Genomic DNA, 70,259 nt, shown 5'->3' on the forward strand with positions numbered 1-70,259 from the left:
CCTCCCCTATCTCCGAAATTTGGTACTTGCCATCCCTTCTGCCTGCACTTTGAAGGAAAATCCCATTCATCTGCCAGGCCCTTCAGCTGGAATTCCTTCCTTCCTTCCTTCTCTACATCTCCAGAGTATTTTATTTTCCATCCTTTACCAAAGTCTGCTTTGCCTGAGTAGATGGGTGCCTGACCATCCTGTTGGGGCTGGGATCTCCCCTCTCTGTATCCCCTGAAGCAGGCAGAATAGGAGAAGGGGAAGAAATTTCTTCCCTGCTTAGTCAGATCCATTTTCCTCACCCCAGACTGACATCTACCAATGGGGGGGGGGGGGGTTTTGACCCTTTCCCGAATTTTAAAAAATTTTTTTTTTAAAACACTTTAAGTTTCAATTTGGAATCTAAGGCAAGGCCCAGGTGACCACGTGGAAGTGAATGTAGGAATTCCCACCGTGTAGGAGATAGATTGAATATGGCTGGGTAAATTTCAAGGGTGACAATACTCAGAGTGAGTAATGTGTCTCCCAGTAAAACCAAATGAGACTCCTTCCTGCCCCCACAATCCACCAGGATAAAAACTGGCTCACAGCTTGGGGACTGTATGGGAGCACTGCCCCTCACCTTCCCTTCCTGGCCTCCCCACACCCAACAGCTTCAGTCCTGTATTGCCCAGTTCAGATCTCTACGAAGCCCACAGGCAGCTCCATTACCCCATAACCCACACTGTAGTGGGAAAAGGTGTCGTCTGCACTCAGGTGACACGGACCCTGCAGTGAGCTGCCCAGCTGGAGGAGGGAAGCCACCTCACCTGGCAACCTGACTTGCCCATTGGCCACAGCAGAGTATTCTCTTACCTGGTGCACACTCCCAACCACCACCACCATCCCCCATCCCCTTCCAGAATTTTCCTTCATCCTCTCAGCTTACTCTCAGATTTCATCTTGTGGTTTTCCTCAAGCACAAGCACTCTATTTCAACCACTCTCTTCCTTAAGGCCTTCCTGCTTCTCACAACCATGATAATTTATACAATTGAAATGTATCTCCTCATTACATCCTCACAATATCAATAGGAGGGTTGCCTTACAGGTTGGCACTCAGAAGGGTTGAAGCTGGTCCTGTCACACAACCTGCATAGGGCAAGACATCTAAACTTTTGTTTCTTCCTGCCATCCACTCCTGATTACTCCTGTAAACAGATACGGCGATGCCTTTAGTGTATGAGAGTTGAATGAGATCATGTGTGTGACGCACTGAGTTCAAGGGATGGGCTCTTTATTTCTATCACAAGGGAGGAAAGGTGTTCTGTGCATTCACGGGTGTTTGCCCACTCGGGCAACCCGGTACCCAAACCATATCAGCGCGCGGCCAACCCTGGGCTTTCCAAGGCTGTGCAGAATCCTTTTCATCTTTGTGTCTCTGCCCCACCTTCTCAAGTGCTTTTTGGCCCATTCCAACCAGTCTAACCGAGGCTTGCCTTATCGGCTTTCTCAGCACTCACCCCCCAGCCCTAGCCTCCGGTTTCTCCGACCTCACCCGAGTTCTCCTCCTCACCTAGAGACTCCGCCCCTCCTTGCCCCACCCACCAGACTCCTCCCACAGTCTCGACCCTCTTTATCCGGGCTTTTCCAACCTTCCCCATCCATCCAGACTCCTTCCACCAGCTCCGCCCCCTCTCCCCAATTATCGCCTCCTCCCCCGCAGCCTCTGGCGTTGCCATCCCCATTGCACGGATGAGAATGGCGAGGCTCGGATAGGTAAGATGACCTCTCATAGTAGGACAGGTGCCAGGTGGGCCCGCGTCCCCTCACCGGCTGTCTCTGAGCCCCGCGTCCCCGGCCGCGCCGCACCCACCTCCTGCCCTCGCTCTGCAGCCTCCCCTCCACGGGCGGCCAGCGCAGCTTTGCAAGGGGGGAGGAGGGCCGGAGCCCAGCCCAGGGGCGGGGCGGCGCGGGCGCCGCGCGCAACTCTCCGGGACTTGTAGTTCTCTCTGGGTTCATTGCGGCACGGCACGCCGAGCGCAAACTCCATCTCCCAGGAGGCATTGCAGTGAGCCCTCCAGCTCCCCGCTCGCCCAGGCTGGAGCTCAGACCGGCTGGTCTTAAAGGGGACGCAGCCTGAGTGGCGGTTCGCGGGGTGGCCCCCGCTCCGGCTCCTCCCCGTTTCCCGCACCTCGCCCCTCCCCACGCACCGTCCCGCAGCCCCGCAGCCCAGCGGCAGCGCGGCTGACTCGGGATCCCTGGGTTCAAGCTTGTGCAGAGCTGGGTGGGGAGTTTGGACTTTGCAGTGAAAGCAGCATCCCTGCCGGCTGGGACCTGGCGGAGGGCGTCCCCACTCCAGGGGGAGCAGAGGACTCGCCCTGACCTAGCCTGGCCTAGCCTATTCCTGCCAGGCCTGAGCGCCCCGCCCAGAAGCCGGCTCTGAGGCCGGGGCCACCGGGGTCCCAGAGGTAAGGGGGCCGGGGGCGTGTATGCAGGTTATGGGGAGGGAGTGTCTGCACCCTGGCGGTTCGAGAGCGCTGGGCAGGCGCGAAGGGCTCTGAGAGTTTGGGGCTGGGAGAAGGGAGGTCTAGGTGCATCTTGGGCCTCGCTGTGTGACCTTGGGCGAGTAGATGCCCCTCTCTGGGCTTGCACCTCCGTCATCAGTTGTGTTTGGAGGTGATCCCTCCCTCTCCCCCAATACAATGAAGCTCACCGGCCTTTGGTGGGGTCCGCAGCTCCAGCCTGGACTGGGCGACAGGGCACCGTTATAACTGAAAGGAGGGGTGGGGCTAAGATAGGGCACAAACTGGGGGGCCAAGAGGTTGCAACCGCTTGGAATGGGCTTTTGCTCTTCTCAGCATCCTCGCCCGGGCGTACTCCCCCTACAAGACTTGAGACTCCTTGTGTTAGCCTGGTGCCCACCCTTCCAGAAAGCCTGGTGTGGGGGTGGGGACGTGGCTATCTTAAGTACGTGAAGGGTGGCCCCAGCAGGGATGGGTGATTGTGGTGGGTTCCTGAGAAGGGAATATATGCTCTCTCTCCTCCCATTCCCCTCCAGTTAAAGAGCGGTTGCTTTTTACCAGTAAAACCTTTTCTTTCTTTCTTCTTAGGAGACAGTTTGGTGGCCCAGACAAGGGCCTCCCAGTAGGAGGGCAAGGGGATCCTTCCCAGGGCTGCCTTGGGTAGAAGAAATTCAGTTATAAAAATTCAGATGCTGCTGTCCAGAGACATGGGTGGGGGGTTGCTGGGAGGGACACCTAGTGCTCCCCAGGCGGCTCTGGCACCCAGGGGAGTCAGAGGAGGTCGACTGGATGTGAGGGTCAGAGAGGAGAATAAATGGGCTCCTCGGCTCTTAGGTGCTAAGTTGGGGCTTGGAGGGTCCACTGTGCTCTAGGGTAGGGAGAGGTTGAGTGAGACCTTCCTGAAGCCCCCTCCCTGTCCTGTGAGATTCTGTGAGCTTTTGACCTGAAGGCTAAACAGGAACAGTTTTTGTTTTTCTTTTCTTCAGTTTTGGTTGTTTGAGTCATTTCTAAATGGCTAAATCCTCACTCAGTCCTGTCCAGTGACCTCAGTAGGGACTTTCTTGGCTAATGTTTGAGTCTCAGGGTTATGGATATGCAGGACCAGACCTGGCAGACGAGAGGGCAGTGACTGGGCCAGTCCCTGGAGGGTGCTTTTCTGGTGACAGCTTTAGTTTTATCTCATCTTGCTGTCACATATCTTCCATTGGCCACTTAGCACTCCTTTGCCTCTGTGCCTGGTCCTGTGCTAAGCACAGATAGGGGATTGGACCTCCTTTGAAAGGAGATCCCAGCCTGGTGAGGGAGATAGACATAGAATCCAGTGACACTGCTGAGGGATGAGAAAAGCAAAGAGGGCCTTGGAAAGCTCAGAGACTTGGACTGCAGGGGGGTTAGGAAAGGCTTCCCAGAGGAGGGGGCATGTGACCTGGGCCTTGGAGGATGAGTCAGAATTTGCCAGAAGAGGGAAAAGCCTTTCCCAGCAGAGAGGACATCACCAAAAGGTGGGCAGCAGGAAAAGCCCACTGCCCATATTCCTTCAGATTTGTCGCCAAACAGTGTTGGTCAAGTTCATGTCTACCCCTGCCTCCATCAGCCAAGTGTCACAGAAAGGGCTTGAATGTCAAGCTCAGGAGTTCAGATCTTATGCTGAAGGGGCTGAGGAGCCTTGAGAGTTCTGAGCAGGGCATGGCAAGATGGACCTTATCATCTAATGAGATTAATCAGACGATGTTTGCAGAGTGGGTCACAGAGACCTGGGAGGGATGTGAGGAAGCCTGAATTGGGCCCAGGGTGTGGGGGCAGGGCATTGGACACACACACACACACACACACACAGACACGGTGCTTTGGGAGTGGTGGAGATGAGTCAGGCTTCACTAAGCAGGAACAGATACCTGTCAATACACAGTGGAAATGTGGAGGGTCATCCAAAAGGGACAGATAAAGGGATCTGGGCTTTCCAGGGGAGGGATCGTGATGTTCCTATATGTTACTGTGTGCCCTGGAGCAGACTGGGTGTTGCTGGGACTCTCAGGCTGTCATGCCAGCAATGAGAGGTATAAACCAAGGGCTTGGGGGAAGAGCAGCAGGATTGGCTGGGAAAGGCTAAGGGGTGGTCAGGTGGTCATCTCCCATTTGGGGGCTCAGAGGCTCAGAACCATGGAAGAGCACCTACCTCAAGGCTTTGGGCACTATTGGGGCATAGTGCCTGGGCTAGATTCGAAGGCTGGACTCTATTCTGCAGAACACATACCTCTACTGGAGGATGGATTGAGGGAGGGAATGAGGAGATGGGGTTAGAAGGCTACTGCACTAGTCCAGGCAAGAAGTAAAGAGGAGCTGATCCTGGGTGCTGCTGGAGCTCAGGGCGAGATAGTGGAAACACTAAGTTGGCAGTGAGGGATGAAATTCCTGGTAGAATCCGCGAGATCAGGAGTGTGTGTCTGCTTGTCTTCTTGCTTGACAGTGTCTGTTTCCCCACTTGGTGCCAGATGGCCCAAGAAGAGACTCATGACTGCCCCAGCTATCATCTTTTTTATATCTTGTCCCCTTCCCTGTCAGGGCTGAAATGGTCCCCATTTTCCAGTTGAAACAGCTGAGGAGCCTGGCAGGGACTCACCCAAGGTCACCTGGTGTTTCAGAAGCAGAGAACCTGGGTCTCCTGCTTTTCATGTGGGCTTTTCTTTTCCTTTTTTTTCTTTTTTAAGATTTTATTTGTTTGACAGAGAGAGACACAGCGAGAGAGGGAACACAAGCAGGGGGAGTGGGAGAGGAAGAAGCAGGCTTCCCGCCGAGTAGGGAGCCTGATGCGGGGCTCGATCCCAGGACCCTGGGATCATGACCTGAGCCGAAGGCAGATGCTTAACGACTGAGCCACCCAGGCGCCCCTTCATGTGGGCTTTTCTAAGGAAGGATACGGCTGCTGTGTGCTGTGAGCCTGGTGCGGGGCAGCTGTCTCTTGGGTCAGAGCCAGTGTCGACAGGCCGTCTCCTTGTCCAGAGCCTAGAGGAATAATCCAACCTTCCCCTGAGGAATGCTGGTGGTCTGCTGCTTCCTCCCCCAGGGAGACCAAGTGCACATTCTTATCCCACCCTGTCAAGGCTGCATCCCTCTTCTATGTTGATCCTCCACGTTCCCATGTGTGCCGTAGGGAAATCAGGCCTTGTCCTGCCTCCCTTCTGTGGCCTGTGATGAGGTCAGGTGAGCTCCAAGCCTCTAAAACCCTTTTGCATGAACGCACCCAAGATATTGAGTGGGTTTGGTTGGTGAATATGGTGACAGCTGACCTCAGACTGCCTGTGTGGGAGTGGGGGCAGGTAGGCAGGGCTTGCCTGGAGTGGCCGGGCCATGGACTGCACGGAGGCTGCATGGCTGGCCTCGGAGATCACAGCCCTCACAGAAGGGCACCACTGCTGGGCCTCCAGCCGCCAGGTGCAAAGGTATCAGGTAGAATGATATGAAATTGCCAACATCTGCTCCTTTGCTTTCATGTGGTTCAACTGGATATCACTTATCCCCATTTTACAGAACAGAAAAGAGGCTCATGATGTGATTTGCTCAAGGTCACATAATGAGTTGCAAGACTAGAATAAAATTTGCCCAAGGTCACACTAGAACTTAGGACTCGCCATTCCTGGTCTGTTTTTCTTTCCATTTCCAGAACCTTCCCTAGTTTTAGAACCCCATTTCTGCCTGCCCCCAGGCCCTCTTCTTCCACACATGATGTCAATATCCCATCGATTAGGGTTTCTTCTTGGCTGCCTGAATAACAGAATTTCTTGGCATCCTGGGTTGAAAGCATATTAAGTCCACTAGCCTGGAGGGCAGGGGTAGGGATTTGCAAGGATGGTCTACAAGGGAGGTTGGTCACAAACACTGCCTAGGAAAGAGAAGACCAGAAATGAAGGGAGACCAGTTTTTTAAAGGCCTTTGAGATTATGCCTTGCGTTGGCACTCTTTACCAACATGTCTGTCTCCACCACCAGACTGGAAGTTCCTAAGGGCAAGGGCTTTGCTTCTAAAGCGAAGGGGACTGATTCATTGAGCACTTCCCTGCAGAGTGGAAATAGACTCAGAGAGCATAAGTAACAGGGATGGTAAGCAGACTTCATTTCCAGATGAATCTCATTCAGAGTAAAAAGAGTTTAACACACTATTCCAGGAGGCTTGGAGTGGGCCCTGGGCATATGAATTTGTGCTAAGTTACCAGGTGGTTCTGAGGCAGCCAAGCCAGTGTTTGGGAACCACTGATCTGTACTCTGGCTTCACCTCCAGTAATCTCAGATGCCAGCCATTGAGAAGTAAGTCCTAGTCCCTGCCCTAAGGAACTCACGGCCTGGTGAGGGAGACAAACAAATGGGCCTATTGCTTTTAACACATGCAATAATGGAAGCTTGGTCTCAGCCAAGAGCTAGGACAGAGAACGGAGCGTCTCCGTAGGGCCTAGCACAGAGTCTGGGTCCCACAATATCTGTGGTTTTGAATAAAAGTTTCTGGCCTCTCATTTAGTAAATGTATGGCTTGTCTTCACACCAACTCCAGGTCTCAAAATAATTTTTACCGAGCCAGTAAGTTTAAACACCTACTGTATGCTGAACCTTATATCAGGTCCTGCCTAGAGTGGGATTATACAAAGAAGAAATGGCCCTGTCTTCTTGGAGCTGAAAGTTGGATATTAAGACAACAAGCTTTACCTTTGTGAACCAGCATGAAAATCAGGAGTAAAAGTGGGTCAGCTTGGGAGAAAGGCTTCTAGGAAACTGCCCTAAGGGAGAGGAAAGGCAAAGGGAAGGCTACTATGCTCAGAGGAATAAGGTAGCAGTAACTCACACCGTATTTTGCATTTGCTTCTTCAACAAATGCCTTCTATGTGCCAGGCACTGGCCTAGGTGAATGAACAAAACTGACATGGTTCCAGCCCTCAGGAACCTATATATTATAGTGAAGGAGGCTGACTCCAACCAAGGAATCATGATAAGTACCATAAAGGAGGACAAGGGCTCTGAAATTGTTAACAGGCATGTTTGATCCAAACAGAGGTTAGGCAAGGCTTCCTTGAGGAAGTGAGTTTGCGCTGAAGTCTGCAGGGTGAGTCAAGCGAGGGGAGGGAAGAACATATCAAAGGGCGCAGTGGCAGGGAGAACACAGTGAGTCGAGAGTGAGGGGCTGGTGTGGACTCAGGCTGGGGAGGGGCAGGCAGGGCCTTGAGCGTGCAAGGCTGTGGAGCTAGGCATGGAGGCAGGGCAGGCCGCAGACATGATAAACTCTGCTTCATTGGAGGGAATTATGGGATCCCAGCTGTGATGGAGAAATAAGCCATAGGGGGCTGTAGGAATGGAGGGTGAGGGATGTTCTATTTGAAGACAGCGTGTTGGAGGTAAGCTTTGAAGGAGAACAGGAGTTTGGCTGTGTGGGTGGTGGTGGTGGTGGTGGTGGTGGTGGTGGTGGTGGTGGAGGTCTGGGGAGATAGGATGTTTCAGGCAAAAAGCACAACATACACAAAGAAGTGGAGCCTTAGAAAGGTGTAGATCACTTGGGAAACAGCAAGAAGTTGATCTGGGGCAAAATAAAGTGTGCAGGGATCTCCCCGTTGATCCTTCCTTGGGACCCTAAGCCTGCCTGCCCCCCTTCCTTGGAGGTGTGATTTTGTGTATGTCCCCTCTCATCTTCCCCGACAGGACAGGACTTGGCCAAGATTTTGGACAACAGCTTCTATAACCAGCTTCTACCAGCTCCACGAGTGGATGAGGTCACCAGGGAGGCCTGGGGAGAGAAGGGCAAAAGAGTGGGGGAAAGGGTGGAAGGTTGAGATATTGCTTTTGTGAGATTAAAGACGCTCATCAGCAATAACCACAACTCCCTGGGGGCTCATTACAGGCCAGGCATTGCACTTTACTTCATTCCGATACCTCCCCGTGAGGTATCCTCGCCCCATTTCACAGGTGATGAAACGGAGGCCCAGAAAGGTGGTTGCTCGCCCCAGGTCTTATGCAGGGGCCCCCTTGGGGCACTGGATCGGTTGGCCCAAGTGTGACCGTGCTCCCTGTCTCCTGCAGCGTGGCGCCATGGACAAGATCCTGGAGGCGGTGGTGACGTCCTCGTACCCCGCGAGCGTGAAGCAGGGGCTGGTGCGGCGCGTGCTGGAGGCAGCGCGGCAGCCGCTGGAGCGGGAGCAGTGCCTGGCGCTGCTGGCGCTGGGCGCGCGCCTCTACGTGAGCGGAGCTGACGAGCTGCCCCGCCGCGTGGGCTGCCAGCTGCTGCACGTGGCCGGCCGCCACCACCCCGACGTCTTCGCGGAGTTTTTCAGCGCGCGTCGCGTGCTTCGCCTGCTGCAGGGGGGCGCCGGCCCGCCGGGCGTCCGCGCGCTCGCCTGCGTGCAGCTCGGCCTGCAGCTGTTGCCCGAGGGGCCGGCAGCCGACGAGGTGTTCGCGCTGCTGCGGAGGGAGGTGCTGCGCACCGTGTGCGAGCGCCCGGGGCCCGCCGTCTGCGCTCAGGTGGCGCGGCTGCTGGCGCGACACCCGCGCTGCGTCCCCGACGGCCCGCACCGCCTGCTTTTCTGCCAGCAGCTGGTGCGCTGCCTCGGCCGCTTCCGCTGCCCGGCCGAGGGCGAGGAGGGCGCCGTGGAGTTCCTGGAGCAGGCCCAGCAGGTGAGCGGGCTCCTGGCGCAGTTGTGGCGCGCCCAGCCCGCCGCCATCTTGCCTTGCCTGAAGGAGCTGTTCGCTGTCATCTCTTGCACAGGTGCGTGTGGGCTGGGGCCCGGGCTGGGGCGGGAGCGCGTGCGCGCCGGGGGCCGGATGTGCGCAGGGCCCGTGACTGCACGTGCAGGGTCTTGTGCTTGGCGTGCCCGTGTCGAGGTATGGCAGGTGTGTGTGTGAGGGGCTAATGAACAGGTGCGGGAATGCGATGTTCCTTAATTAGCAGGGCTCTCCTGAGCTCGTGCAGTGAGAACTATCCTGTGGTGGGTGCTGGGCACATACGGAGGAGCGGACCCAGATCAAGCTGGCCAGAAGGGGGACTGGGGTCGTGAGACAACAGAAAGGGGTGGGGAGGTGTGGATGTCATCATGCCCTTTGGGTCAGGTGGGTTTTGTAGAAGTGGTGACTTTTGATTCAGGTTTTGAGAGCTGGGCAGCAGCAGGGGCAAGGTGCTCAGGGCAGGCAGAGGCCAAGTTCTGGACATGCGATGGAGCCTGTGCATCTCAACTCTGAAATGTAAACTCTCGGTCCTCCACTAACAACTGTGGTACTTGGACTACAGTTATAAATGAGCGAAAGACGATCGGTGCCTTACCTGATTATAGGGCTATTCAGTTGAAAGGAAGAGAAGGCACCTGGCAGGCGAAAGAACCAAGCCCTGATGTATAAGCAGTTATCCAATTGGACAACACATTTTGATAACTAAATGCTCTTTTTCACCTCTAGGCCTTTGTGTGTGTTTCCATCTGGAAACACACCTGTTCTTCTACCTGTTCTTGCCAGCTCCAGTGTTACCCTTTCTTACAGACCTTGTCTGTATAGACACAGGTTGGGGGGGGGGGGGTCAGTGCTTTTGTCTGTGCTCAGTGCAGGGCTGGGCCCCAAGCCATGGCAGTGAAGGTTTGTTGGGCAAATAAACTCAGTGCAGGGCTGGGCCCCAAGCCATGGCAGTGAAGGTTTGTTGGGCAAATAAACTAAGGTGGGATAGGAGGCTGTGATGTTGTAGGAGGTGAGGAGGCGGCCCCAATGTGCTCTTTGCAGAAGCCTGGTCTCGTTCCTTGGGAGCATGAGGGCATGGGGGACTGGGGGAGGTGAGGAGCCTACCTGCCTTGCTAAGCTCATCCCAGCCCCCACACCCTTCCAGAGGAAGAGCCGCCATCTAGTGCTCTGGCCAGCGTGGTTCAGCACCTACCGTTGGAGCTTATGGATGGCGTCGTCCGGAACCTCAGCAATGATGACAGTGTGACAGACTCTCAGATGCTGACTGCCATCAGCAGGTGGGCTGAGGGCTGGGTGGTGGTTAGGTGTCTCTCCCTCCTTCCACTGGGTGGGGTTGCTGGGCTAGATTTAGTGTCAGAAGGCCCAGGACCTCATGCTTTTTTCATTCGTCCATCCTTTCTTGAGCCCTGCTCTGTGCCTGGCCCAGGGCTGGATGTGGCAGATGCAAAGAACCTTCCCCTAGCGATGCTCTCAGGTTGGGTGCCAACTGTGTGATCCTGGACAAGTCAGTGAACTCTCTGAGCCTCAGTTTCCCCCCCTGTAATAGCAAAGATGGTATAAGGAGTTGTCAGGCTTCCATGGGGCCATACTAGAAGCTGAAAGTATGTTACAGAGTGCTTCTTGAGTTTGGCAGGTATGATAAATGGAATTGGGGTGCTTTTTATCTCACAGCTTTTGCACATTCCCCCACCTCATTTGAATGTCATCACACCTGTGATCTAGCCACACCTGCCTATCCATTGATCCCAGAATATGCTGCCTTCCCTCCTGCCTACAGGCCTTTGGCTTTGTAGATCCTATTCACCTGGCATGCCTCCCCCACCATGCTTTCCATACCTGTGTGCAGATCTACCATCTCCATTAGGCCTTCTTGGATTTCTTGTCTTTAGTGCATAGTGTGGGCTCTAGAGGTAAGCTGGCTGGCTGCAGATCCTGGCTCTACTACTTCTTGTCTGTGTGACTTTGGGCAAGTTACTCCACTTCTGTAGGCCTCTGCTTCCTCATTTATAAAATGTAGTGTAATTGAACCCATCATAACAGGGTTGTTGCAAAGATTAGATAAAATGAGATAATACATGTAAAGTGTTTAGAGCAGTGATGGTAGCTACTGTCATAATTACTATTGCTTTGGTCTGTCATTGTTCTATCTCTTTATAGCATAGTCTTATGAGTGTAAAAGTAATGACGTAATGCCATTTTCCTGAGCACTTACTATGTGGCAGCTTCATGCTCTGTGCACAGACCCATTATCTTGTGGGGATCAGATGGGTTAATACATGTAAGGCAGATGGAATAGTGCGTGGTGCAGAGTGAATACTGTGAGCGTTAACTATTGTCACGTCTTTTAATTCATATAACAACTCTGTGAGGTAGGTATTATCCCCATTTTGCAGAGGAGGAAACCGAGGCTAGAGAGGGTGACTTGTTCTAGGTCACAAGCAAGAGTTTGCTGGAGCCAAAGCTTCCAGCGTGGCGGGGGTCGGGGGCAGTGCTGCTCCTGCTGTTGGGCCCCATGGTCCAGGCAGAGGCGGCTGACAGCCCTGTTCTACCACTGCAGCCTAGTGTGTGGGGTGAGGTTTGGGGTGTTGAGAGGGTCTGGTTCCCCTCCTGCTGGGCTGGGAGCCCCAGTCTCTGCCGAATGCCCATGCTGGGCTCATTGGCAGTGCTCAGAGCTGTCTTGTCCATCCCATGGACCCCAGGGCTGCTCTGTGCAGGTGTGGGTCAGTGTGGGGGTCTCAGGACATCATAGCTTGTCCCTGGGATGCCCTCACCCAGGCATTTGGGCCTCCCTGGTCCTTGTGTCATTGCCGCTCCCCTCTCCAGGATGATCGACTGGGTGTCGTGGCCCCTGGGGAAGAACATTGACAAGTGGATCATTGCACTGTTGAAGGGCCTGGCTGCTGTTAAGAAGTTCAGCATCTTGATCGAGGTTTCACTCGCCAAAATTGAGAAGGTTGGTGGGCCACTGTCCTAGCCCTGGCTTATGGCTTTTCCCACTTAGCTTTTGCCAGGGACAGTGTGGGCCTGGGAGGCAGAGCACTGGGGCTCCCACCCAGGCTTGCTGTGACCCGGGACAATTCACTGTACCTGTCTGGGCCTCAGATTTCCCCTGTTCATTCCTCTGCTCGCTCAAGAATGTGTGTCACTTTTGGTCTTTCTGTCTCTCCATCCCTCCCATCAGATACCTGTCTTGCTGTCCATCTGTCCATCAACCTAGGTCTGTGAGACTGTCTGTGTTCTTGGTTCTGCATGGGTCTGCTGCTTCAACTCTGGTGTGTCTGACCACCTCTCAGGTCTGTGGCTGCACTTGGTCTCTGAGGCCCAGGCGTGGGGAACTCCTGACCAGGGACTCTCTTCCAGGTTTTCTCCAAGCTTCTGTACCCCATTGTCCGGGGAGCTGCCTTGTCTGTCCTCAAGTACATGCTCCTGACCTTCCAGCACTCCCATGAGGCCTTCCACCTGGTAAGGGCCCTATGTGCTGCCCTGTGGAGGGCCAGTCCTCCATCCCCCACTGGTTTGGCTGGAGTCCAGACATGCTGTCTCTATTGGGTTGGGGGTTTGAAGCCCAAGACCTTGAAGTCCTGGATGTTAGGACTAGAGGAGCCTTGAAACTCCATTTTACAGATAGGAGACTAAGGCCAGAGAATGTGTATGGCTTCCCCACAGGCCCACGGTAGAGTGACAGCCCTAGAATGATGACGGCTAATGTTGCTTAGGGGCCTGCTGTGTGGCAGGCACGGTACTAAAGACAGTACATATGTTAACTCTCAGTCCAGCCCTAAGAGGGAGAATTCTATCATATTTTCCATTTTTCAGCTGAGGAAACTTCAGGTTAGGGAGGTTAAATCATTTGTCCCAGACACACAACTGGTGAGCGATACGGGGAAGATTCTAACTAAGTTGGTCTGACTTCTGACCCAGTGTCCTGCCGATATACCCTGCTGCCGACCAGCACCCACGTGGCCTGGCCTCCAGCCTAGGGCCCTTTCTGTTATCTTTGGGGCCATCCTTTGGGAAGGACAGCCTATAGTTCTTGTGGGGCGGGGGAGCGAAGGAGGGCCTACCCTCTTGCCTTCCTTTCCCCAGACCTGACCTGCAGATGGGGCCCTAGATTCTGATGGCTCCTGGTCAGGGCAGAAATTTCATGCTTTCTAATTTGCCGCAGTGGGAAAAGTGCAGAACCAGGGATTGGGGTACTGTGGGTTGAGTCCCATCTCCGTCGTTTGCCAGATGGGATGACCTTGGGCCAGGTGCTTAACCTCTGAGGGCTTGGAACAGGGTAAGCCCCCAGGATGGTGGGAGAGGGTTAGATGAGGTGATATTTGTCAAAAGCCTGCTGCATACTAGGGACCAGATAGATACTTGTTTCTTCCCATCCTTCTCCTGGATTCCCTGTTCCCAGTTCCTGTGGGCTGACTCTGTCCCTCCCTGGGACATTACGGTAGAGCACCCTGTGGGTTTGTAAGTTAGCCTTCCATAGGCCAGAGGAAAACGGCTTTGTTTCAGACATCAGCTTCTCCTATAACACATGGCGGAAGTTCTTGGTAAATTATATAACATCTCTAACTTCAGTTTCTTGATCTATAAAATGGGGATGATAATTGCTGAATAAAGTCATTGTGAGGGTGAAATGTTGGGCATGTAAATATTTGGTGAAAGAAGGGTGGTAGAAAGAAGAATAACCCTGGTCACTCAGGCCTCAGGCCAGTTGGCTTGGCTTAACAGCTGGGGCTTGGGCCCAGGCCACGCCTCAACTGTGAGGAGGGACTTGTTTATCCCATTTAATAGACGAAAAGACTGAGGCAGGATATCTAAGCTCACATGTCCTGTAGAAACTGTCACTCGCCTCCCTAGCACAGAGCTCTGTGTAGGCAAGGGGGACAGTGGCCAGGTGGTCAGACCTCCCTGCTGTGAGGAGCTCGGGGTATCTTCAGCTCTGCCCACCAACCCCTGTCTCGGGTGGTAAATGGTCCTGAGCCTAATCGTGCTCTGCTCTTGTAGCTCCTTCCTCACATCCCGCCCATGGTGGCCTCTCTGGTCAAGGAGGACTCCAACTCGGGGACCAGCTGCCTGGAGCAGCTAGCGGAGCTGGTCCACTGCATGGTCTTCCGGTTCCCAGGCTTCCCAGATCTGTACGAGCCTGTCATGGAGGCCATTAAGGTGAGTGACGCTGTCCCCCCGCTTCCTTGTCCCGCTCCAAAAAGAGTGCTGGCTTGGGCCTTGCTCAAGGCCGTAACACAGGTTAATGGCAGCCCCCCCATCATTTGGTCTCTGCCTGTGTCCCATCACCTCCTCTGGCCCATTCTGTGCTTCAGGCACACTCAGCCACCTGCCCTTTCCCCAGATGGTCATTGCTCATGATTGCTCCGAGCCTTTGCATATGCCATTCTCTCTGACTATAAACCCTTCTCTTGTTTTGCCTGCATAGCTCCTCTTCCCATCCAGTCTTATCCATTAAGGCTCTGCTCAAGTGTTACCTCCCTCAGAAAGCCTTCCCTGACAAGTCTTGATACCCCCTCCCCACCTCAGGCTGGGTCAGGACTTTCTGGGCTCCCCCAGCTCCCTATCCCTTTTTTCTTGTGTTGTCGCTGTCTTTCTCCCCCCCCCCCCCCCGCCCCCTGGCTAGGGCACTCCAGAGCAGTGTTCACATGGCTTTACTGGTGCCCTGCTTTGTGCTAGACCCAGGCTGGGAACTGGGGACACAGGCACGAGGCAGACCAAGTCGCCTCCACTGAGGAGCTTGCAGCCTAGGCTTGCACAGAAGTAACTCTGATGCAAATGGCTTAGGAAATTCCTGTGAGGAACCAGAGAAGGGAAGGATCATTTCCAGTTAGAGGAGGAGGTTACAAGGACAAAGGGACTTCTGACCTGGGTTGCTAGGACAACAGCATTTGTAGGTAGTGCCACATTTGACAATGTCTTCCATATATTTTGTTTTTTAATGCTCACAAGACACAAGAAACAAGAAGCAGGTACTGTTGTTACCTGAATTTCATAGATGAGGGAAATGAGACTGGAGAGGCTTGGTGACTCGTGCAGTCATGGAGGTAGTGAGAGACACACACAGGCAGGGTGCCTGGTTGCTGAGCCCTTTCCTATTGCCTGATACAGAGGGCAGGTCTGAGCATGGGTGAAAGAGCTCTAGGTGTAGGTGGTGGCCCTTATAGAACTTCTGATCTGACTTCCATTTCTGTAGCATAGCAGATAGATAACCTGAAAAGCATCCCACTACAGAACACCTAGAAATGCTTGTTAAAATATAACAAACGTCTTTTTAAGTACATAGCTGAGCTTGCAAGAAAGTAATGGGGAATCCCCAGGGGCCAAAAAGGAATCGAGAACGAATCCAGAATGGTGAGAGATGATGCTCTTTTGCCCTGCAGTGGGGAGGGAAGGGGGGAAGGGTGTAACCGTAGTCACTAAGCCACTTGAGCTTATAGGGACAGGAGGTGATGCTTAGGGCCTGCTCCCACTAGGGCATTAGCACTAAGAAGCCCATGTAAGCCAGGACCCAAAGGCTTTACTGTTAGTAAAAGAGTGATCTAGAAAAAATATATACATGGTCTCAAATAGATGTCAAGGAAACTTTTCTGGCTTGGTCTGCACTCTGGACTGGGAAAAATGAAATTTGTCATCATTGGCCTGCTCTTACATGGGTTTAGGGGTTCAAGTTCTCATTGTCTTTGGGGTTGTGGGACCCCTAAGCTCAGGCACTCACATTAAAAGTAGTTATGACCTTGTAATACCCAAGAGTTGCCTTGTAGAAATGAAAGTGCTTTCAAGTCACAAAGATAAAATTTTGCTAAAGATGAGTTTATAATCCAAAAATTAAAAAACACACAAGGGAACAATCCACCACGAGTGAGAGTCAGTTGATACTTTTAAACAAAACCTCAGGCATTTACTTGGATCTTCTGTTTTTCCAACTTAAGAGAATGCATTTTTTCAAATAGAGCCAACCGACAAGAGAAGCAGCTACCCTCCTAGATCATGAGCTGCCTGTCACTGGAGGTAGACGAGCAGAGAAGACAGGGCTTTGACTTGTTGGAAGTGACTGTTACTGTTTCCTGCCAGATTGTGAGCTTCTGGTGGGCAGGGACCATGTTATGATTTCTCTGCCCAGCAAGTATCTGTGAGTGAATGAACATGACTGTCATGTGAAGAATGTCATGGAGGCATGAACAGAGAGGAGGGAGCATGGCCCTGCACTAGGCACTGAGGGAAACTCACACTGAATGACTCAGGCTTTTCACACTAGGGGCTATGGCCAGATCCAGGGGACAGTGGATCTGTAAATACCGGTACCAGAAGGTGCAGGCAGCTAGGCTTTCTAAGATAGGTATAGATCTCATGTGTACCCACTTCAGAAGGTCCTGGGAAGTCTTCTAGAGAGGGGATATAGGAGTGAGGCCTTGAGGGATGGGGACTGGCAAGATGAGGTACCTCCAGATGCATCAGAGGGAAAGGTGTGGGAGTGGGAATGTGCAGTTTGTCAGTGGAGTGGAAGGGACGTTGGAAGATCAGACTGGAGGGCCCCAAACCAGACCGACTCTCCTTCATCTAGCAGATCTGGGCTTCTCAAACCTTTCCTCCAGAGTACTTGAGCCCAGAAGGGGGCTGCTTACCTAAACCTCAGTGTTTCTGTAAAATCTCATTTTATCTCAGAGATTCAAGTACATATTTCATAATTATAAACATTTGTTTTAATGCAGACATTTTCCTCCCTTAAATATTAGAGAATATGGCTCCGGGGAGATGTGCTACGTTTGTCCTGTGGCTTCAGATACCTCTTGGTACGAACCAGTGTGAGAGGCAAGGCGACAAATAATCCATAGGATTTTATTGTTTATTAAACGCTTTTACATGTTTTCTATGAGCACATCCTTCAAGGCTCCTTTATAAATAAATTCTGAAAAGTTCTCTCAGGCAGTTTTTCTGGGAGCTGTGCTTCTTGCTAAGGGAGCCATTGTACGTCACATGAGGGTTTCATAGTTCTGTTTTATTTTTGTAAGAGTACCAAGTTACCTTCTTTGGGGAAAAATGGCATTTTTTTCTAGTGTGGATAATTTTGCATCGTGCATGTGTGCACGTGTGTGAGGTTCTTTCTGCCTTTTTGTCCCTTTTGTTCATGTTGTGTATGGGGTGGGGATTGGATAGGGGATAATAGGAAGAAAAAAGGAGGGACTAAGAAGATAATGAGCACCCCCCTTTATTTTAATTTAGAGATGGGGAGGAGCAGAGGGAGAGGGAGAGAGAGAATCTTAAGCAGGGCTCCATTGCATGACCCTGAGATCATGACCTGAGCCGAAATCAAGAGTTGGACACTTAACCATCTGTGCCCCCCCCAGGTGCCCCAAGCCTGTATCTTTTTTATCTTGCCTTTGGCAACTCCTCTGTTTTTTATCCTCTGTGAGAGGTGACTGATCTGATAAATGTTCCTGGGAAATGAGTGAGCAGAAGTGTTAAGCCACTGCTTGAGCTGGACCTTCTGCGGTGGTCAGACGGTGTGTGCTGGGGAGACCAGGGCCTTCAGTGCTAACCTGGTTTGAAACTCTGGAGGCTTGGACAAGTCTAGGGTCTGTGCTCAGGATCTGGAAACAATAGGGCTTAGAGGAATGTTGCTTATATCTATTAAGTAACTCTGTATTATGCTTAGGTGTTTTTCATTAAAATAGATTAGAACCCGTGCTGGGTAATGTTCTTTTAGGTGCATCTGTTTTAATGTAAAAAAGGAGAATGAGAGGGCACCTGGGTGGCTCAGTCATTAAGCGTCTGCCTTCGGCTCAGGTCATGATCCCAGGGTCCTGGGATCGAGCCTCGCATCGGGCTCCCTGCTCGGCGGGAAGCCTGCTTCTCCCTCTCCCACACCCCCTGCTTGTGTTCCCTCTCTCGCTATCTCTCTCTCTGTCAAATAAATAAACGTAAAATCTTAAAGAAAAGGAGAATGAGAAAGAAAGCATGCTAATCCCTGAGCCCTTGACCAAGGACCCATACTTCAGGACCCCTGGACCCTCTCACCATCCTGTCTGTGGGATCGTGCTGGGGGGTGGTGGCTAATTAAACCTGATGGCAGACCTAAAGGAGGAGGGCAAATGGGAGCATCATTGTGCGCAAGCACTGTGAAAATATGGAGTGCCAAACTGACATAAAGTAGGAGTAGCCTCACTTGACAGATGAGGAAATGGAGTCAGAGAGGCTCACTGACCATTGCCAGGCAGTTAGTTAGGACAAGAGTCAGGACAAGGCCTGAGATCTTGACATTGTTGGATCTGGATGGTGGGCCTGTGTTGTCATTGCTTAGAGTCTGTCATACCCTGGGCTCCCCTAAGAATAAATGGATTTTTTGTTTATTGTCTGTATGTCCCTGGGAAATTCTTTTCTTTGAGTCTTTGTTTTTTTCATCTACGAAATGGACATTTTACGCCTTCCCAAAGCAATTGTGACATGAAAGGTGATATAGAAGGCCCACGTGTCAAAAGGAGAACCTAGAATAAGTGTGGAAGCAGAAGGCTGTTAACACGTATATCTGGGACATTTGTGAGACAGTGTGCTTGGGTGGGGTGGGGTACGCTGTAGTCCAAGAAGGCTTCCCAGAGGAAGTGATATTTTTAGAGCTGACCATGGTCCCCACCATCCTGCTGCCTTGTTCCCTCCTCAGGACCTCCATGTTCCCAGTGAGGACCGCATCAAGCAGCTGCTGGGGCAGGATGCCTGGACCTCGCAGAAGAGTGAGCTGGCTGGTTTCTATCCCCGGCTCATGGCCAAGTCAGACACGGGCAAGATTGGTTTAATCAATCTGGGCAACACATGCTACGTGAACAGCATCCTTCAGGCCTTATTCATGGCTTCTGAGTAGGTGCTGCTTTTGAATTTCCCATCTGCCCCTCCTTCTCTACTTTGGGCTCCCTGGTGTATGGGGGGGATGAGGGGTTGGAGAGGGTAGTGGGGGATTGGAGAGGGTGGGTCCCCCTTTGCACTGATGGCATAATTCCCTGAGGTTTGTGGGTACATGATGGTGAGAGGTCCCTGAGGGCTCCAGGCCATTGACAAGGCAGTAGGTCAAGACTGGGTGGGAACTTGAGATGGGACTTCAGGGACTGGGCTATAGTGGAAGGGGGTTTACTCTGGGTTGGTCAGCATCACTGATTTTTTTTTCCCTGGAGTCCAAGGGGATGGATTGTGTTTTCCACTCACCCTGGTATTAGGCATTCCCTGCCCCCTTATTAAAACAAAATCTTTATTGGCAATGGCTACCTATCTAACTTCAGGCTTGATTAAAAATCTCTCAAGATTTCAGTCACAGAAGTAGACATCTTTTTTTCCCCAGTTTTTGTGTGTGTGGCGCCTGGATGGCTCAGACGGTTAAGCGTCTGCCTTCGGCTCGGGTCATGATCCCAGGGCCCCATGCTCAGTGGGAAGCCTGCTTCTCCCTCTCCCTCTGCCTGCCGCTCCCCCCTGCTTGTGCTCTCTCTGTCAAATAAAAAATAAAAAATCTTAAAAAAAAAATGCACATAAAATTTACCATATTAACCATTTTAATTGTACAGTTCAGTGGTATTAAATACATTCACATTGTTGTGCAACCATTTCCACCGTGTAACTTTTCATCTTGTAAATCTGAAATTCTACACTTGCTAAACAATAACTTCTCATATTCCCATTCTCCCTTCCCCCAGGCTCTGGAAACCCCATTATACTGGCAACCCAAATATTGCTTTTACATTTTGGCCAGTGTGAATACTGCTGCGATGAACATGGGTGTTCAAATAGCTCTCTGAGATCCTGCTTTCTATTCTTTTGGGTATATATCCAGAAGTGGAATTCCTGGGTCGTAGGGTAGTTCTATGATTAACTTTTTGAGGAACCTCCATGTTTTCCACAGTGGCTACACCACTTTACATTCTCACCAACAGTGCACATGGGTTCTAGTTTCTCCACATCCTTGCCAACATTTTTTTTTTCTTTTTTTTTTTAAGATTTTATTTATTTATTTGACAGAGACAAAGCGAGAGAAGGAACACAAGCAAGGGGAGTGGGAGAGGGAGAAGCAGGCTTCCTGCTGAGCAGGGAGCCCGATGTGGGGCTCAGTCCCAGGACCCTGGGATCATGACCTGAGCCGAAGGCAGATGCTTAACAACTGAGCCACCCAGGCGTCCCTTTTTTTCTTTCTTTTTAAGAGAGCAGAGGGAGGGGCAGAGAGAGAATCTTAAGCAGGCTCCACGCCCAGTGCAGAGCCCAAGGCGGGACTCTGAGATCAAGACCTGAGCCAAAATCAAGAAGTGGTCGCTTAACTGAGCCACCGAGGTGCCCCTCTGTTTTATTGATAGTAGCCATCCCAGTGGGTGTGAGGTGGTATCCCATTGTAATTTTGATTTGCATTTTTCTAATGATTAGTGATGTTGAGCATCTTTTCATGTGCTCCTTGGCCATTTGTGTATCTTCTTTGGAGAGGTGTCTACTTTGGTCCTTTGCCCATTTTGAATTAGGTTGTTTTTTTTTTTGTTGAATTTTAGGTAGGGGTTCTCTCTATATTCTGGATATTAATCTCTTCTCAGATACATGATTTGCAAATATTTCTTTCATACTGTGGGTTGCCTTTTTGTTCTGGATAGTCTTTTTAATTTTTTGTTGTTAAAAGAGGTTGCATTTATTTATTTTATTGAGCTCTATTTGACATTGTATTAATTTTGGGCATACAACATATCTGATATGTATATATATCATGAAATGATCACCACAATAAGTCTTGTTAACATCCATCACCACACACAGTTAAAATTTTTCTTTCTTGTAATGAGGACTTTTAAGATTTACTCTCTTAGCAACTTTCAGATATACAGTATGGTATTATTAACTGCAATCATGTGCTATACATTACATCCCAGGACTTGTTATATAACTGTAAGTATGTACCTTTTTACCTTGACCATCTTCACCTGTTTTGCCCCCCCCGCAACCCCCGCAACCACCAGTCCATTACCTGTATCTATCATTGTTTTGTTCTGTTTTGTTAGATTCCACATATAAGTGAGATCACACAGTATTTGTGTTTTTCTGTCTAACTTATTTTGTATAATGCCCTCTACGTTCATCCAATTGTGACAAATTGCAGGATTTCCTTCATTCTCGTGGCTGAGTAATATTGCATTATGTATATAAGGAGTAAGTGTATTTTCTTTAGCCATTCATTTGTCAGTGGACACTTAGGTTGTTTCCATATCTTGGCTATTGTAAATAATGCTGCACTGAACATGGGGTTGCATATATCTTTTCAAGTTAGTGTTTTTGTTTTCTTTGGATAAACACTCTATAGTGGAAATGCTGGATCATAAAGTAATTCTCTATTTTTAATTTTTTGAAGAACCTCCATACTGTTTTCTAGAGTAGTTATACCAGTTTACATTCCCATCAAGTTATACCAATTTACATTCCCTTTTGTTCCACATCCTTGCCAACACTTGTTATTTCTTGTCTCTGAGATAGCCATTCTAACAGGTGTTAGGTGATATCTTATTGTGGATTTGATTTCCCTAATGATAGTGATGTTGAGCAACTTTTCATGTACCTGTGGGCCATCTTCTTTGGAAAAATGGTCTGTTGAGATCCTCTGCCTGTTTTTTAGTAGGATTGCTTTTTTCCTGTTGAGTTGTGTGAGTTCTTTATATATTTTGGATTTTATTAGCCCCTTATCAGAAAGATGATTTGCAAATATTTTCTCTCATTTTTGTAGGATGTCATGTGATCCTTTTGTTGATGGTTTCCTTTGATGTGCAGGAGCTTTTCAATTTGATGTAGTCCCACTTGTTTATTTTTCTTTTGTCATCTTTATTTTTAGTGTCAGATCCAAAAAATCATTGTCAAGATGATGTCAAGTAGCTTACAGACTTTGTTTTCTTATGGGAATTGTATGGTTTCAGGTCTTATGTTCAAATCTTTAATCCATTTTGAGTTGGTTTTTTGGTATGGTGTAAAAAAGTGCAGTTTCATTCCTTTGCATGTGGCTCTCCAGTTTTCCCAGCATCATTTATTGAAGAGACTGTCCTTTCCCCACTGTGTATTCTGGGCTCCTTTTTTGTATATTAATTGACCATATAAGCACGGGTTTATTTTGGGGCACTCTCTTGTGTTGCATCAGTCTATTTTTTTATGCCAGTACCATATTGTTTTTGACTACTATAGTTTTTTTTTTTTTAAGATTTTATTTATTTGACAGAGAGAGACACAGCGAGAGAGGGAACACAAGCAGGGGGAGTGGGAGAGGGAGAAGCAGGCTTCCCTCTGAGCAGGGAGCCCGATGCGGGGCTCGATCCCAGCACCCTGGGATCATGACCTGAGCCGAAGGCAGACACTTAACGACTGAGCCACCCAGGCGCCCCTAACTACTATAGTTTTGTAATGTAGTTTGAAATCCGGAAATATGATGCCTCCAGCTTTTTCTTTTTTAAAATTGCTTTGGCTATTTGAGGTCTTTTGTAGCTCCATTACAAATTTTAGGGTAGTTTGTTTTATTTCAGTGAAAAAATGTTATTGTCAATTAGATAAGGATTGTATTGAATTTTAGATTGTTTTGGGAAGTATGGACATTTTAACAGTATTAATTCTTCCAATGCATGAACATAGAATACCGTTCCATTTATTTGCATCTTCTTTAATCTCTTTTATCTTTCATCTCACATGTTGTGAGAAGACCAGGGTAGTGGCCTAACTGTACATCACAGTGACTACCTCATTCAGTTTGCTTCATCTCATCACATAGGCATTTTATCATCTCACATCATAAGGAGAAGAAGGGTGAATACAGTACAATAAAATATTTTGAGAGAGAGACCATGTTCACATGACCTTTATTACAGTATGTTGTTACATTTTATTATTAATTATTGCTAATGTCTTGCAGTGCCTTATTTATAAAGAAATAAATTTATAAAATAAACTTTATCATAGGTATGTATAGGAGAGAACAGTGTGTGTGTGTGTGTGTGTGTGTGTCTTTGTCTGTGTATAGGATTGGTACCATTTATAGTTTCAAGCAGCCATTGGGACTCTTGGAATGTATCTCCTGCAGGTAAGTGGGGACTTCTGTACAGGTCTTTCACCTTCTTGGTTAAATTTGATGCAATTGTAAATGGGATTTTTTTTTTTTTAAAGATTTTATTTATTTATATGAGAGAGAGAATGAGAAAGAGAGAGCACATGAGACGGGGGAGGGTCAGAAGGAGAAGCAGACTCCCTGCCGAGCAGGGAGCCCGATGCGGGACTCGATCCCGGGACTCCAGGATCATGACCTGAGCCGAAGGCAGTCGCTTAACCAACTGAGCCACCCAGGCGCCCGTAAATGGGATTTTTAAATTTATCTTTCTTATGGTTCGTTATCCTGTATTGAAATGCAACAGATTTTTATATCCTGCAACATTACTGGATTCGTTTATTCTAAGGATTTTTTGGTGGAGTCTAGGGTTTTTTTTTTATATGTAATATCATGTCTTCTACAAATAGAGACAGTTTTATTTCTTCCCTTCCAATTATGATGCCTTTTCTTTTTCTTGCCTAATTACTAGCTAGGACTTACAATACTATGTTGAATAAAAGTGATGAGAATGGACATCTTATCTTGTTCCTGATCTTAGGGGAAAAGCTTTCAGGTTTTCACCGCTGAATGTGTTGTTAGCTCTGGGCTTGTCATAGATGGCCTTTATTATGTTGAGGTATGTTTCTTCTATACCTACTATTTTTGAGAGTTTTTATTAAACATAAATGGATATTGAGTTTCATGAATCTTTTGAGATGATCATATGATTTTGATCCTTCATTTTGTTAATGTAGTGTACTACATTGATTGCTTTGTGGATGTTGAACCATCTTTGCATCCCTCCAATAAATCCTGCTTGATCATGTTGTATGAATCTTTTTGTGTATTGTTGAATTTGGTTTGCTAGTATTTTGTTGAGGATTTTTGTATCTGTGTTCATCAGGGATATTAGCCTGCAATTTTCTTGTCATTGTGTGATTTTGGTATTAGGGTAACGCTGGCCTTATAAAATGAGTTTGGAGTATTCCTTCTTTTTTTTGGGAGAGTTTGAGAAGGCTTGGTATTAATTCTTCTTTGAATGTTGGGAGGAATTCACCAGTGAAGCCGTCTGGTCCTGGTCTTTTGTTTGTTGAGAGATTTTTAATTACTGAATCAGTGTCCTTACTAGTAATCAGTCTGTTCAGATTTTCTACTTCTTTATGATTCACTCTTGACAGCTTGTATGTTTCTTTTTTTTTTTTTTTTTTAAAGATTTTGTTTATTTGACAGAGAGAGGCACAGCGAGAGGGGGAATACAAGCAGGGAGAGTGGGAGGGGGAGAAGCAGGCTTCCCGTGGACCGGGGAGCCCGATGCGGGGCTCGATCCCAGGACCCTGGGATCATGACCTGAGCTGAAGGCAGACGCTCAACGACTAAGCCACCCAAGCGCCCCGACAGTTTGTATGTTTCTAAGAATTTCTCCATTTCTTCCAGGTTGTCCAATTTGTTGGAGTATAATTGTTCATAGTAGTATCTTATGATCTTTTATATTTGTGTGGTATCAGTTGTAATGTCTCTTTCACTTCTGATTTTATTTGTGTTCTTTCTCATTTTTTCTTAGTGTAGCTAAGGGTTTGTCGATTTTTTCTTTAAAAAAAAAAAGCTTAGTTTTATTGATTGTTGCTATTGTATTTTTAGTCTCCATTTCATTTATTTTTGTTCTGATCTTTATTTCCTTTCTATTTTTGGGCTTAGTTCTTTTCTAGTTCCTTGAGATATAAAGTTAATTTATTTGAGATCTTTCTCATGTCTTAATGTAAGCATTTATCACTATGATTTTCCCTTTTAGAATTGCTTTTCCTGCATCCTGTAACATTTAGTATGCTATATTTACATTTTCATTTGTCTCAGGGTATTTTTTGATTTCTTTTGATTTCTTCTTTAACCCATTGGTTGTTCAGTAGTATGTTGTTTAGTCACCACGTATTTGTGAATTTTCTGTTTTTTTTCTTGTAGGTCATTGCTGGTTTCATACCATTGTGGTCAGAAAAGATGCTTGATATGATTTAATCTTAAGTTTATTAAGACTTGTGACCTAATATATGATTTGTTCTGGAGAATGTACCATGCGAGCTTGAGTATAATATGTATTCTGTTGCTTTTTGCTAGAATGTTCTGTATATGACTGTTATGTTAATCTGTTCTAACATGTTACTGGGTAGAGTATTCTTGGTTGGAAGTTTCCTTTCGGCTGAAAGGAAACCAGTCCCTTCTAGTCTGCAAAATTTTTACAGAAAATATGCTGATATACTTATGAGGGTTCCCTTGTATGTAACAAGTTGTTTTCTTCTAGCCACTCTTAAGGTTCTCTTTTTGTTTTTAACTTTTGGCAACTTAATTATAGAGTGTTAGTGTGGGTTTCTGAATTCATCTTATTTTGAACATTCTTGGCTCCCAGATCTGGAGGTCTGTTTCCTTCCCCAGATTAAGGAAGTTTTCAGCTATTATTTCATCAAATAAGTTTTTTTTTTTTTTTGAGGGTTTTTCTCTTTTTCTTTTTTTTTTTTAATTTACTTATTTGTCAGAGAGAGAGAGCCGTGTGCGTGAGTGCACAAGCAGGGAACTGGAAGGCAGAGGGAGAGGGAGAAGCAGACTCCCCGCCGAACAGGGAGCCTGATGTGGGGTCGATCCCAGGACCCTGAGATCATGACCTGAGCCAAAGGCAGACGCTTAACCGACTGAGCCACCTAGGCGCCCCTCATCAAATAAGTTTTACGTCTCTTTCTCTCTCTTCTCCTTTTGGGTCACTTTATATTGTGAATATTGGTCTGCTTAATTTTGTCCCCATTACTCCTTTAGGCTATCTTCACTCTTTTTCATTCTTTTTTAACTGCTCTGATTGGATGAATTCCACTGCCCTGTCTTCGAGTTTGCTAGTGATTTCTTCTGCTTGGTCTAATCTGCTGTCGGATTCTTCTGTTGTGTTTTTCACTACACTTACTGTGTTCTTCAATTTTGTGATTTCTGCTTGGTACTTATATTTTCTTTGTCTTTGTTCACGTTGTCACTTTGTTCATGCACTGTTCTCCTTGCCTTGGTGAGCATCTTTATGCTTATTGTTTTGAACTCTCTGGTAAATCACTTGTCTCCATTTTGTTTGAGGTTTTATCTTGTTCTTTCATTTGGAATATAGTTCTCTGTTTCTTCTTCATCCTCAACTGTCTTTGTTGGTTTGCATGCATTAGATAAAACAACTACCTCTCCCAGTCTTGAAGGAGTGGTGTTATGTAGATGAACCTTTTTGTTCATCCTTGCCCTTGCTTTTGGCTGTCTCTCAAACCATTGTGATTGTCTAAGCAGCCTACTTTGTTCTTAGTGGCTTTCAGTAGTTCAGACTATGCCCAAGACCTATCAGTGTCCTAAAGGGGAGGATTTCAGGCAGCAGCTAGATGCAGGGCTTACTGGAAACCAGAACCTCAGGTAGCAGCTTTTAAAGTATGCAAATAAACCTCTTTCAGGGGAAGACTGGGAGATGGGCATTTGCATCTTTGAAGATAACCTAATAGTCCTCTTTCCTGGAAGGACTGTGCATTTCTGTCTACTGCCTCTCTGCTGTTCCCTGGTACGGTAACCCACCTGTTTCCTGTTTGTTACAGTGCTATGTGATCTGAAAGTGTAATCTTCACTGGCCACCAGAGCCAGACATTCAAGAGGTGTTCCCTGGGTGGCAACTGCAAAAACCAGGGCTGCAGATGTGTTCATAAGCTCTTTTCTGGGAGACACTGGCAACCTGGAGTGAGGCAGAGGGAGAGTGCAAAGATGACACCTGTTAGCCTCTGCAGGCTTTGGAAAGTATTTCAGTTGGCCCTACATATACGTTAAATTAGAAGCGCACACTCAGGCTGAACTTTTAAGACAGACAAATGGACCTTTTTCACAGAAAGACTGGGCGTGATTCAGTCAGCTGCCTCTGTCCTGGCTCCATGGTGGGTCCATTCAAGCAGTTTAAGTACTGTTTCTCAGTTCTGTAGTATTGTTGGTCTTGTGGGCATTAGCCCTGTTGACACTCAAAGGTAGATACTTTGGAGCCTATCCCTTAAGTCTTAAAAGTTAGGGTGCCAGAAGTGGGATTCATACCCTTCCCTCCTCAGGGAGAAGCTGGTAGTTGTGATTTCCCTCCCGATTGTGGGTCACTATGCTAGGGGTGGGGTTTCTGGTGAAATTGTATCTCCACCTCTCCTACCCATTTCAGTGTGTTTTTTCTGATTTGCCTGATGTGTAGGAGTTGCTCAGTTAGTTCTTAGATTTCTTTCAAAGGGAAATGTTCCATAGATAGCTGGATGTTTAGTGTTCTGTGAGAGGAGTTGGATCCAGCATCCTTCCATCTTGAAGTGAAACCCTGAATGGTGTCTTTATGTATAAATTTTTAAACTTTCATGAGGTCCAGTTTGTGTAATTTTGTTGTTGTCTGTGCCTTTGGTGTCTTCTCTTAGATCATTACCCAATCCAATGTGAAGCTTTTGTGCCATGTTTTGTTGTTTTGGATTGTAAATTTAAGTCCTTGATCCATTCTGAGTTTTGTACATGGTGTTAGGTAAGGGTCCAATTTCATTCTTCTGCTTATGGACATTTAGTTTGCCCAGCGCCATTTCTTGAAAAGCCTGTCCTTTCCCCCATTGAATGATCTTGGCACCTTGTCAAAAAACGCTTGACCATGTTCATGAGGGTTTATTTCTGGGCTCTGTATTCCATTCCACTGATCTCTGTGTCTTTATGCCAGTACCACATTATTTTGATGACTGTCACTTTGTGTAGTAGGTTTTAACATCAGAAAGTAGGAGTCCTCCAGTTCTGTTCATCTTTTTCCAGATTGTTCTTCATTATTTGTGATCCTTTGGGATTCCATATGGATTTTAGAATGTTTTTCTGTTCCTGCAAAAAATGTCATTGGATTTTCATAGGGATTGCATTGAATCGATAGATCAATAATGGGAAATAAGGACATTTTGACAATATTAACTCTTCTAATCCATGAACATGGAATATGTTTCCATTTATTTATGCTTCTAATTCTTTAAGCAATGTTTGTAGTTTTCGTGTGCAATCCTTTTCCTCTTTTTAATGCTATTGTAATTGAAATTGTTTTAGGGGGCGCTTGGGTGGCTCAGATGGTTAAATGTCTGCCTTTGGCTCAGGTCATGATCCCAGGGTCCTGGGATCGAGCCCCACATTGGGCTTCCTCCTCGGCGGGAAGCCTGCTTCTCCCTCTCCCTCTGCTTCTCCCCTGCTCATGCTCTCTCTCTATCTCTGTGTCTAAAATGAATAAATAAAATCTTCAAAAAAAAAAATTGTTTTGGAATTTTTTTGGATTGTTCATTGTTGGGGTATAAATGTAGCTGGTTCTTGCGTGTTGACTTTGTATCCTGCTACTTTGCTGAATTGTTAGTTCTAACACCTTTTATGTGGTCTTTAGGATTTTCTACATACAAGATTATATCCTTTGCAGACAGATAATTTTACTTCTGTTTATTTAGTTTTTGCCTAATTGCTCTGGCTAGACCTTCTAGTCCTGTGTTGATTAGAAGGGGTGAAATTAGGCATCCTTGCATTGTTCCTGATCTTGAGGAACAGCTTTTAGACTTTCACCACTGAGTATTATATTTGCTATGGATTTTTTAATATATGGTTTTTATTATGTGGAGGTAATTTCCACAATTTCTATTGTGTAGGGTGTTTTTATCATAAAAGTGTGTTGACTTTTGTCAGTTGCTTTTTCTATATCAATTGAAGTGATCATGTGGTTCTTTCCTTTATTTTGGTGATCTATATATATATTACATTAATTATTTTGTATGTTGAACCATCCTTGCTTTCCAGGAATAAATGCTACTTGGTCATGGTATATACTGCTTTTATTGCTAATTTTATTTGTTTTTTAATACATTTCACCATTTTTTTAATTTTTAAAGTTTGTTTAAGTAATCTCTACATGGGGCGTCAGACTCACAACCCCATTGAGCATGGGGCTCAAACTCACAACCCCAAGATCAAGAATAACATGTTCTTCCAACTGAGCCAGCCAGGTGCCCTGGTGTATACTGCTTTTAATGTGCTGCTGAATTCTGTTTGCTTATATTTTGTTGAGGATTTTTGCATCAGCATTCATAAAGGAGATCAGTCTGTAGTTTTCTTGTAGTGTGTCTCTGTCTGGCTTTGGTGTCAGAGTTATGCTGACCTCATAGAATAAGTAGGAAGTGTTCCTTGCTTTTCAGTTTTTTTTGAAAAGTTTAGAAAAGATTGGTATTAGTTCTTTAAAGATTGGTAAATTCACTTGAGAGCCCTGAGGTCCAGGATTTTTCTTTGTTGGGAGATTTTTGATCACTGATTCAGCCTCCTTACTAGTTTAGGTCTATTCAGACTACTATTCATACTACTCTTTTATTATCCTTTTTATTTCTGTGGAATTGATACTGATGTCCCCATGTTAATTTCTGATTTTAGTAATTGAGTCTTTTTTCCTTAGTTCATCTAGCTAAACATTTGTTAATTTTTTTTAAGGTTTTATTTATTTGTCAAAGAGAGTACACAAGCAGAAGGAGTGGCAGGCTTCCCGCTGAGCAAGGAACCCAATGGAGGACTCAATCCCGGGACCCTAGGATCATGACCTGAGCTGAAGGCAGACTTTTAACCTACTGAGCCACACAGGTGTCCCATAAACGTTGGTTAATTAATTTTGTTGCTCTTTTTGAAGAACCAACTTTTAGCTTGTTTTTTTCCCCCTATTTTTCTGTTCTCTCTTTTAATTTTCTCTGCTCTAATCCTTTATTTCCTTCTTCTAGCTTTGGGTTTAGTTTGTTCTTCTTTTTCTATTTCTTTAAGTTGTGAATATAGGTTGTCGATTTGAGATCTTTCTTGTTTTTTAGTATGAGCATTTGTAGCTGTGTTTCCCCTTATCACTACTTTTGCTGTATCCCATAAGCTTTGGTATGTTGTGTTTTTGTTTTCATTTGTATTTAAGTAGTTTCTTATTTTCCTTGTGATTTCTTCTTTGATATTTGGTTGTTAAAAAGTTTGTTGTTTAGGGGTGCCTGGGTGGCACAGTTGTTTAAGCGTCCAGCTCCTGATTTTGGCTCAGGTCATGATCTTAAGGTTGAGAAATTGAGCCCTGAGTAGGGCTTCTGCTGGGCATGGAGCCTGTTTCAGATTCTCCCTCTTCCTCTGCCCCTCCCCGCCCCTCTGTCACTCTTTCTCTCTCCCCACCTCTAAAAAAAAAAGAAACAAAAAAAAGTGTTGTTTAATTTTCACAATTTTGTGATTTTCTAGTTTTCTTTATGTTACTGAATTCTGTTTATCCAGGTGTGGTCAGAGAAGATACTTTTGATACTTACCTTTTAAAATCTGAGGCTTAATTTGTGGCCTCATTATAGTCTTTCTGGCAAGTGTCTCAGGTGCACTTGAGAAGAATGTGTATTCTGCTGCTTTGGGTGGAGTGTTCTGTACATGTCTGTTACATCTAGGTGGTTATTTTGTTAAGTCCTCTATTTCCTTTCCTTCTTGCTGGTTCTATCTGTGATTGAGGATGGGGCATTGAGGTCTCCAACCGTTACCGTAGAAATGTCTATTTCTCCCTCTAAATTCTCTGTTTTTGTATCATATATATATATATATATATTTTTTTTTTAAAGATTTTATTTATTCATTTGACAGAGAGAGACACAGTGAGAGCAGGAACACAAGCAGGGGGAGTGGGAGAGGGAGATGCAGGCTTCCCGCAGAGCAGGGAGCCCGATGTGGAGCTCGATCCCAGGACCCTGGGACCATGACCTGAGCCGAAGGCAGACGCCCAACGACTGAGCCACCCAGGCGCCCCTGTATCATAAATTTTGATGGCCTGCCATTTGGTGTGTAAATGTTTATAATTGTTATCTTTTTGCTGTACTGAGCTTTTTATCATTATATAATGCCTTTTTTGTCTCTTTTTTTTTTTTTTTTTTAAGATTTTATTTATTTATTTGAGACAGAGAGAATGAGAGAGACAGAGAGCACATGAGAGGGGGAAGGGTCAGAGGGAGAAGCAGGCTCCCTGCCAAGCAGGGAGCCCGATGCGGGACTCGATCCCAGGACTCCAGGATCATGACCTGAGCCGAAGGCAGTCGCTTAACCAACTGAGCCACCCAGGCGCCCGCCTTTTTTGTCTCTTGTAACAAGCTTTTTTGATTTTAAAGTCTGTTGTGTCGGATATTAGTTGCCTGCATATACAGGGAAAATCTGCCCTGTTCTGGTTTGCATTTGCATGGAGTATCCTTTTCCAGCCCTTCACTTTCCACCTGTTTGTGTCTTTGGATTGTAACTCAGTCCCTCACAGACAGCCTAGAATTGGATTGTGTATTTTTATCCATCCTCCCAATCTTTATTTTTTGATTGCAGAATTTGATCTGTTTTTGCAGTACTTATCGATCAGGAGGGACTTCTGTCGCTGTGCTACTTGGCTTTTACATACCCTGTAACTTTTTTGTCCCTAATATCCTGCATTGCTGTCGTCTTCTCTGTCCAGTTGATTTTTCATAGTGAAATATTTAAATTCTTAATTTCCTTGCATGTATATTGTATAGTTGTTTTCTTTGTTGTTACCATGTGGATTACATTTAACATTCTAAATTTAGAACATTACAATTTTAATTTATAACAGCTTAATTTCAATAACATACAAAACTGCTCCTTTACAGTTCCATCACACCTGTTTTGGTTGTTGATGTTGCAAAATTACTTCTTTATACTCTGTATGCCCAAAAAACAAATCAGTAATTCCTTTTTTTTTAAAGATTTTATTTATTTATTAGAGTGAATGAGAGCAAGTGAGAGGGAGCATGAGCAGGGGGGAGGGGCAGAGGGAGAGGGAGAGGCAAACTCCCCACTGAGCAGGGAGCCAGACTTGGGGCTCAATCCCAGGACTCTGGGATCATGACCTGAGCCGAAGGCAGATGCTTAATGGACTGAGCCACTCAGGTGCCCCTAAATCAGTAATTTTTTAAAATGTATTAATCACCTGGGGTGCCTGGGTTAAGACAAAGCCATTTGAGTTCAGGAGTCAGATGCTTCACTGACTGAGCCACCCAGGCGCCCTGTCCTTTAGTTCTTTAATCATCTTTAGGACTGATATTTCAAAGTCTTTGTCTGATTCATTGGCCCTTAAGTCTTTCTCGGGGACAGATTTTGTTGGATTATTTTTTTTTCCTCTGAATGGGCCACACTTTCCTGTTTCTTTGTATGTCTTCCCATTCTTTGTTGAACTCTGGACATTTGATTTTAATAAAACTCTGGAAATCAGATTCTTCCCCTTCCCTATTGTTTGCCGTGGGTTCATTTGTTTTTTGTTTTTTTAATTGTTGTAGGCTGTCTCTGTGTTGAAGATCAGCCTGAGGTGTCAATGAAATGTCTTCATTTTCTTTTCGGAGCCTTTCCTTGGGCATGTGCAGTCACTTTCTGATTTTCCCTGTATATGCAGTTTCTGAATGTTCTAGTCTTTAATGTCTGGCTTCTGAAATGTGAAAGGTTAAAAAGGAGAGGAGGGCAGAGGAGTGCTGGCCCTTTAAATCTCTTGGCGGTCACTTCAGCTTGAGGTGGAGGGCCTTGCAACAATACTGTGTGTGTGCGTGCGCACTCTCTCTCTCTCTCTCTCTCTCTCAGTGCCTGCCTGCTTCTTTGCACCTCCGTGATCAGAAGCAGGACTCAGAGCATAGATCCCCAGCATTTGGGAGATAGAGTACTTTTTACCCACCCTGGGCCTGCAGGCTATGTGTAAGCTGTTATAGGAACATGTACACAGCTACCTGCCTGCCATTTGGCTGGGGGGTGGGGATGGGTAACGGCCACTGTGCTAGGAGGTGAAATTGACAGCGACGTACAGTGGAAGTCTTCCCCGCCAAGTTGCAAGCTTTCAAAAGACTCCAGAGTGTTCAGATCATCAACATTAGATTCTGCCAGTGCAGTTGTTGTCTAGGTGGGGAGACTGTTTCCTGATACTTACTACTGTGCCATCTTCCCAGAATCCCTCTTCCCTCTCATTTTAAGACTTTTTTTTTAAAGAGCAATTTTAGGTTTATGACAAAACTGAGAGGGAAGGTATCAAGACTTACCATACACTTTCTGTCCTCACAGTTACATTGCCTCTCCCATTATCAACATCACTCACCAGAATAGTACTTTTTTTTTTTTTTAAACCAAGGATGAACCTACACTGACCCATCATAATCCTCCAAAGTCCATAGTTTATATTCACTCTTGGCATTTACATTGTGTTGGTTTGGACAAATGTCTAAGGACATGTATCCATCGCTATGGTATCATACAGAATATTTTCACTGCCCTGAAAATCCACTGTGCTCTGCCTCTTTGTGCCCCCTCCAGTTCACTGATCTTTTCATGGTCTCCATACTCTTGCCTTTTCCAGAGTGTCATATAGTTGGAATCACACAGTTTCATATTGGTTTGTATTTTTCAGATTGGCTTCTTTCTCTTAGCAGTATGCATTTAAGGTTCCTCCATCTCTTTTCACGGCTTGGTAGCTCAGTTCTTTTTAGTGCCGAATAGTATTCCATTGTCTGGATGTACCACAGTGCATCCATTTACGTACTCAAAGACATACTGGTTGCTTCCAGGTTTTGGCCATTAAGGATATGGTTGCTGTAAACATCCATGTAGAGATTTTTGTGTGGACGTGATGGTTCAACTCCTTTGGGTAAATAACAGGAAGCATGGTAGCTGGATCAGATGGTAATAGTATGTTTAGTTTTGTAAGAAATTGCTAAAAAAAACCCCCAAAAAACAAAAAAAACCCAAAACCCCCCAAAAAAAATGGAAAAAGGAAAAAAACCTGCCAAGATGTCTTCCAAAGTGGCTGTACCATTTTGCATTCCCACCAGCAATGAATGAGAGTTCCTGTTTTTCCACATCCTTTCAACATTTGGTGTTTTCTGTGTTCTGGATTTTAACCCTTCTGATAGGTGTGTAGTAATATCTCGTTGTTTTATAGTAGATCTCTAGAATTCATCTAGCATAACTAAAACTCTATGCCCTTTGACCACTTTCTTCTCTCTCCTGCCCATCAACTACTGTTCTCTGCCTCTCTGAGTTTGACTGTTTATGTACTTATTTATTATTGAAATATAGTTAACATACAATGTACAAAATACTGATTTGACAAGTCTGCATTATGGTATGCTCACAAGTGTAGCTTCCATCTGTCACTGTGTAACACTATTACAATACATTGATTATATTCCCTTTTATCCCTGTGACTTATTTATTCCATAACTGGAAGGCTGTATCTACCATGGACCCTTTACCCATTTTTCCCATCCTCTCACACCCCTCCCCTTGGCAACCATTAGTTTGTTCTTTGTGTTTATGAGTCTCTTTCTGCTTTTGTTTGTTCATTTGTTTTTAGATTCCACATGTAAGAGAAATCATATGGTATTTATCTTTCTCTGTCTTATTTCACTTAGCATAATACCCTCTAGTTTCATCCATGTTGTTGTAAATGGCAAGATCTCGCTCTTCCTTATGGCTGAGTAATATTCCATTGTGTGTGTATACCACATCTTCTTTGTGCATCTGTGGATGGATACTCTGGTTGCTTCCATATCTTGGCTATTGTAAATAATGCTGCAATAAACATAGGGGTGCGTATATCTTTTCAAGTTAGTATTTTTGTTTTCTTTGGGTGAATACCCAATAGAGGAATTACTGCATTGTATGGAATTACTGGATTTATTTTTTGAGGAACGTCCATACTGTCTTCCACAGTGGCTGCACCAGCTTGCATTCCCACCAACAGTACACCAGGGTTCCTTTGTCTCCACATCCTTGCCAGTGCTTATTTCTTGTCTCTTTGATTCTACCATTCTGACAGGTGTGAGGTTACGGTATCTCATTGTGGTTTTGATTTGCATTTCCCCGATGATGATGAGTGCATCTCATTCAACATCTTTTATGTGTCTGTTGGCCATCTGTGTCTTCTTTGGAAAAAGTATCTATTTAAGTCATCTGCTCATTTTTAAATTGGATTATTTTTTGGTGTTGAGTTGTACAGGTTTTTATATATTTATATAATAAATATTAATCCTTTTCTTAATCCTATATTAATCCTTTATAGGCTATAACATTTGAAAATATCTTCTCCTATTCATTAGGTTGTCTTTTTGTTTTGTTGATGGTTTCCTTTGCTGTGCAAAAGTTTTTCATTTTGATGTGCTTGCAAAGGTTTTTTTATGCTTTTGTTCCCCCTTGACTGAGGAGGAGACATATCTAAAAATACGTTACTGAGGCTGATGTCAGAGAAATTACTTGCCTATATTTTCTTCTAGGAGTTTTATCATTTCATGTCTCACATTTAGGTCTTCAATCCGTTTTGAGTTTATTTTTATGTATGGTGTAAGAAATAGGTCCGGTTTCATTCTTTTGTATGTAGCTGTCCAGTTTTTCCAGCACTTCTTGGTGAAAGGACTTTTCCCCATTGTATATTCTTGCTTCCTTTGTCATAGATGAATTGACCCTATAATTGTGGGGTTATTTTTGGCCTCTCTATTCTGTTTCATTGATCTATGTGTCTATTTTTGTGCCTCTGTCATTCTGGTTAGATTACTACAGCTATGTAGTATATCTTGAAATCTGGGATTGTGATGTCTCCAGCTTTTTTTTTTTTTTTTAAGATTTTATTTATTTATTTATTATTTTTTAAAGATTTTATTTATTTATTTGACAGAGACAGAGACAGCGAGAGCAGGAACACAAGCAGGGGGAGTGGGAGAGGGAGAAGCAGGCTTCCCGCTGAGCCGGGAGCCCGATGTGGGACTCGATCCCAGGACCCCGGGATCCTGACCTGAGCCGAAGGCAGTCGCTTAACCAACTGAGCCACCCAGGCGCCCTATTTATTTATTTTTGAGAGAGAGAGAGTACACGAGCACAAGCCAGGGGGAGAAGCAGACTCCCTGCTGAGCAGGGAGCCCGACGTGGGCCTCAATCCCAAGACCCTGGGATCATGACCTGAGCTGAAGGCAGACACTTAACCTACTGAGCCACCCATGCATCCCTCCAGCTTTGTTCTTTCTCAAGATAGCTTTGGTTATTCAGGGTCTTTTGTGGTTCTCTATAAATTTTAGGATTGTTTGTTCTAGTTCTGTGACACATGCTCTTGGTATTTTGATAGGGATTTCATTGAGTCTGTAGATTGCTTTGGGCAGTGTGGACATGTTAACAATATTAATTTTTTGAATCCATGAACATGGAATATCTTTCAATTTGTGTCGTCTTCAATTTCTTTCATCGATTGTTTTATTGTTTTCAGAGTACAGGACTTTTACCTTCTTGGTTAAGTTTATTCCTAGGTATTTTATTCTTTTGGTGCAGTTATAAATAGAATTATTTGCTTAATTTGTCTTTCTGCTACTTTGTTATTAGGATATAGAAATGCAGTGGATTTCTGTGTATTTTGTATTTGCAACTTCACTGAATTAGTTTATTCTTTTTTTTAAAGATTCTTTATTTGACACAGAGAGACAGGGGGAGAGGGAGAGAGAGAGCACAAGCAGGGGGAGCAGCAGGTAGAGGGAGAAGCAAGCTCCCCGCTGAGCAAGGAGCCTGATGCGGGACTTGATCCCAGGACCCTGGATCATGACCTGAGCCCAAGGCAGATGCTTAACTGACTGAGCCACCCGGGCGCCGCAAATTAGTTTATTCTGATAGTTATTTTGAAAAGATGGCATCTTTAGGATTTTCTATGTATAGTATGGTACCTGTAAATAATGACAGTTTAACTTCTTACTGATTTGAATGCTTTTTATTTCTTATCTGATTGTCGTGGCTAAGACTTCAGTTCCATGTTGAATAATAGTGGTGAGAGTGGACATCCTTGTCTTGTTCCTGATCTTATAGGAGGGGCTCTGTTTTTCCCCATTGAGTATGATGTTAGCTGTGGGTTTTTCGTATACGACCTTTACTATGCTGAGGTATGTTCTAACACAGGGAGAGGTTTTTTTTGTTTTGTTTTATTTATTTATTTTTTACCATGAACAGATGTTAAATTTTCCCAGATGCTTTTTCTGCATCTATTGAGATGATCATAAGATTTTTATCTTTTGTGTTGTTAATATGTATCACTTTGATTGATTTGTGAATATTGTGTCATTTGTGCACCCTGGAATAAATCCCACTTTGTTGTGGTGAATGATCCTTGTAATGCATGGTTAAATTGGTTTGCTCATACTTGGTTGAGGATTTTTGCATCTGTGCGCATCAGATATATTGGCCTGGGGTTTTCGTTTTTTGTAGTGTCTTTGACTGGTTTTGGTATCAGTAATGCTGGCATCACAGAATATGTTTGTTTTTTCTTTGTTGTTTTGTCATAGAATGTATTTGGAAGCTTTCCCTCCTCTTGTATTTTTTGGAATAGTTTGAGGAGAAATAGGTATTTGATCTCTTCTTTAAATGTTTGGTAGAATTCACTTGTGAATCTGTCTGGTCTTGGACTTTTGTTGGTAGTTATTTGATTACTGATTCAATTTTGTTATTAGTAATTGGTCTGTTCACATGTTCTGTTTCTTCTTGATTCAGTTTTGGAAGATGGTATGTTTCTTGGAATTTATCCGTTTCTTCTAGGTTGTCCCGTTTGTTGGCATATAATTTTTTGTAGTAGTCTTTTATAATCCTTTGTATTTCTGTGGTGTCAGTTGTTAGTTCTCTTTCGCTTCTGATTTTATTTAGTTCGATCCTCTCTCTTTTTCCTTGATGAGTCTGGGTAAAGATTTATCAATTTTTAAAAAATCTTTTTAAAGAACCAGCTCTTGATTTCATTGATATATATTATTTATTTTCTTTTTATTATTTTTTTAAAGATTTTATTTATTTGACAGAGAGAGGCACAGCGAGAGTGGGAACACAAGCAGGGGGAGTGGGAGAGGGAGAAGCAGGCTTCCCGCCGAGCAGGGAGCCCGATGCGGGGCTCGATCCCAGGACCCTGGGATCATGACCTGAGCCAAAGGCAGTTGCTTAACCAACTGAGCCACCCAGGTGCCCCGATATATATTTTTTAGTCTCTATTTCATTTATCTCTGCTGTGATTTTTATTATTTCTTTCCATTTACTAACCTTGGCCTTTGTTCTTTTTCTAGTTCCTTAAAGTGTAAGGTTAGTTTGTTGGTTGGAAGTTTTCTTGTTTCTTGAGGTAGGCCTATATCAGTATAAACTTCCATTTTAGAACTGCTTTTGCTGCATCCCAAAGACTTTGGACTGTTGTGTTTTCATTTTTATTTGTCTCCATGTATTTTTTTTTATTTCCCCTTTGATTTCTTCATTGACCCATTGGTTGTTAATAGCATGTTGTTCAGCTGCTCCAGCGTTGGCTGCATAGATACTTTCAATTGATATATCCTCTTGTTGGATTGATCCGTTTATCATTATGTAATGCCTTTCTTTTTCTCATGTCACAGTTTTTGTCTTAAAGTTTATTTGAGTATTGTTATCCTACCTTTTGTTTGTTTGCTTGCTTGCTTCCATTTGCATGGATCACCCTGGGACACTCCAGCCTGCACTGGCCTTGGCTTCAGTCACTACCGCCGGGACTCCCCCTGCACTGACACCCCAGACCTTCTGGCTTGCATGCAATTGAGCTTCATTGGTCCTGCCAGGGCACTTTGTTTGCAGGCCATAAGGGAGTGGCACGATTTCATTTCAAAGTGGTGAAAGGAAAAAACCTACAATAGAGACTACTCTACCTGGCAAGGTTATCATTTAGAATTGAAGGAGAGATAGAGCTTCCCAGACAAACAAAGTTAAAGGAGTTCATCACCACTAAAGCAGCCTTACAAGAAACATTAAAAAGATTTCTTTAAAATGGCAGGGGGGGGGGGGGGGGGGGGAAGGTTAAAATTAGAAGAAAAAAAATTATGTGTAAAAAAAATGTAGCATGTGTCAACATATACATGAAACGTGGTGGGAGTAAAAAGTTCTTTTAGAATGTGTTTGAACTTAAGTGACCATCAACTTAATATAGACTGCTATATACTTAGGATGTTATATATGAACCTGATGGTTACCACAAACCCAAAACCCGTAATACACAAAAAATAGAAAGCCAAGCTTAACATTAGGGAAGGTCGTCATCAGTCACAAGGAGGGAGTACAGGAGAAGAGAGGAACAGAGAAGAACGATAAAAACAATTTTAGAAACAATTTAAAAAATGTCAGTAAGTATGTACCTATAAATAATTACTTTAAATGTACCTGGTCTAAATACTGCAATCAGAAGACATAGGGTGGTGCAATAAAATGGACAAACAAAACCCAGGGGTGTCTGGGAGGCCTAGTCAATTAAGCCTCGGACTCTTGATTTCGGCTCCAGTCATGATCTCAGTGTTGTGAGATCAAGCCCGGTGTTGGGTTCTGCACTGGGCGTGGAGCCTCCTTAAGATTCTCTCCCTCTCCCTCTCTCTAAAACAAAAACAAAGCAGCCATCTAGATGCTGCCTACAAGAGACCCACTTCAGACGCTGGCAGGGTAGCTGTAGCTGAAGCAGGTGCAAGCCGGGGTGGTCCCAGGGTGCTCAGTGCAGGGGGTAGCTTGGGGTGGCTAGAGCCGAGGCAGGGTGTGGTCCAGGGCATCCCAGAGTGCTCTGCTCGGAGGGTGCCGTGGCAGGACCACTGAGGCTGAAGTGGTTGCAAGCTGTGGTGTCCGGGGTGCTCGGCAAGTTGGGGTGCCCTGGTGGGGCAGCTGGAGCTGAGGCCGGGTGTGGGCTAGGGTGTCCTGGGACACTCCATGTAGGGGGTGCCGTGGTGGGGTGGCTAGCGCCAAAGCAGGTGTGAGCTAGGAGGTCTTGGAGTGCTCTGAGCTGAGGGTGCCCTAGCAAGCCATCTGGAGTCCAAGTGGTGCGAGCCTGGTGTGTTCCAGGGTCCTTTGTGACTGTGTCACCTTGGCGAGATGGCTGCAGCTGTAACAGGCTGACCAGGGGTGTCTGGGTGTGTGCTGTGGTGGGGCTGCCCTGGTGGGACGGCTCAACCTGGAGTGGGCGAGGGGCCCGGGGCATCACTGAAGGGGCGGGCCAGCCATGCTACCTGGGTCCTGCTCTCGTCTGTGCTGTCAGGGTGGTGGGGCCATAAACTAGGGTGCTTACCAGCCTCTTTATCTGGAGAAAGTTCCAGCAGCACCCCTGCTGTTTGGCAGGGTTCTTGGGCTGGTTCCTTTATATTGTAGTTGCTTTTTTGAAATGAGTTTTTTTTTTTTCTGTGCCTCAGGGGAGACAAATCTGCTAATGGTCCCTCAGGACTATTCCTCCCCACTGCAGTTCGAAGAGTCGGTGGTGGGGGTTCTGAACCTTGGTTTCTGTCTCTGTCTTTCATGTTGTTCTCTAGTTGGTCTCTGTTGTGCAAAAAGTTGTTCAGTTAGCCCTTAGTTCTTCAGGAGGAATGGCTCTGTAAATAGGTGTAGATTTGGTGAGTCCGGAGAATGTGAGCCCAGGGTCTTCCTACATTGCCGTCTTGGACCAGAACCCATCTTGTTTTAATTTGCATTTCTCTGATGACCTATGATGTGGAACATCTTTTTATGTGCTTATTTGGCATCTCTGTATCTTTGGTGAAGTGTCTGTTAAGATATTTGGCCCTTTTTAAAAATTGAGTTATGATCGACATACAATATTATGTTAGTTTCAGGTGTACAACACAGTGATCGGACATTTGTATACATTGGGAAATGATCACCACGAGAAGTCTAGTTACCATCTGTCACTTTACAGCATTGATACAATATTATTGACTATATTCCCCATGCTCATGACTTATTTTTAACTAGAAGCTTGTACTCCTTAATTCCCTTCACCCATTAAACCCCCACCAACACTCCTTCCCTCTGGCAACCACCAGTCTGTCTCTGTGTCTGTGAGTCTTGGTTTTGTTTTTTAGATTCCACACATAAGTGAAATCGTGGTGTATTTGTCCTGTCTGTCTTACGTTATTTCACTTAGCTTAATACCCTTAAGGTCCATCCGTGTCAGAAAGGGCATGATTTTTATTTATTTATTTATTTACTTACTTACTTATTTAAAAAGATTTATTTATCTATTTGAAGAGGGTGGCTGAGGGAAAGGGAAAGCATCTCAAGGAGACTCCCCGCAGAGCCTGGAGCCTGACATGGGGCTTGATCTCAAGACCCTGAAATCATGACCTGAGCTGAAATGAAGAGTCGGGTACTTAACTGACTGAGCCACCCAGGCGCCCTATTTTTTAATTTGTTTTATTTTATTTAAATGATTGAGTAGTGTTCCATCGTGTGTGTATGTATATGGAACACACACACACACAAACACACACACCCACATACATCTATATATATGTGGGTGGGTGTGTATATATATTGTGTGTATTGTATGCCTTTTATTTCTTTTTCCTGCCTAATTGCTGTGCCTAGGACTTCCAGTACTATGTTGAATAAAAGTGGGGATATTGAGTATCTTTGCCTTGTTCCTTATCTTAGAGGAAAAGCTTGAAGCTTTTCACTATTGAGTATGATGTTACTGTGGGTTTGTCATATTTGGCCTTTTTTATGTTGAGGTGCATTCCCTATGTACACATTTTGTTCATAAGTGGATATTGAATTTTGTCAAAAATCTTTTTCAATATTGAGATTATCATATGAAATTTACATTAATTTGTCAGTGTGATGTTGTATCATGTTAATTTGTGGGTATTGGGCCATCCTTGAATCCCTGGAATAAACCCCACTTGGCCGTGGTATATGATCCTTTCAATGTATTGTTGAATTCAGTTTGCTAATATTTTATTGAGAATTTTTGCATCTATATTCATCAGGGATATTGGCTTGTAACTTTCTTTTTGTGTGTGGTGGTGTCCTTCTCTGGTTTTGGTATCAGGGTAATGCTGGCTTCATAAAATGAGTTTGGAAGCTTTCCCTTCTCTTTAGTTTTTTGGAAGAATTTGAGAAGGCTAGATAATCAGTATTCATATTCTTTGAATTTTTGGTGGAATTCACCAGTTAAGTGTCTGGTCCTGGACCTCAGTTGTGGGGACTTTTTAAATTACTGATTCAATCTCCTTACTAGACATCAGTATACTTAAATTTTCTATTTCTTCATGATTCCATCTGGGAATAATATAAATTTCTAGGAACTTATCCGTTTCTTCTAGGGTGCCCAATTTATTGTTATAATAGTTCACAGTAGTATCCTATGAGCTTTTGTATTTCTATGGCATCAACTGGAACTTTTTTTCATTTTTGATTTTATTTATTTGAGCCCTCACTCTTTCCTTTGGTAGTGTACCTAAAGGTTTGTCAATTTTATTTTCAAGGAACCAGCTCTCAGTTTCATTGATCATTTCTATTGCGGTTTTTTTTTTTTTTTTTAAGAATTTATTTATTTGACAGAGTACACAGCGAGAGAGGGAACACAAGCAGGGGGAGAGGGAGAGGGAGAAGCAGGCTTCCTGCCGAGCAGGGAGCCCAATGCGGGGCTTGATCCCAGGACCCTGGGACCATGACCTGAGCCGAAGGCAGACGCTTAACTACTAGCCACCCAGGCGCCCCTCTATTGTGCTTTAAGTTTCTATTTCATTTATTTATGCTCTGATCTTTATTATTTCCTTTTTTTAAAACTAACTGAGCTTTGTTCTTTTTCTAGTTCCTTTAGGTGTAAAGTTAAATGGTTTGAGATTTCTTTTGTTTCTTGAGGTAGGCCCATATTGCTCTGAGCTTCCCTCTTAGAACTTATTTTGCTGCATCCCATAGATTCTGGTGTGTTGTATTTCTGTTTGGTTGTGTGTGTGTGTGTGTGTGTGTGTGTATTTCTGTTTTAATTTATCTCTAGGTATTTTTAAAATTTCTTCTTTGGTCTCTTCTATGACCCTGTAGTTCAGTTTTAACACATTGTTTAATCTCCACATATTTGTGGTTTTCCCATTTTCCTTCTTGTAAATGATTTCTGGTTTTATACCATTGTGGTCAGAGAAGATAATTGATATGTTTTCAGTCTTCTTGAATTTATTGAGACTTCTTTTGTGGCCTAATGTGTGATAGATCCTGCAGAATGTGCCATGTGCATTTGAGAAGAATGTATATTCTCCTGGGTTTGGATGGAATGTTCTGTATTTATCTGTTAAGTTCATCTGGTCTAATGTGTTGTTGAAGACTGATGTTCCCTTATTGATTTTCTGTCTGGATGATCAATCCATTGATATAAGTGAGGTGTTAAAAAATCCCTTACTGTTGTATTGTTCTCCTTTTCTCTCTTTAAGTGTGTTAATATTTGCTTTATGTATTCTGGCGCTCCTATTTTAGGTGTATACGTATTTATAAATAGTATATCTTCTTACTGGATCAGCCCCTCTATCATTATGTGGTGCCCCTCTTTGTTTTTTCTTATAGTATTTGTTGTAAATTCCATTTTGTTTGATGTGAGTGCAGTTTCACCAGCTTTCTTTGCATTTACGTTTGCATGGAGTATCTTTTTTATTTTTATTTTTTTCAGTCTGTATGTCCTTACTTCTGAAGTGAGTCTCTTGTAGGCAATATATGGATGGGTATTGTTTTTTATCCATTCAGCCACACTTTTGATTGAAGAATTTAGTCCATTTACATTTAAAGTGATTATTGAGAGGTATGTATATATTGCCATTTTGTTAATTGTTTTCTGCCTGTGTGCGTAGTTCCTTTCTTTTTCTCTCTTCCTTTGTGGTTTTATGATGTTTTAAAATAGTATGTTAGATTCCTTTCTCATTTTCTTTGTGTATTTACTGTAAGTTTTGGTTTGTGGTTACTGTGATATTCACAGACATCATCCTATTTATCTAATAACATTTTATTTTAATTTGATAGCAACTAATGGTTGAACACATTTGAAAAGTACATTTTTACTCCCCTCCCTAGTTTCATGTTTTTGTTTTTTTGAGAGAGAGCAAGAACACATGTGCGTGCAAACGGGGTTGGGGGAGGGAGAGACTCTCCAGCAGATTCCTTGCTGGGCGCAGAGCCCAATGCAGGGCTTGACACAGGGCTCAATCTCAAACCCTGAGATCATAACCCAAGCCGAGACCAAGAGTTGGGTGCTTAACCTACTGAGCCACCCAGGTGCTTCCCTAGTTTCATGTTTTTTATATCACTTTTTACATCTTTTTTTAATGTATATATCAGCTAATTATTACAGTTTTAGTTAATTTTGTGAGTTTCACCTTTTAACCTTCTTAGTACCTTTATAACTGATTAATTCATTATCTTTACTATGTATTTAGCTTTTCCAGTGAGATTTTTACTTTTGTGCTTTTTTTGTGTGTTATTAGTGACATTTCTTTTCAGCTTAAAGAAGTCTGTTTAATATTTTTCATAAGGCCTATTTAGTAGTGATGAATTCCCTTAGCTTTTGCTTGTCTTTAAAACTCTATCTCTCCTTCAAATTTGAATGATAACCTTGCAGGGTGTAGAGTATTCTCGGTTGGAAGGTTCTCCTTTCAGCACTTTGAATATGTCACGCCACTCTCATCTGGCTTGTCAGATTTCTGCTGAGAAAGCTGCTAGTAGCCTTAAGGGTTTTATTTTTATTTTTAAAATTTTTTTTGTATGTAAAAATTTGTTTTTCTCTCGCTTTTAAGATGCTTTAATTTTTGACATGTTAATGATAATGTTTCTTCCTGTGGCTGTCTTTGGGTTCATCTTACTTGAAACTCTCTGGGCTTTTTACACTTGGATGTCTGTTTCCTTCCCCAGGTTAGGGAAGTCTTCAGCCTCTGTTTTTGCAGATATGTTTCCCGGCCCTTTCTTTCTTCTACTGGGACCCCTCTAACATGAATGTGATTCCACTTGATGTTGTCTCCAAGGTGTCTTGAGTATCTTCATTCTTCTGAAATTCTGTTTCCTTTTTGCTGTTCAGTCTGGGTGAGTTCCACTGCTTTGTCTTCCCACTTGCTGGTTTCTTTTACCTCATCCATTCTGCTGTTGAGCCACTCTAGTCTATTTTTCATTTGAGTTGTTGTGTTCTTCACCTCTGTGACTTCCTTTGGTACTTTCTTACCACCCTGTTTTGTTGTTGTTGAAGTTCTCACCGTGTTCATCTAGTCCCCACCCCCTACCCCTTCCCCAAGTTCAGTGAACATCTTTATGCTCATTCATTTGCATTTTTTATCAGGTAGATTACCTATCTCTGTATCCTTAAGGTCTTTTTCTGAGGTTTTGTCTTGTTCTTTTTTTAAAATTTTTTTAAAGAGTTTTATTTATTTGAGAGAGAGAGAGTGAGCGAGCACGAGCAGTGGGGAGGGGCAGAGGGAGAGTGAGAGGGAGAAGCAGACTCCCTTAGTCTTGTTCTTTTGTTTGGAGCACAGTTCTCTCCTCATCTTGCTTGACTCTCTCTGTGTGTTGCTATGTGTTAGGCAGAACAACCACCTCCTTGTCTTGAAGGTGTGGCCTTTTGTATGTGGGTGGTGATTCTTGGTCACCCTTGCCCTCATTCTTGGTTATCTCTTGAACTTTTGTGATTTTCTCAATCACCTGATTTATTCTGCATATGTTCCTATTGATTCGACTCTATATGAGTGCGTGCCAAGACCTGTCGGTGATCCAAGGATCCTCATTTAGCACCTTGTTTCAGGTGACGGGAAGCCAGACTCTCAGGCAGTAGCTTGTGAAGTATGTGAACATGCTTGGTCCCATGTTGCTGCAATAGTAACCCCTGCTGGCCTCCGGACCAGATCTGGAAGTATTCCCTGGACAACAGTTTTAAAAATCAGGGTGCTGGACAAGCCCCTTTCTGGGAGTTTCCTCCAGCTGGAGTGAGGCGAAGTGTGTGCGCCAAGATCCGTCTCCTTGCTCCTGTTCCCCGGGAGTGCTTTCTCAGCCTCTAGATAGATGGGAAACCTGAAGCCTGTCCCTCAGGCTGATGCTCCAGGCTAAGTATTTGGCCTTTTCACAGGCAGAATCGGGGTGTGTTTCAGTGTCTTGTCCGTGCAGTGCCCTGGGGGTGGTGGCCTGCCAGGAATTGTCTTTGTGTGTGTGAGCTTTCTGCGGAGCTTGCTAACAGTAGCCTTCTTGGGCCACCAGGGCCGGGTGATCAAGGGGCACCCCCTGTGTGGACCGTGTGGACCCACTTGCTTGAGCAAGGCAGCCAGAATGGAGGGGGTGGGCTTGTTTACAAGCTGGCTTCGGAGAGACTGCAGGAAAGCGGCGTGGCCACCAGCGCCCTCGGGCTTCGGCAGCGGTGGGAGAGCGCCCCATTTGCACCCACGTGCCAGCTCTGGGGGCCGGGCCTGTGGCAGCCGCCTGCACGAGCAGATTCTCTCTCTGGAAGGCGAGAACTCCGTGACCGCTGCGCGTGGGTCCCAGCCAGGGAACCCTGCCACCGCCAGCACTGTCCGACCCAGCAGGTGCCGTGACCGCACTTGCTCTTGTCTGTCCCAGCAAGGTGGTGGGGGGCGGGGGCCCGGGCCACTGCGCCTGCCCGTGCTGGCTGTCTGCGGGCGGCGCAACAGTGGTAGCCCCTGGGGCCCCCGTCACCAGGGAGCTGCTCAGCTGCCCCTGCTCCTCCAGCTGGTGTCTCCAGATCAGCAAATAAATTGATCTGACATACAGTGTAGGCACTTTGCAAACTGCTGTTTTTTTTTTTTTTACTGGAGCTCAGGTCAAGCCCTCTGGGGGGTGGGGGCAGGGGGGAGCGGGGAAGCTCAGTTTATTAGAGCATTTCAGGACCCCTGGTTTTGCCAGTCACATGTTCTGGAGACTCCTCTCTCTCCAGTGCAGATCCCAGGCTCCGGGGTGCCAGATTCCTCTGGCAGAAGCACCTGTCTGGGGACGCCCCTCCCTGTTGTGTGTCTTTGTCCCCCGGGTGGGGTTTTTTGCAAGACCCTGTCTCTACCCCTCCTAGGCATCTCAGGGTGGTCCTCCTGTCCATTGTTGTGGATAAGCAGTTCCTCTAGTTTTCAGATCTTTTTCAGAGGGAACGGATCCATAGGTAGCTGTGGATTGGGTGTGTCTGTGGAGTCCGATCTCACTATGCCATCAACTTGGACCCTCCCTCTCTCTGTATTTGGCCCATTTTTAAATCGGTTGTTAGTTTTCAATAATTATTATTGAGTTTTAAGAATTCTTTGTATATTTTGGACAATAGTCCTTTATTGGATGGGTCTTTTGCAAATATTTTCTCCAAGTCCCTGGCTTGTCTTTTAATTCTCTGGATGTTTTCTTTCACAGAGCAGAAGACTTTAATTTTAAGGAAATCCAGCTTATGAATTATTTTTGCAGATCATGTCTTTGGTGTTGCATCTAAAAAGGCATCACCATACCAAAGGTCAAAGAGGTTTTCTCCTATGTTACCTTCTGAGAATCTTATAGTTTTGCATTTTCTATCTAGGTCTATGATCCATCTTGAGTTAATTTTTTGGGATGAGTGTGAGGTATGTGTCTAGGTGTGTGTGTGTTTTTCATGTGGATGTCCAAATGTTCCAGCAGCATTTGTTGACAAGACTGTTTTTTGCTCCCTTGTTTTGCCTTTGCTCCTTTGTCAAAGGTCAGTTGACCCCCCCCACTGTGGGGTCCTATTTCTGGGCTCTCTGTTATATTCTTTTGATCCATTTGACTCATCTTTCACCCACACCACACTTAGACATCTTTTTTAAAAAGTAACAGAGCAGGTAAGCTTTGCCCTGGCTTATGGTACGACCTCAAGTAGGTTTCTCCTCTCCGAGCTTCAGGTCTAGTATGGGGAACTAAATCTCTAGCACTTCCTAACGTGTGTGCTTCTCAGACCTGGTGAAGGCTTGGTTTTCCAGTTTACAGTCTGCTGCAGACTGTTAATTTTTGTAAGATACAGTCAGACCACTTACCAGAAGAACAGTCACGTGCTTATATGGTTGTAGTGACATCACATTGCTGTACATGTTCCTAACCGCTCCCTCAGCTTCTGAACTTAACCTTTGTGACGGATGGCTGGGACTGGGGGGGGCACACTTTGGTAACGCTGTTCTGCACAGTGGGCTCAGGTTGGAAAGATGCCTGACCTGGCCGCCTAGAGCTGCTTGTGAGAACAGGAGCTAAGGTGAGGCCTGGGGATTGGCTGGTTCCAAGGCAACGTGGGTGTCAGCAGGGGCTCCTTCCCTTCTCCAGCAGGATCAGACTCCATTGTTGGGAGCCCGTCTGTTAGCCTCCCCCCCACACCCCCGTGTCCTCTTTGTGCCGCACACTTCTCACATTGACCCCCGCCTCTCTAATTCGAAGGCAGGGGAACCACTCAGGTGGGCTTAGGGCCATGGTGCGGGGGCCCTGAGAAGGGGCTGTGAGAGCGAACTTGGAGGGGTCAGGTTGAAGCAAGGCCTGCTGCGCTGGGTGGGTGTGAAAAGAGGAGGTGGGTGTGAACAGCTGCAGTGGCTGGGGATGATACTAGTGCAGACTGGCACATGCCAGAGAGTTCCAGCCTCGCCGCTCTGAGAACGTAGGATCTCAGCACGTTGGAATCTTTGAGTCTCAGGGCCATGGGCTCTCTGAACTGGAACGAGCTGCAGGGCTCACTTCATTGTCCAGGCTGGGTTGTTCACCTGCGCTTCTTCCCTGGCCTCTGGCCCAGGCCTGAGCTTTAAGCGTCTGCTCTGCCTTGAGGCTGGATGCCCTGGTTCCCAGTGCTGCGGGTGAGTAGAGGCTCCTTGGATGCCCTTGGCTTACCCTGGATGCTTTTGCTTTATTTTGAAGCTTCAGACACTGTGTGCTCAGATTGACTGAGAACAACTCCCAGCCCCTGATGACCAAGCTGCAGTGGCTCTTCGCCTTCCTGGAGCACAGCCAGGTGAGTGCAGGGGGAGTTGGGCGTGATGGAGGGCGGCTCTGGGCTGACACCCTTCCCTGCATCTGGCTACAAGGCCCTACTTCCTGGTGTAAGCTGTTGAGGCTGGCGTGGGTTCATGGTCGTTTAGTGCCTTATGGGACAGGAGAGGGAGTGCTTCCTTGCACCCCCTTCTGTGTCCTGATGCCCAGGTCTCTCCTGTCCGTGATTCATGCCCTTGCGTTAGGTGTTGCTTTGCTCATCTGCTGTCCTTTTTGAGCACTTGCATTGCCAGGCACCCTGAGGGCTGTATTTGTTTTGCTCACTGTCTCTGCCCTCATGGAACCTAAAACCCTTGGCCAAGCATTATGCAAGGCACTGTGGGGGCCACGGAAAAGGAGGAAGCCACAGTTCTTGCTTTCATGGAGCTCATAGTCTGGTGGGGAGGGTGGACCTGCAAATAACAATTGTAATGCTTGAACGGAAGGAAATGCAGTGTTGTGTGCGTGCAAGGGAGGGAAAAGCTGATTATGGTGGGGGAGGGGACCACTGGGAAGACATCACAGAACAGGTGTCTGTGCATCTGGGTCTTGAACTCTGTAAGCTTTTGATGGAGGAAATGTGTTTTAGGCAGAGGGAATGGCAATGAATAAGGGTCTGGAAAGAAAGAGGTGTGTTGGGGAAGAGGATTTGTTCATCTCCACGAACCTAAGGCCATGCTCATGGGCTGCATGGACTTGGTGGGAGAGGATGGGTCAGGGACAACGAGGAATGGGGAGGACTTTAGGGAGGAGGCCAGGAAGTTTGGGACAGAGAATCCCCACGTACCCTTAGGCCTAGCACGTGGCAGAGCTGGTTAGTGAGTGGCCTCCTGCTCCTGACCCTGCCTTTCACCTGCCTTGGTCCTAGCGGCCTGCCATCTCTCCAGAGAACTTCCTGTCTGCATCCTGGACACCCTGGTTCAGCCCTGGCACCCAGCAGGACTGCTCAGAGTATCTGAAGTATCTGCTGGATCGGTAAGGGGGCTGGACCGGGCTCCGCGTGGGGGCTTGGGAGCCGGAGGAGGGTGCCCGAGGAATAGCCCATCTCTCCGGCTGCCCCACTGCACCCGAGGAAGGCGTGGAGATGGTTGCCGCGAGGGGTGGCCAGGGCTGCGTGTGAGGGACGTTTGGGAGCTGCTGATTGGAGCCGTGACTGGGGAGGGGTCAGGGCGAGCGTGCGCACGTGCTCTGCTTGTCGAGTGCGCATGTGCGCGTGTTCAGCCCAGCGCTGGGGGCACACGCGTGGAGAGGCGGCACATCTCACGTGGTGGGTTCGTGTGTCTGTCTGGAGGGAGGTGTGCTTGGCTTGTGAGTGCATGTGCGTGGATGTCATTGGCACGTGTGTGGGCAGACTCTGCAGACCCACGCACACGTCTAAACGGCTGGATCCTGGATAAGGTAGGTGGCCCAGATCAGGCCCGAGCGCTGAGAATGGATCTGTGCGTATGTATGAAATCCCTGTGCTCTCTGCTCCAGGCTACACGAAGAGGAGAAAACAGGGACAAGGATCTGCCAAAAGCTCAAGCAGTCCAGCTTGCCCTCCCCTCCCGAGGAGCCCCCCAGCCCAAGTCCCACCTCTGTGGAGAAGATGTTCGGAGGCAAGATCGTGACTCGGATACGCTGTCTCCGCTGCCTCAATGTCTCCTCCAGAGAGGAGGCCTTCACGGACCTCTCTCTTGCTTTCCCCCCCACTGAGCGCTGTCGCCGCCGCCGCCTGGGCTCAGTGATGCTCCCTGCAGAGGACATTGGGGGCCGGGACCCCCCACCACCCTCCCAAGCCCAGGTTCCAAGCAGGGTGGGTCCTCGGAGGCAGAGGAAACACTGTGTCACGGGGGACGCACCCCCCTCCGTCCTGGACATTGAAGGCCTGGGCCCCCAGGGACCTGGGGGGCAGAGCAGTGGGGAGGAGAAGGTGGAGAGGGAGGAGGAAGCACAGGAGGAGGAAAGGCCCCGGGGGGAGGAGGAGGAGGAGGAGCAGGAACAGGAGAAAGAGAAAGAAGAGGAGGAAGAAAAGGCAGAGGAGGAGAAGGAGGCAGAGAAGGAGAAGGAGGCCGAGACGGCGAAGAAGGAAGAGGACAGCCCGGGGCCGGGGACCCACCGGGGTGGCGCCGCCCCCGCCGGGGAGGGCTCCCGCTCCGTGCTGGACCTGGTCAACTACTTCCTGTCCCCCGAGAGGCTGACGGCCGAGAACCGCTACCACTGCGAGCCCTGTGCCTCGCTGCAGGACGCCGAGAAGGCGGTGGAGCTGAGCCAGGGGCCGCGCTACCTCATCCTAACCCTGCTGCGCTTCTCCTTCGACCTGCGCACCATGCGCCGCCGCAAGATCCTGGACGACGTCTCCATCCCCTTGCTGCTCCGCCTGCCGCTGGCGGGGGGCCGGGGCCAGGCCTATGACCTGTGCAGCGTCGTCGTGCACTCGGGGGTGTCCTCGGAGAGCGGCCACTACTACTGCTACGCCCGCGAGGGCGCTGCCCGGCCGGCCCCGTGTGTGGGTGCTGCCGACAGGCCCGAGCCCGAGAACCAGTGGTACCTGTTCAACGACACTCGGGTGTCCTTCTCCTCCTTCGAGTCTGTCAGCAACGTCACCTCCTTCTTCCCCAAGGACACGGCCTACGTGCTCTTTTACCGGCAGCGGCCCGGGGAGGCGCCCGAGGCCGAGCCGGGCTCTCCCAGAGGCCGGACGGAGCCCACCCTCCACAAAGATTTGATGGAGGCCATTTCCAAAGACAACATCCTTTACCTGCAGGTGAGCAGCCCCTGGGCCTCTGAGCTGATCTCCTGGGTGGAGGGCTTCCCTGCACAGCCACGGGCTTAGAGGGTATTCTGCTCTGTCTCCTCCTTTTCCTGCCACCCTGTCACTGACCCCTTCCTGCTGGAAATATCCTGGTGGGCTAGACAGAACCCCTTACTTCAGAGGCGCAGGCGTTCAGTAATCACCAGTTGTTTACCAATGCTTGTCCTCAGTGTGTGAAGGGGCACCGTGGGGTTGCGTGGTGGAAAGTCGAGGCTTCCAGGGGCACCTGGGGACCACGCTGCCCGTGTCCTCTCGTGTGCCTTTGACTCCCCTCTTTACAGTCGGGTGGTATCAGAATACTTAGCAGCAGGAACAGCAGAGGCCACGAACCACCAGAGTAGTACCCTGGGGCCCCGTGTGGGGACACCGGGCCAGCGTTTACGTCTGTGCTGGGCCTTGCAGGCAGAGGCAGGGCCGCGGGGAAGGAGCGTCTGTGCGGTGGCCTCCGTCCAGCCTGAGGAGGCACGTTCCTCGTGCCTTGAGGGGCAGTGAGCTGGACAGCCGTGTCAGGACAGCAGGGGGGACCCTGTGTGCTGTGACGTGATCCTTGGCGTCCCTGCACCTCCTTCTCCCTGGGGCCATGGCAGGCCCTCATCAGTTACTCAGCCTTGTGTGAAGGAGTTCCTTTTTTCCAAGGGGCTAGGAGTTTTTACTGGGAGAAGAGTGGTTTTGAAGCCTAGATCGAGCGTGGAAGGATGGATCCATCCCAGCCATTCTCCTGCGGAGCTGGAACACCCCGCGGGCAGGAGCTGAGGCTTCTCTGTGCTTGGCCCTTGGGCACGTTGGAGACACTCAGAAACGCTGTGCCGGATGGCATTGGGGTGGGGCTGGGGGAACAGTGAAGGAAGACTCTGGCTTCAGAGCCTGCATTTTAAGCCTCCTTCCCCACCCGCATCTGTGTTCCCAGGAGCAGGAGAAGGAGGCCCGCAGCAGGGCGGCCTACATCTCTGCGCTCCCTGCATCTCCGCACTGGGGCAGGGGCTTCGATGAAGACAAGGATGAGGACGAAGGCTCTCCGGGAGGCTGCAGTCCTGCAGGTGGCAGTGGCGGTGACTTCCACAGACTGGTCTTCTAGTGTGGACCCAGCCCCAGGCTGCTCCCAGCTGCGGGGGCCCCACAGCCCACTGCAGGGGAGGCCTTGACCCTTTCCTTCTGGGAACCGGGTGGGGACTGAGGCCAAGGCGCTCTGCCAGGTGGGGGCTGAGGGAAGCTGTGGAGGCTGTGGAGGCAGGTCCAGCCCCTAAGACAGGCCCTTCCAAGGGCAGGAAAGGTGGAGAGGAAGCTTCTGGGACACGGGTCCTCAGCCTGAAGGGTGTGCAGAGACTCAGATACAGAGGTGAGAGCCAAGCCCCTGACACTGGGATCAGCCCCATTCAGATTTCTCACCCAAGTGTCCTGGTCAACTTGAAGCAGCTTAGATGGACACTCTGGGCCTTGTCCCCCCGTCCCCCCCAGCAGGCTACGTGACGGGGCTGATTCACAGCTCTAGTGCTTTGCCATCAAGTAGCATTTCCCTCCTCGCTCCTTTCAGACCATCCTATCGCTCTGTAGTACGAGCAGCAGAGCAGGGTCTGGGGCGTGTGTGTCCCCGTGGCCCCTTCTGGGCTCTGAGGGCTTTCAGAGGCACACGCTGTGGCTGCCTGCACCCCTGGTACTTGAGGGGAGTGTAGGTGGGAAGCAGCCTGGCGCGGGGGCAGAGACTGTCGGTGCAGAGGGGGCGGGACAGCCCCCTCCCCCCACAGCGGGAGACCCTTCATCCCCAAACCCCATCTCCCCAGCCTGCCTCAGTGCCTGAGATGCCGCCATTTGCATCCCCTTTCTGGTTGAGCGAGAGAATCCTTACTTTACCGCAACTATGTTTGTGTTTCTCATGAAGCCGTCGTCGGACCGGAGGAAAGCTGGCTGGCTCAGCTCCTCCTTTGTGGCATTCAAGCCGTGGCCTGGGTGCGGGGGGGGGGTTGGTGAGGAGCAGCTATGGACGTCAGTGTGCCCGGACACTGCTGTACCCTTCCACATGGAGAGAGGAGACCCAAACGGGAATAAAGTAGGTTCTCTGAAGCCTGTAAAGATGTCGTTCTTTCTGCCTCCGTGGCTGTGGCGGCGGCCGTGCCCTTTGTTTCTTGCTGTCTGGGCTGCGAGCAGGGAACAGCCTGTGCCCTGTTGGCGCGTGCGACACCCCACGGGAGGGGACAGTGTGCTACCCTGAAGCGCCAGCAAGTGAAAGGTGAGGACTGGGAGGACCCCCGAGGGTAGAGCTGGCCCAGCAGTGGGGCCGTTCCCCAGAGGCTGGCGCCGGCAGGGGGAGGACAGGCTCAGTACCCTGAGGGGCAGGTACCCACACTCCGGGCTGCCCGAGGAGCTCCTGTCGGTCAGGGGGACTCGCCTGTTGTGTGAAGCCAGAGCCCCCGTATCTGGGGATTTTTCAGACGCTGAGAACCCCGGACTGCCCAGAACTTGCTGCCACTGCTCCCCCGTTCTCCCCCACCCCAGCCCTTCCCTGGGAGAACCTGGTGCAGGTGTGCGGCCCCTCCCGGGACGGACTCGGGTACCTGCCAGGAGGAAAGGGGGGAGGCAGCCCCCCCCCCATCATCTCCCCAGCTGCCAGCCCATTCTTGGAGCTGGAGAGGTCACACGGGAGCCCTTTCCACCCCAACCCTGCCCATCTGGGGGAACAAAGTAGGTGGGAAGGCAGGGACAGAGGCTGCCGCATGGCCAGGGGCCGCGAGGGCCACGACGGCCGCCTGCCAGTGTTGTAGGTGGAGGAGTTGAGTTTTGGCCCAAGTGTCCAGACCCTTGGGACATCAAACCTTAGGGATCAGTGACACTGGGCTGGTAGTCTCAGAGTTCGTCTGCACACTCCGTGCACCTTCTAAGGCAAAAGGGTGGAATCAGGAACACACATTCCAAGGTAAGGAGGAGTCATTCTTGTTCCAGGTCAAGACAAGGGCCCCGTTACTTCCTATTAAAATGAAAGGGAGCAGACTGGCACCGAGCGTTCTGGGGGCCCTGACAGACATGTGTCTGGGCCTCCATGTGGGTGGCCCCCCCAGCAGGGATTCTGTGCAGGTGGGGTCCCTCCCCGGCGCCTTCAGACGAGGCAGGCTCCAGCAGCCTTCTTTGGTTGCTTCTAACGGACTTTATTGTCCTGCTCCACCACCACAGTAAAAAGGGCCCTACAAGCTCCAGGCCTGTGCCGAGTGTCACCACAGCAAAAACAGGACCCACCGGAACACGTTCCCACCCCACCCCAGACCTACTCACAGGATAAATACGTTACATTTTTTTTTTTAAAGAAAACAGAATAAATTAATAACTTAAGTGATTAGGCACCAACAGTGATTTGAAAAATGTCAATTTTAAATGGTATAACAGGTCAAGAACCTAAGACTGGGCTGCTAGCCCCTTTTCTCTTCCCGACAATTCTGTGCGAAATGATTCTAAATTTCAAGACACATGTAACCAACACACAAGAATACACACCACCAACTATCACAGGACAGCCTGCGCCTCGAGGGGGCCCCTCCGCAGGCAGCCCAAGGAGCTTGCAAAGTCCCAGAATGTTGGCTCCCGGAGGAGGGAGCTGCAGCGCTCCTGGGCCCAGCCTCTCTTCCCTCACGGGTTGCGGACGAGTGCGAACTGCATCCAGAGCTTTTGTCAGAAGGGCGTGGGGAGGGTGGGTCAGCCGGGGCTTGGGGCAAGCCCTTGCTCCACTCACTTCGGAAGGGGAAGGGTTGTGCTTCTCTCCTAGGAATGGGGCGTGTTTGAAGGGTTTCAAATGTAGAAGTCTCCGAAGTCCATCCCGGGGAGGGGACTGGGCTCCCTGACTAATGCTCTGGGTGCTGCCCGTCCCTAGTGAGCCAGGCCCTCCAGAGAGAGACAGCTCAGCTTCGGCATGGAAGGGCCTCAGCCACCATCTAAGCGAACCACCCCTTCACAGGTGGTGGCTCCCTGGGACCTTGCTTAGCCCATCTCCCTGGAACCCTCCCTCCCTCGCTGCCGCTTGGTGCTGCTGGCCCGGGCACTTCCCAGTGTCCTGGGTCTGCCCTTGCCAGGCCACTGAACTGCCAGGTGTGTACGAGACACCGGTCATTTGAAGCCCATGAGCCCGAGTCTCTGCCCTCAACAGGCCAGTGTCCTCTTAACACTTCCTTCTGTCTCCACCGCCACCCTGAGGGCTTGGGAGCTGCAGGAACCAAGAGCTGGAAGGAGGCCTCCTTGGACAGTAGAGTTGAACACTCCGCTTCATTCACCTCGTGCTGACTCAGCACACACACGGGCTGGGGGCACAGGGCAGCACCCCTCAAAGCTCGGCCCTACGAGACCCTACAGAGGGCCTTAAAGGGACCCAGTGTCAGCCACTGCCATCAGCCCCAGCGCTCTAGGGTGACTGGACCCCAGCCCTGGCCTCCTTGCCTAGAAATCCACTCCATCTTCCGGCCCCTCAAGCCCATCTCAGCACCACCCCCCTTCTGCCAGATACCACCTTCCTCTGATCTGCACCAACGTCCTGAAGCAGCAGCCTTGCTTCCAGTCTCTCTCGCGGCCCTCACCTAGGTCCTGTGCCCTTGTGTCTCCACCCACCCCTGCCTCCAGTGCGGGGACACACTGGTTAATTCCGCCGTCCCAGAATCAATGCTCGTGGAGTTGAACTGCTAGGAGAGGGGCTACTGCGGAGAAAATCCTCCCGACCGGAGTGGGGCTTCTGAGACTGGCCAGGCATGTGCTCGCGGGAGCCCGAAGGTGAGCTGTAGCCACCTCCGTCAGCCACGGTGGCAAGTCTTTTTTTTCAAAGGAAGGTGGTCTGTTACCCCAGGGTGGGATGAGACCTCTGCAACCCTAGATGATTTGGGCAAGAACCATCAACACAAAAGATTCGGATCTCTCCTCCCCAGCTTAGGACAAAGTGCCTGGTGGGGGAGGGCGCAGCTCATGGGGCGGCCTTCCAAGCCATGGGAGCAGAGGCCTGGCCTCTCCTGTCCCAGGGATCAGGTCTGAGGCTAACGTGGCTCCGGGCCTCCAGGGGGCGGCCGCTGGAAGATGAGCTGGGAAAACACCAGGGGCTCCCGCGACCACACTCCTACCGGCCTGGGCCCTGGCAGAAGCCCCAGCCCTCCCCCACGTCCTCTTGGCCCCACGCTCCCCTGCACTGCTTTCCCCACGTCCCTCACAGGGCTCCTTCACTTCCGCTCAGGCCTGCAGCCCCAGGAGCTGCCCCGGCTTGCCCCCCCGCCCCCCCCCCGCCTGCCCCGGCCGCACTGTCTGCCTCCAAGGTCTGTACATGGCCTCTCAGCCCACCGGTTATCTGCCTGCCCCCCACCACCTGTCATGCAGAGACACACTTGCTGCACTCTCCCCGCTACAGCACCTCCCGTCCGCCCCACGCTCCCTCCCCACCCTGCACTGCCTTCCCTCAGCACCAGCCTCCGCCGGCACCCTGCAGCACCCAGCACCGTCCCCTCTGGCGGGGTGCGCCCCCGGAGGAGGGCCTGTACGCTCCACGGTTCTAGGGGCCCTGACCCCATGGGATCCTGGTCACCCCCTGCTCCTGGTTTGTGGTTGCCCATCCTCCTCTGTTTTCCCTCCCTTGCGTCCTCCTTCCTCCTCCTGCCTCTCCGAACCCACCACGACTACACAGTGGCGGGGCCACTGCCCAGATCACCTGCCTTCTGCATCGGGGACCTCCTTCCTGTGTCCCTCAAGACCACTGCTAACCTTCCTTCTCAACTCCATCTTCTGGGGGGCCATGCCTCTCCTCTACCAAGAAACACAAGGATGAAGAAGTCCCTGTCCACTTTGGTCTGCTGGTCCTGGGCTCCCTGGATCAGTGAGACAACGTGGCATCTTCTGGGACTGAAGGAGAGGTAGCCCAGGAGCTGGAGGGAAGAGGGCTTGAGGGCTATGGCCGGAAGTGAGGTGTGGAATCTGGCTCAGAGCCCCAGCCCCTCCCAAAGCCTAGTAGATATTCGGGTCTGAAGGACAGGAAGAGGCTGAAGGATGCTTTTTGGCAACAGCTCTAACTAAGATGGATAGAGGCATGGCCGTTACTGATACAAATCAAAGCTGGGCCCCGAGTGGGCAGAGGGTGGGCCTCCATCAGGCCCTTACCTCTCAGAAGGGTTCAGGGTCCCTGACATCAAGTGCTTTGAAGGCCAGAGTGGCAGGAGGGGGCACTGGAAGAGGAGAAAATGTGTGTGTGGTGGGGGGGACCGAGGGGAGGAGCCAGCTCTGGAGATGCTGCCTCCGGGCACCTCCCCAGGCGTGGTGGCCCCTGCGTCACAGCTTAGCACCCTTGGAAGGCTCCGAGGACTGCCGCACATCTGTCCACTCCTGCATGGTGTTCTGCAGGGCCTGGGTTTTCTCCTTGTCCACTTGAACGTAGTCCACCTTCTCATCGGAAGTGACAGATGACGTGGATGGCTGAGGACAGAACGGGGAGGTGGCTGTGAGTTATCCGTATGGTGAGGAGCAGGGGTGGGGGGCTCTTTCTGAGCTGCCTCAAGGGGAGATGGGCCTCTGCTGCCACTCGGACCAGCCTCAGGAGCCTGTATTGTTTCTGAAAGGGGCCTTTAAACCCCAAACTGCATCATCTCTCCTGTTCTGCAACAGCCTGGGTCAGCACTCCTGATTTCCCAGGCCTTCATCTCTGCCTCCACCCACCTTCCTGGGAAGGAATTTGCCGGGGGCCAGGGAACACTGGCAGCCACCCTGCTGTCTGGACTGGGCAGCTGAGTGTGCTTCCTGGGGAGGCTTTCCGGGGCCGGGGAGTCCCTTCTGCAGGTCCCTGTACCAAGGGCAATGGATGCACCTAGACACTGAGTTCTCAAAGGACCAGGACACAGGATCCCCGAGTCTCGGCTCTGTCTGTCATTCAGTGTGCAACCATTTGCTCATCGGCACAAGGGGGATAGACTGGCTGGGAAGGTCGGACAGACCTCGAGCACCTGTGCGTTCAGAGAGGAGGCGTGCGAGCCCCCTAAGACCCAGACTAAAGGAAAAGCAGTCAAGCGGTACAAGGCTGAGTGCTGGGACACCCCGGTACCTTGCGGTGGGGGCTGGGGGAGCTCGGCTGGAAGTCCAGGGCCAGATAATCGACGCTGCCCGTGCTCTTCTTCGGGGCGGGACTGTTGGTGCCACTGGGAATGGGAGATGCAGACACTGGATTTTGCTATCACAGAGGAGGGAAAAACCATTAGTAAGTGGAGGAAACAGACTAACACACCACCCGGGAAAGCCCACAGCTCTGGGTGTCTCATGTCCTCATTTAAACCTTCATAACGGTCCTGTGATGTAGGTATTCGTACTATTCTTGTTGTTTAAAATAAAGATAAAACTGTAGTTCAGAGAGGTGGCCTGACTTGGCTGGGGTTGTACAGCTGGTGAGCGGGGATGGGAACCGGCTCTGTCACCCGGCTCCTCGACCCGCACTCATGCCGCTGTGCCTCCCTCCCGGGCCGGCCGGCCGGGTCTCCCCCACTGGCTCCCTGACAGACCCCGTGGTTGCCTGCTGGCCCCCAACAGGGCTCCCCTTTCCTTTACGCCCCGGATGCTGGGAAGCCTTCGGTGGCACCCAAGCTGCTTCTCTGAATCTCCCGGCCCCGGCCCCTCCTCCCCGGGCTCCTGCAGCCGCCCTTCGACGGAGCCACTCTAGGCTCCTCTCTCCGTCCAGGCACCAAGACCAACTTGTCGAGGATTTTCCTGAAGTCTCATCCTAATGAGAATGGCAACAGTCCTGTTCTGTTTCTTGGCTGCTGACTGTTCGGCTGATTCGTTCTTTCACTACTGATGCAGCAGCTACAGGTGCTGGGCAGCTACTCCCTTTTCAGTGAAAATGTCACAGAGGAAGCTTCTCGTGCTGACCGTGTCTACATCTCGGGCCTGGCCTTTGGCACCGTACGTCATGGTACATGTGTGCCCCCTCCGCTGAGGAGGTAATAAATGCTTACGCTCGCATTCTCACTCCTGCTCGTGGGAACAGCACAGTCAGGAATGAAGAGTTCTTGACTTTTTTTTTTAAAGATTTTATTTATGTATTTGAGAGAGAGAGAATGAGAGAGAGCACATGAGAGGGGGGAGGGTCAGAGGGAGAAGCAGACTCCCTGCCGAGCAGGGAGCCCGATGCGGGACTCGATCCCGGGACTCTGGGATCATGACCTGAGCCGAAGGCAGTTGCTTAACCGACTGAGCCTCCCAGGCGCCCCAAGTTCTTGACTTTTGAAAGATTTTAACAGGACGGAAGAAGGAAGTCAACCTTGAAGGCTGCCCTAGTCACTCTCTCTAGGCTCCCAGGGACGGTGCTGAGGCACTGGCCTAATCCGCTGGCCCTTTAAACCTTCTGGGGCTCCCTGTGGCCCACAGGGAAAGCCCAGACTTCCCCAGACAGCATTCGGGGTCATTCATGAGCTGGATCCAGCCCAACCTCCACCTGGAGCCTTGGTCAACCGCTCTCCTCCTCCTCTGTGCCCCCCCCCTCCACCGGAGCCACCTCCCTTCTCCCTGCAAGGGTGTCCCCACAGCACCGCCTCTCCACCCACGTCGCAGTCGGCCCGTGTGACCCCACTGCGCACAGGAAGGATGGCGGCAGCAAAGGGGGCGCCTGCGGGGGGCCCGGGTACTCGGGCAGCAGTCACTCCCGTGGAGCGCGGACGACTCACCATGGGGACGTAGTTCTCTTCGCTGTCTCCGGAGTCCGTGCTGGTGATGCTCTGGGTGGAGATGGGGCGGCAGTACTGGGAGGAGCCGCAATTGAAGGTGTGGCTGTGGTGGGGAGAGGACCGTGACCTGGGGAAGCGCTCAGGCTCCCGGCCCCAGACCCCGCCCTCCATCAGCAGAGGAAGGTCTGATACAGGGAAGGCGCGATGACTCCCCCTTCACAGACGAGGAGACCGAGGCCCCAGAGACCTCTCGGCCGCTGCCGGCGTGAGCATCGGGCTGCAGCTCCCGACTCAGCCCTCGCAACCCCGTGCCACGCTCCCGCCTCCCCAGGTGGACACTCACATGGCCCTCGACCAAGACTTGGTGACAGGTGACTTGAAGGGGAGTTCGTCAATGACAGTGTTGTTTCTCAGGTCAAGTGGTGTTGGCTTCACTGCAGCAGGAACAGAAAGGCAAACGATCAGCCCCTGCTGCAGCTAATGGCGCGTGGCCACACGCGGCCACACACCACACCCGTATATTCACGAAGGCTTTCGCATTCCCGCTTTTACACAGGGAAACTGAGGCTCAGCAGCTTCTGTGGTCTTTGCCTATGTTGCTAGGCCCTGAAGTCATGTCTTCAGATTCTGAATGATTATTTTCTTTGCAAGCATATTCTGGAGTAATCATATTTTCAGAATCCAAAATGGAGACACTGGGTCTGACGAGAGACTGCTCTCCCCAGACGTGTGGCTGTACATAAAAACAAGAGACGGTAACTGAGATGGAGGACGTCACTGCCACTCGCGGACCAGGCTGTAGAGCCCGCAGGGGAAGAAGGCGAATGCACAAAGCCCTTTAAGGCTTCACTTCAAATGCTAAGGTCTGAACTCGCCGCTGACCAGACCAAGTTGGGGGGCTGGGGTATCCTGCCCGGTTGCTTGACTTCTCCCTCTGGATTCCTGCCACTGACCCCTGGCCAGCAGCCTGAGGGAGCAGAGGGCACGGATCTAGGCTTCCTGAACGTCTGCTGCATACCAGACCCGGTGTCCAGATGCTTTCCTCCGGAACACACCACTGTCCCCATCTCACAGCTAAGAAAACTGAGCTCAGAGAAACTGAAATGATTTACCCAAAGCCCCTCCCGAGGAAGTGCTGAATAAGGATTCCAACCCGCATGTAGCCGGTCGGAGAGCTCACGCCTTTCTCGTCCAGCCGAGTTATCTTGTAACAGACCGCTCCACCAGATCCAGTCCTCCTCCCACGTCCTCCAAAAGCAGTTTACACTTTACAAGGCACTTTTAGGCGTATTATCTGTGCTGCTCAGTGCTCTGCAAGTATTCACAGTTCTCAGATGAGAAACAAGGCTCAGACACACAGAATGATTTGCTTCTAATCCCAGGTGGCAGAGCCGGCACCGGAATGTGTCCTGTCCTGCTGGCGCCCGCACCCCCGCCCATCCAGGCTACTCTGGCCGCCAGCCCCTGGGCTGCTGGGCCACGGGCACGAATTTGAGCGTTTGTGTATGTGTATGAGAGCTGGGGGAGGTTTAGGCCCCCAGAGGCTAACACTTCCTGGCAAGGAAAGTTCAGGATCCACTCGATCCCTAAATGAACGCAAACAGTTCCTGGACACCGTCCAGAGACGGGACGGGGAGAGAGGAGACTCACCTTTCCGGTCAGGTTTGAGGTTGCGGTTGACGGGAGGTGGCTGGATCTCACTCCCTCGGCTGGGGCCCCGGTGCATAGAAAGGGCTGCTGAGGGGTAGCCAAGCGCCTCAAAGTGGTGGGGGCCCGGGCTCATGGGGATGTAGACACTCTGGGAGTTATCACTTGCTCGCTCCGTGGCCAGCAAGGTGGAGGACCCTGGATTCATGGGGACGTAGTTGTCCTCAGAATTGGTGCTCTCGGACCGACCCACAGCGGTTTTCCCTGGCTAGGAGGGGGAATGGAAGAAACAGGAAGGGAGTGAGAATCTGTATGCAAGGCGAGGAGAGTTATAACTGAGTTAGCTGCCCCAGGAAGCTAGTAAGGCAGGCCCTGGGGAAACCAAGCAGGAAGGCACAGTGGGAGGCGGAAAGCAACGAGGTCTGTGGGTCCCTTCTAGTTTCCACAATCCCTTGGGACCCACTGGAAATTTGTCACAGTCCTCTGGTATCAAATACCCCTGGTGGCTGGGTGCAGAAGGCTTTGTGGGGGCCTGACCACGCTGAGGGTGGCACAAGCCATGGAGCGTATGGGTTTGGTTTAGGACCTGCTCTTCATCTCAGGTCCACACTCCCCATTTGCGGGCCGGCATGTGAAGCCCGAGCAGGGCCAGGAGCCCAGGAGAAGCCTGGGCCCTGGCCAGTGAGGTCTGGGCCAGTGTGCTCCCCAGGCCAGCTTGCAGGGTGACCGCCAGCTGCAGTCGGAGCTGCCGCCAAGGTGTACAATGCAGTCATCCTGGCCCCTACTCCTGCCAGGAGTCTCCTACCCCTGCCCTGCCTGTCCACACAGACAAGGAAGCTGCCTCTGCTTTGGTTACCCAAGTTCCATCATTTCAGTGGGTGCAACGCCAGGCCCTCATCTGCTTGGCGAGCTGTGGTCAGCCCCCTGCAGAGGGCAGTCTGGGATCCTGCACTCAGACCATACTTCTGCCACCAGGACGGCCTCTGAGCACTGCCCCTACCCGCAGTCCCACGCTGCAGCCCCTCCTTTGGGTGGAGCCTCACGGACAAGCCTGCTGCCTCAGGTTCCCCATCCCAGGGCCCGGGCCTCTGCATTCTAGACCCATCCTACTGACTTGGAGGGCTGGCGAGCCTTGTGGTCTAGCTCTCTAAGTACACTCACTTCTTCCACACCAGACACCTGTATCTTACTTTCTGAAAACCCAACCCAGGCATCTGGACGGAGACAAGAAACAGGCAGGTCCCTAAGAGGGAGAAGCCATCACTCTTGTGAGCTGTACTTTTTGTTCCCTGGAGTGTGACCTTAACCCACCCAGGCAGGCCTGAGGACCCCTGGCTAACCCCCACTCACCAGGAAAGAACTGACTGCATCACTCATGGACTCGGCAGACCGGCCTGCACTCTCTCCACCACGCTGCGGGTACTCGTAGGACTCACAGGAAGAAGCTACGAGAGAGGAAAGGAGATCCATGTGCTGATACTTCCCCAAACCCTCAGCAGAAGATACTACTCTCAAACCCAAGTGATAAGGTATTACTTCCATCCCATCATTCCTCAGTTCAAAAACTCCTCCTAGGCTTCTAGATCTAACTCCAGTGTTGGCACCTACAGAGGATCCCTCCTTAACTAACTACTCCTTCCCTCAGGTACGCCCCTCTCCTCTAACTCCTTCGGCACTCAACTCCTGTCCCACTCATCCCTGCCATCGCATCTATGAATACTATAGGAATAATGATACTGGACTAATTTATATATGTTGGTTTTATTTCTCCAACTAGATGTGAGCTTTCTGAAGAGTAGGGACATGTTTTATGTACGTCAGTTTCATTTCAATTCCAAAGCACAGGTGATTGATCCAATAGTTGATGGACTGAAAGAGTACTGAGCCCAAACTCAGGATCCCAGGTCCAAGTCCCACCTCTGTCCCCGACTGAACTTGCAAACCTTAATAAGTCTCCTAACTACCATGGGCCTCATGTGAAATGGAGACACTGAGGCTCTGTCCCACCACACTCTCAGGGGTCACTACGTGACGACAATAGGATGGATAGGAGCAGGCTTTGCAAGCTATACAGCACGATACAAAATGAAAGGAATTAATATGACTATACTTTTTCGTCACACAGAGGAAGCTTATTCAGGGTTGGAATATGCTCAGGGGAAATTAGTGACAATAAAATTTATACACTTCAGAGAGAAATCCAGATTTTAACCAAAGAGATTCATGTGTGGCTTAGAAAATATTTAGTAGCTCAGGGCACCTGGGTGGCTCAGTCGTTAAGTGTCTGCCTTCGGCTCAGGTCATGGTCCCAGGGTCCTGGGATCGAGCCCCTCATTGGGCTCCCTGCTCCGCGGGAAGCCTGCTTCTCCCTCTCCTACTCCCCCTGCTTGTGTTCCCTCTCTTGCTGTGTCTCTCTGTCAAATAAATAAAATCTTTAAAAAAAAATTTAGTAGCTCAAAATTTGTTTTAATAGTCTCTTAGTCCACATAGGTTTGGCTCCAGTTTGAACTGGTCCTCTATTTTTTCTGTCTTTGATTTATATAAAAATGAATCAAATACTATGATTTGGACTTCCAAACCCATAATAAGTTGTGTTGTGGTTAACCGAGAATGTTCCAGCTCCCTGAGTAGAATAGTAACCGCTCTCAAGCAGGGTCTGCTACACTCTTGCATTGCGGGCATCCACAAATAGCCTCCAGTGCTGGAGGACCAGCCAGGAAGGGGTTTGGGTACAAGATCCCTAAACCTGTGAGTATCAGTGACTTGGGTGGGCCTTACATCTCCTCGGTGTGGATGACCAAGGACTGGCAAAGTACTGAGAACTACCAAGCTACCTCCCTCTCCCCAGGGTCACAGCCAGGGATTATACCAACCTCGGTGCAGTCGGCTGTTGTCCATGGCTGGGAGGGTGTTGCGCCTGGGGATGGTGGCCGCGGCAGAGATGGATCTGCTGCTTTCGCTGATTGGAGGTCTCTGCTGAGGGCTGCCCCATCGAGGGGTTTCTGCCTGACTTGGCTTGGGTGGCCGGGGAGGAGGGGCGATGGCCGAGTCCCCAGGAGTGGCCACTGCCATGGCATTGTGGTTCTTGTCCAACGTGAACGTCCTAGGGATCTGGTAGGCTGAGAGCGGGGTGGCTGGAACGTCCATATTGTCCACTAGGAGGTCCCCGAACTCCCGACACAGGGTGTTGCTGGGCGTCTTGAAGGTGTATACGTCCTCGTTATCGGTCTCAGAGCCTGTGAGGCTGCCCTTAGTGTGACCATGGGAGGCTAGGCTCCGGGGGAGGTCGTAGGTACTGTCTCTGAATTCCGTATTGTGCCGGCTTGGCTTGGGGAGGCTATAGAAGCCATGGACTTGACCACTGACCCCATTGACACAGTGTCCGTTGCCCTGGGCGAGCTTCTGTACAGCTGTGTCGCTCCTCATGAGAAATGAGGCCCTGGTGCCCTGAGAGAAGCTGGCACTCCTAAGAGAGAGAGAAGAAGGGAAGGGATGGGGCAGGTTAGAGGGGGCCAGGACTGCCCACCCGGGGAGGCAAGCTGGCGTGTTCAAAGCCCCATTCAGCTGGCTGGTAAACCAGGCTGAGGAGGCTGGCAGGCCTGAGGTGTATCCTCGTTTACTAGCTGTGTGACTTGGCATGAGGGACTTTCTCTTTCTGAGCTTTGGTTAATGCATTTGCAAAAATGGTGATTAAAAACATACGACGAAGGTTGTTCAGACATTAGACCCCAGGAGATCTAATATACAGAGGTTCCATCCATGTTAGCCTTTAGCCTCGCCCTACCCCCGGATGGCTGTGATTAGCGGAGGTCGCTCTTACCCCTCACCCCTCTGCATAAACACGGCAGCTGTACCACCCGCCTGTTCGTTGCTTTAAGTACCCCAGAGTGTACACATTTGCATACGAAAGCTGTGAGACAATGGAAAGAACCCTTAAACTGGTGTCATACACTAGCAAACAGGTCACTTCACCCGAGTCTCCATCTTCCCGCTGTAAAGCCAGTCCGCTAATGGCTGTGGAAGTGATACGTTATAAAGAACGGTTCCCATGGAAGCTATCTGGGTATTTTCTATCAGGTATTATGGTTTGTTGAAAGGCATTTAGGGGGGAAATAGCTCTTTCCAGAAGACCAAAATTTTATAGGAAAAATGGTTTCCCATTTGGGAACTATATTATAGACAGAAAAATTTTGAGGATTACTGTTTTAAAATGTAGGTTTTTGGGAAATAAGGCAAGACTAAACAGTAAAAATAGATCTGGGAGTGGAAGGATTTGTGTGAGCTCCACTCAGCCCCCACCTGAAGGCATGGCCTGGAGAGTCTCTGGCTCTCCGGGGTTCATCCAACTTTGAAGCTCATAAAGCCACCGGCCTAATGAACGTCATTTTCAAGCTGGATTCTGTGTTGTGTGGAGGTGGGTGGCGTGGGAAAGTGGAAGGTGAGGTTCTGAGCAAGTAGGGATCCACGTATCTCACATTATGATTCTTCATAGGATTTCATAGAATCACTGTTCTAGAACAATCCTTTACAGTAGTGATTCTCAGCCTTCTGGAAGCTATAAGCTTCTTCAAGAATCTGATTCAAGGTTCTTGGCACTTCTGACCGGCATGAGGCAAATCTCGCATACATACAAATTTGCATGATATAACTGGGGCGGGTGAGGCGCTCATAGCCCTCCTGAAGCCAATCTGCTGGAACTTTTGCCTCATACAAGCATATATGTAGCTCCTGGGGAGCTTGTTATTTATGGATGTGGCCACCAGATGGTGATAGAAAATAGGGCCCAGTAGTTTAGAAAGAGGAAGGGAAACAGGTGTCTAGGCCAGGCTCTCTTGTAAACTGGCATCCTTGACCACTGGGGAGTTCCATTTCACTCCCCAAACCTTCAGTGGCCCTTCTCTTCTAGGCCTCCGTGTTCTCCTTTTCTTTTCCATTTCACACACATAACCAAGCCACGCACCATGGACCTAGATCACTGAACCTCTAGCCTTTTGATAATGGAGTGCGTGGAACAAAGAATGGGGGAGTCAATGGTAGATATAAGGCTGGATGTCCCCACTGAGATCTGTTCATTTAACAAACGCTTACTGATGTCCTATTTTCCACTGGGGTCGGGCATAGTGGATACACAGACGCCTCCTGCCCTGGGGGACATAGTGGTGGAGGAGGTGACATGCATACCGATCATTATAATCAGCTCTTGAAAGATTTATACTGACCCTCCCTGGTGGTGGTGGTACAGAATATCAGGGGAGGCTTCTTCAAAGATCTTACCGTCCAGTGAGTCTTGAAATTGGCCAGGCGAAAGGCAAGAGAGGGGCAAAAGTGTTCTCGTGAGAGGCACGACGAAGTAGAACACAGCCTAGCAAGGGAAAGGAACTGCAGCTGCTCAGGCTGCAGCAAGCGTGTTAGGAGGCAGGGCTGAAAGGTGACAGTGCAGGGGCCAGGCTGGAGCTGCTGGGAACAGGGGAGCCCCTGGAGGGTTTTAAGGCGGGATGGGGAGAACATCACAGGTGTCCTGCAGTAACCTTAAATACTGTTCCATGTTTCACATAATTTTATTCGAACCTTAACCTGATTCAGGAATGAATTCATCATCTTCTTCCCGACTCTCCTACCTTGGGAATGCACCAGTCACTCAAGCCAGACACCCGGGAGTTACCCACATTATAATTTTTCACTCAAGAACCCTGTCAGGTCCTACTGAATCCACCCCAGTTCAGGTCCTCCTGGTTTTCCTTCCGCATAAATGAAAGGGCTGGTAGCTAGGCTCCCTACCATCCGCCAGATCCCCTTGACGTCCTCCAGACATTTACTTTCCTGACTTGCCAGCTTACGCATTTCCAACACTGTGCCACTGCCTTTAGGACTAAGCTGTACTCCGGCTCTAATTCACCTCTTCAATCTCTTCTCCCTGTTCCCCTCCCCACTCTTGGATCCACTCAGCCAAACTTCCCTTGTTCCCAGTGGGCCCCATGCAGTTAAGCCTCTGGGCTTGGTTGCGTTGTTCACGCTGTCTGACAGGCTTCCTACTGCAACCTGGCAAAGCTCCTGCTCCCATTTATCCTTCTAACTCTGCACAAATGGCACATTTGTAAAAAAGATTTTATCTGGGGTGCCTGGGTGGCTCAGTTGGTTAAGCGTCTGCCTTCAGCTCAGGTCATGATCCCAGGGTCCTGGGATCGAACCCCACATTGGGCTCCCTGCTCCGCGGGAAGCCTGCTTCTCCCTCTCCCACTCCCCCTGCTTGTGTTTCCTCTCTCGCTGTGTCTCTCTCTCTGTGTCAAATAAAATCTTAAAAAAAAAAAAAGATTTATTTATTTGAGAGAGAAAGACCATGAGTGGGGTCAGGGAGGCAAGAGGGAGAAGCAGGCTTCCCGCCGAGCAGGGAGCCCGATGTGGAGCTCGATCCCAGGACCCCGGGATCATGACCTGAGCCGAAGGCAGACGCTTAACCGACTGAGCCACGCAGGCGTCCCGGTGCATCTTATAAAGCTGTTCCTTACCATCCTCCACCTCCAAGCATAAGCAATCACTTGCTCAACCCTGTCCTTGGAGCAGGTAGAAGTGTTATCTGCGTTATGTACCATCAGTACTGGTCTCCTCCACCAGACTGTGATTTCCGACTGGACGAGCAGGCCCGCGGGCTGACAGGGGCCTCCAGAAAGGAGCACGGCACTGCGCCAGGCGCGTCACACGCGAGGCCGTTCTGAACCCCCTGACCTACCCCACGAGAAGAACCGCCCTGGCCTGTGCAGGGAGCTGCAGGCGGCAGAGGCAAGGCTGAGAGAGGCACCCCTTCCGGCCCGCAGCCCCTGCCCCCGCCCCAGCGCCCGCTGCGGCTGGGTGGCCCGAGCCCATCACCTCTCGCCGCCGCTCTGCTCGCGGCTTAACACCGCCCAAAAGCGCTCCCTTATCTTTCAGCAGTGCTCTCCTAGCTTTCCTCAGCACTTAATTTTGCAACAGTTCTTTGGCATTTTTCCATATAGTTTCACGCACCACACACCATGATTTCACTGTTTTCCACCCTGCTCCTAGTACCTTCATGAAGAGCTCAGTCTCATTTTTAATAGGTACGCTCCCATTTAAAGAAAGCGAATGTACACACGGTCCTAAGTGAATTAACCACCACTTAGTTCTGTAACTGTCACTGGCGATCTGAAGAGGTCATGTGGACCATCCTTCTGCATTTTACCCTTCTCACAGGGATCCTCCCGGTGAGGGAAGAAAACGCAGAAAACGCTGTCTCACAATCTCTAAGAGGTGAGGTGATCTTTGCATCTCAAACCCTTCTGGTCGCAAGTGTGAGCCAGCCTTCTCATTGTGGTTACAGGGCAAAGTTATATAGACAAAATAAATGAAACAAAAAGTTGTATATTCTCAGCCTTTGGTCCATCAAAGCCACCGGGTGAATGAGTCAGAGGTCTTAGAAATGATTAATCAAAGGCAAGTCCCCCATTGCCATTTCTCATTTTACTTTTCACCCGCCGTCTTTCTGCAGAATACTGCTGCAGGGTCAGTGATGCATTCCATCTGGAATCCCATCACTTGAAATTTTAGCCCCCACCTCCCAACCCTTGCCCAGAAGCATGGCTTTCTGAGGCATGTGACTCACCACACCGTATCACCTGCTACAGGTAAACAGCCTCCTGGAAATAGGAAGAAAGAGAAGGTCTAGAATCTGAAATGAGGCCCTAAAGGCTGGAGGGAAAAACTACATCCAGGCAAGACAAAAAGGACTCCACTTGTCTTGATGGGGTCAGTTCAAATACTCCCTCCTTGGTGACAGTTACTACTTTGAGGAGTTACTTTTGCTCAGTGGAAAAGCTAGATTTTGAGAACTGAAGTCATTTTAGCTGGAACGCATATCTGGTACTTGAAGGAAGAATAGTGGCCAAAACTGTAGTAAAAGATAAGTAATTCATAGTTTTATCTCTAAGGTGCTTAATTTATTGTACAGTATGTCAGGTTTCCCCACAAATGAAAAAAGGAATAGATAAAGGCTGGTTATGATTAGCCTCCGTTCTCTCTCTCTCTCTCCCTCTCTGTCACTACAGTAATCCAAACAGACATATTTATGTCTATGCTAGGCAGAGATGAATGAGCTGCTTCTCTCTCCCAAATCCCCACTCAGAAG

At 48.8% G+C, this 70,259-nt stretch overlaps 2 protein-coding genes across 2 annotated transcripts in view; one reads left to right on the forward strand and one right to left on the reverse strand.

The window, feature by feature from the left end:
* Positions 1-8,556: 8,556 nt before the first annotated feature.
* On the forward strand, positions 8,557-53,630 carry USP35 (ubiquitin specific peptidase 35). The gene is made up of 10 exons (XM_021704699.1): positions 8,557-9,229; positions 10,331-10,463; positions 12,010-12,139; positions 12,547-12,648; positions 14,188-14,346; positions 18,845-19,038; positions 48,920-49,013; positions 49,899-50,005; positions 50,507-51,776; positions 52,732-53,630. The coding sequence occupies exons 1-10, from the start codon at positions 8,557-8,559 to the stop codon at positions 52,897-52,899; spliced, it is 3,030 nt and encodes a 1,009-aa protein (XP_021560374.1). The 3' UTR covers positions 52,900-53,630.
* Positions 53,631-57,102: 3,472 nt separating this feature from the next.
* The window catches only part of GAB2 (GRB2 associated binding protein 2), a 59,348-nt gene continuing 46,191 nt past the window's right edge, over positions 57,103-70,259 (reverse strand). The window contains exons 3-9 of the mRNA XM_044919377.1: positions 64,996-65,588; positions 63,473-63,567; positions 62,126-62,390; positions 60,819-60,909; positions 60,476-60,578; positions 58,864-58,989; positions 57,103-58,241 (exon numbers count right to left, since the gene is read on the reverse strand). Coding sequence (XP_044775312.1) covers positions 58,098-58,241; positions 58,864-58,989; positions 60,476-60,578; positions 60,819-60,909; positions 62,126-62,390; positions 63,473-63,567; positions 64,996-65,588 — 1,417 coding nt within the window. The 3' untranslated portion in view covers positions 57,103-58,097. The remainder of the gene's footprint in view (positions 58,242-58,863; positions 58,990-60,475; positions 60,579-60,818; positions 60,910-62,125; positions 62,391-63,472; positions 63,568-64,995; positions 65,589-70,259) is intronic.

Source organism: Neomonachus schauinslandi, chromosome 11 (genome assembly GCF_002201575.2).
Source record: "Neomonachus schauinslandi chromosome 11, ASM220157v2, whole genome shotgun sequence".
Lineage (NCBI taxonomy): Eukaryota > Metazoa > Chordata > Mammalia > Carnivora > Phocidae > Neomonachus > Neomonachus schauinslandi.

Coding starts and splice junctions, on each gene's coding strand:
- USP35 (XM_021704699.1), top strand. CDS start 8,557: ATGGACAAGATCCTGGAGGCGGTGGTGACGTCCTCGTACCCCGCGAGC. Junction 19,039..48,919: donor GCCTTATTCATGGCTTCTGA/GTAGGTGCTGCT, acceptor TTTATTTTGAAG/CTTCAGACACTGTGTGCTCA. Junction 49,014..49,898: donor CCTTCCTGGAGCACAGCCAG/GTGAGTGCAGGG, acceptor CCTTGGTCCTAG/CGGCCTGCCATCTCTCCAGA.